Source organism: Heterodontus francisci, chromosome 17, assembly GCF_036365525.1.
Source record: "Heterodontus francisci isolate sHetFra1 chromosome 17, sHetFra1.hap1, whole genome shotgun sequence".
Taxonomy (NCBI): Eukaryota; Metazoa; Chordata; class Chondrichthyes; order Heterodontiformes; family Heterodontidae; genus Heterodontus; species Heterodontus francisci.
The window spans coordinates 69,314,986-69,382,949 of record NC_090387.1 but is presented as its reverse complement, the minus strand read 5'-3'; the positions used below and the strand labels follow the sequence as shown (position 1 = coordinate 69,382,949).

The 67,964-nt window shown below is 44.3% G+C and overlaps 2 protein-coding genes across 3 annotated transcripts in view; both read left to right on the top strand.

Moving 5' to 3' along the window:
- Window positions 1-7,455: 7,455 nt before the first annotated feature.
- Window positions 7,456-33,128, top strand: lcat (lecithin-cholesterol acyltransferase). 2 transcript variants are annotated; one of them, XM_068049609.1, is made up of 6 exons: window positions 7,457-7,689; window positions 18,982-19,138; window positions 20,565-20,680; window positions 23,078-23,173; window positions 24,920-25,144; window positions 31,773-33,128. In XM_068049609.1, the coding sequence occupies exons 1-6, from the start codon at window positions 7,518-7,520 to the stop codon at window positions 32,315-32,317; spliced, it is 1,311 nt and encodes a 436-aa protein (XP_067905710.1). In that variant the 5' UTR covers window positions 7,457-7,517; the 3' UTR covers window positions 32,318-33,128. The 2 variants fall into 2 exon arrangements, with proteins under 2 accessions (XP_067905711.1, XP_067905710.1); XM_068049610.1 differs by lacking the exon at window positions 24,920-25,144 and having other exon boundaries at window positions 7,456-7,689.
- Window positions 33,129-59,610: 26,482 nt separating this feature from the next.
- pla2g15 (phospholipase A2, group XV) overlaps window positions 59,611-67,964 on the top strand; it is a 53,027-nt gene continuing 44,673 nt past the window's right edge. The window contains exon 1 of the mRNA XM_068049608.1: window positions 59,611-59,961. Within this exon, the coding sequence (XP_067905709.1) occupies window positions 59,820-59,961 (142 nt within the window). The 5' untranslated portion in view covers window positions 59,611-59,819. The remainder of the gene's footprint in view (window positions 59,962-67,964) is intronic.

The following is a 67,964-nucleotide window of genomic DNA, read 5'->3' as shown; positions in this document are numbered from 1 at the left end:
GGCACCATACTTAAGGGGTTGCCAGCCCTGCATTCACTGCTGGATGAACAAAGGTGTCCTTCCTTTGACTGCTGCCTCAACCATCCTGCTGCTGCTGCTCCCTGACTCCTACCTCCAACCAACCAATAAGCTGACCAGAAGGCTACAGCAAGAATGGCAGTTGGACGACCCTGGGTGGCCCCACGGTTCAGCAATGCCTCCCTGCAGGTTCTCCTCCAGGCAGCAAGGGCAAGGCAGGAGGTCTTCTTCCCTTGAGATGGGAGAAGGAGAGGGCCCTGCCTGATCAAGCAAGTCTGGTTGGAGATCGCAGAGGTGGTCATCAGCCATGACCACCTGAATACAGTGCATCAATCACCTTATCTGGTCTGCCAAGGTGAGTTCTCCATACCTCTTTTCCCTTTGGGGCTTGCATGTGGCAATGTGAGAGGGTGTGATTGGTGAAGAGGGAGTGACCTCCCAGTTGCTGGCAAGGGGGTGAGGCAGCAGTATATCCTGTAGGAGGCATGGCTGCATCTCGGTGAAAGGCATCCGTCTGTGATTGCTGATCCCCACAAGGTCCCTCAAGACTGGCTGTATACAGGTGCCATCTTTATGCCCCTATCATAGACTGCTGGGCCCCATAGCATAAAGTGTTGTGCTTGTCTCCGTGAGGAATCTAACAGTCTACCTTTTTGTGCTTGCAGGAAAAGACAGCATACAACAACAGAGAGAGGGCCAAGATTGGTGGAGGGGTGCTGTACCTCCACATCCTCAACCCCATCGAGGAGTTGATAGGCCACCTGGACGACTGTGGATTTGCTGATGGTGAGACAGCAGTGCCAACCCAAGATGGTGATAAATCGCGCGCAGGTGCACAAGGATGCATTTGGCACACAGAAGCATAGTTCTCACACTGGACGCATGGAGATTCACAGCAAGCATGGTTGGAATAAGGAATTAGGAAGACCTTAACATTTACATGTTTATCTCCTCTCATGCAGGTCAGGGTTGAGCCGAGGCAAGAAAATGTCAAGAGACTGGGGGACAGCTGAGGAGGAGAAGGAGGGATCCTCAGGGATTACAGCGTCACATCATTCCCCCATATCCTCCACCCACCCGTGCATATACTCTCACATTGTTAGGTATGCGTTCGTGATTAGATTCAGAGTCACAAGCTGGTGAGTACAGCACAGATGCACCCAAGTAGCTGGCAGAGGCTGTGACAGCTGAGCCCACTGACAGTCGGAGGGCTGTGGGAGGCCAGGCCCATGCTGAGCCCCAGGCTGATGATGTGCCTTTGGAGTCAGCCACGACATGGCCACTGCTGCAGCTGCAGCGAGAGGTGCAGGAACATCTGGCAGAGGTTCCAGAGGATATGCGCACCCATGAGCAGAAGATGGAGGCATCCATTCAGGCCACGCATGCTGCCATGTCTCAGGCATGTGTGCACATGGCTTCCTCCATGGAGAGATTAGTGACCATCATGGAGAGCCTGCTCCAACAGACCAGTCAGTGGATGCCGGAGATGTGTGTAGAACTGCATGCCATCACTTTGTCCATCAGCTCAATGCAGCAGTGGCGTGGTGAGAGGGAGATGTGGCACCTGGATTCTGCACCAGGTCCTCATCCCTCTCAGGTCAGCAGGGAGGTGCAAGTGTGCCTTGCAGGGCAGGAGGAGCGGCTGCCTTCCACATCTGGAGGCTCCTCTCAGGGCACTCCTGGTGTGAACAGCAGCTCCACAGCACCTCTGCCAGTGATACCATTGCCTCAATTAGCCTCGATGACAGAGGTGAGTCCTGCACCTGTGCGGGATTCCCTTAGCATGCCGGAGTCCTCCAGGTCTCAAGCAGCCAGAGGATGGCCACCAAGATCATCCCAAGCCAGGGGCAGCACGATCAGCAGCCTGGGTGCTGAATGATGGAGGGCAAAATGAAGGGGGTGACAGCAAGACTGATTAAAGGTAAGGCCTTATCGGAATCTTTCTGAAGGGGCAAAAGGGTCACTAAAAGTGGCTCTGTATTAGTGAGACCTGAGCTTCCTTATGCGTACCTCATTACACCTTGCCTGTAGTCCAAAGGGCCCCTCATCTTGCATCAAGCCAGGAGACCAATCCTGGTTCAATGAAGAGTGCAGGAGGACATGCCAGGAGCAGGACCAGGCATACCTCAAAATGAGGTGTCAACCTGGTAAAGCTACAACCCAGGACTACTTGCATGCCAAACTGCGTAAGCAGCATGCGATAGACAGAGCTAAACGATCCCATAACCAACGGAACAGATCTAAGCTCTGCAGTTCTGCCACATCCAGCCGTGAATGGTGGTGGACAATTAAATAACTAACTGGAGGAGGTGAATCCACAAATATCCCCATCCTCAATGATGGGGGAGCCCAGCACATCAGTGCGAAAAATAAGGCTGGAGCATTTGCAACAATCTTTAGCCAGAAGTGCCAAGTTGATGATCCATCTCGGCCTCCTCCTGAAGTCCCCAGCCTCACAGATGCCAGACTTCAGCCAATTCGATTCACTCCACGTGATATCAAGAAACGACTGAAGGCACTGGATACTGCAAAAGCTATGGGCCCTGACAATATTCCGGCAATAGTACTGAAGACCTGTGCTCCAGAACTTGACGCGCCCCTAGCCAAGCTGTTCCTGTACAGCTACAACACTGGCATCTACCCTGCAATGTGGAAAATTGCCCAGGTATGTCCTGTACACAAAAAGCAGGACAAATCCAACCCGGCCAATTACCGCCCCATCAGCCTACTCTCAATCATCAGTAAAGTGATGGAAGGTGTCATCAACAGTGCCATCAAGCAGCACATGCTTAGCAATAACCTGCTCAGTGACGCTCAGTTTGGGTTCCGCCAGGGCCACTCAGCTCCTGACCTCATTACAGCCTTGGTTCAAACATGGACAAAAGAGCTGAACTCAAGAGGTGAGGTGAGAGTGACTGCCCTTGACATCAAGGCAGCATTTGACCGAGTATGGCATCAAGGAGTCCAAGCAAAACTGAGGTCAATGGGAATCAGGGGGAAAAGCCTCCGCTGGCTGGAGTCATACCTTGCGCAAAGGAAGATGGTTGTGGTTGTTGGAGGTCAATCATCTGAGCTCCAGGACATCACTGCAGGAGTTCCTCAGGGTAGTGTCCTAGGCCCAACCATCTTCAGCTGCTTCATCAATGACCTTCCTTCAATCATAAGGTCAGAAGTGGGGATGTTCGCTGATGATTGCATTATGTTCAGCACCATTCGCAACTCCTCAGATAATGAAGCAGTCTGTGTAGAAATGCAGCAAGACCTGGACAATTTCCAGGCTTGGGCTGATAAGTGGAAAGTAACATTCGCGCCACACAAGTGCCAGGCAATGACCATCTCCAACAAGAGAGAATCTAACCATCTCCCCTTGACATTCAATGGCATTACCATCGCTGAATCCCCCACTATCAACATCCTAGGGACTACCATTGACCGAAAACTGAACTGGAGTAGCCATATAAATACCGTGGCTACAAGAGCAGGTCAGAGGCTAGGAATCCTGAGGCGAGTAACTCACCTCCTGACTCCCCAAAGCCTGTCCACAATCTACAAGGCACAAGTCAGGAGTGTGATGGAATACTCTCCACTTGCCTGGATGGGTGCAGCTCCAACAACACTCAAGAAGCTCGACACCATCCAGGACAAAGCGGCCCGCTTGATTGGCACCCCATCTACAAACATTCACTCCCTCCACCACCGACGCACGGTGGCAGCTGTGTGTACCATCTACAAGATGCACTGCAGCAATGCACCAACGCTCCTTCGACAGCACCTTCCAAACCCGCGACCTCTGCCAACTAGAAGGACAAGGGAAGCAAATACATGGGAACACCACCACCTGCCGGTTCCCCTCCAAGTCACACACCACCCTGATTTGGAACTATATCGCCGTTCTTTCACTGTCGCTGGGTCAAAATCCTGGAACTCACTTCCTAACAGCACTGTGGGTGTACCTACCCCACATGGACTGCAGCGGTTCAAGAAGGCAGCTCACCACCACCTTCTCAAGGGCAATTAGGGATGGGCAATAAATGCTGGCCTGGCCAGCAACGCCCACATCCCATGAATGAATAAAAATCGCCTGGTCACCTGGCTCCACCACATCCTCATCTTCAGAGATGGCATCGCAATCTGTGATGGCCTCATTGATCAACGCCTCCCCACTCTGCAGTGCTAAGTTGTGCAGATCACAGCAGGCCACTAGGGCATTCCAAAGGGCTTCACCAGATCTGTCGAGGCACCTGAGTTGCATCCTTAGAAGCCCAAAGGCCTGCTCAAGTCATTCGGGGTTGCCTCATGGCAGGTGTGGTACCTCTCCTGTGCATCCGTGCAAGGGTTCCTCAAAGGTGTGAGCAGCCATGTCTTTAGTGGGTTGTCCTTGTCTCCAAGTATCAATCCCTGAAGGCACGCAGGGATCAGGAAAAGCTGAGGCTCCTGAGACTGCTGAAGTATGTAGGTGTCATGGCTGCTTCCCAGGAATCTGGCACACACCTGAAGGATCTGCTTTCAGGGTCACAGATTAGTTGTATATTGATGGAATGGAAGCCCTTCCTGTTGATGAAGGTCACTGCAGGTCCATGTGAGTCCTGATAGCCACTTGCATGCAGTTGATGATATCTTGCTCCTGGGGGAATCCAGCGATGGGCCCGAAGCCAATAGACCTGACTTTCAGGATTGATGCAGTAGCGCACATAGTCGCCGACCCTCTTAAACATGGCATTGGTTACCACCTTGATACACTGTTGAGCTGCAGACTGGGAGATTCCACACATGTCCCCAGTGGATCCCTGGAAAGAGCCGGAGGCATAGCAGTTATTAGCCACTGGCATTGGGTGTCCACCAAACCCCATGGGTCTCAGTTCATCCTGCAGCATGTGACGGCCTCTCTGGAGAGGCACAGTCTTCACTGACATTGACAGTCTGACATTTGGAGAAAGGTCAGCCTCAGGCAGCACACTCTCTTCTGGGGATAGGCTCTTCTGAGCACAGGTGTCTGTTGGCATACCCCTCTGTGCCCTTCTGCACTGTGCCCAAACCAAGGCTGGTCCTCTTGCTGGTCCTGAGGATGCTGATGTACCCCCACCCATGCCTGGACCTCCCTCCCCCTGAGCTGCCCCTCAATGGAGGCTCCGAGGCCTGATTGGATGAGGTTCATGGCAGGTGGCCTCTCTCTTATTCCTAGGCCTTTAATACAGATGGCTTCCACACACTCCCAAACTGTCCCTGAGTCCTTTCCTTGAAGCAAGTGCCACCGTCCCCATGTGAACCCGGCAACACGCCCCCCCACAGTCCTGGCACGCTCTTCCCCATTCTGCTGATGCATGGCAGTGCCCTTTGTGCACCCCCCTTCCTGGCACTGAACGCTGGCTCTCCCAGTGGTTTCCTGAGACAGCCAGCACTTAGCCCCCACTTCCTTGCTGGCTTGTTTAACCAGGTGGGGTTCTGAAGCCCTGTGATTCCTGTATGCTATCAGTAAAATGAGAAGTGCTCTGCAAGATTGTAGTTAATTTGCCTTACAACTACCCTAATTGGTGTCCCGCTGCCTCAATGACAGAAGTCCGCCCTCTATGGTTCCCACCACTGGTTAAATCCAGAAGCAACATCAAGGCGTTGGAATACTGGCCAAACGTAGTCTGCTTCCATTGTATGGCCACACCCCAACCCCACCCCCACCTCCAAACTCGCTTTAAACGGCCAGAGAAAATTTTGGCCATTGTTTAAATGGACAGAGACTACAGAATGCTGCGGTACAGAGGGATCTGGGTGTCATCGTAAATTAACCACAAAACATTAGTGTGCAGGTACAGGAAGTAATTAGGAATGCAAATGGAATGTTGGCCTTTATTGCAAGGAGGGTGTAGTATAAAAGTTGAGAAGACTTGCTACAACTGTACAGGGCATTGGTGAGACCACACCTAGAGTACTGTGTACAGTTTTGGTATCCTTACTTAAGGAGGAATATACTTGCATTGGAGGCAGTTCAGAGAAGGTTCACTAGGTTGATTTCTGGGATGAAGGAGCTGTCTTATGTGGACATATTGAGCAGGTTGGCCCTATACTCATTTGAGTTTAGAATAATGAGAGGTGATCTGGACAAGATAGTTACTGAGGTTGTTTCCCCTCATGGGGGAATCTAGAACTAGAGGGCATAGTTTCAGAATAAGAGGATGGAGATGAGGCGGCATTTCTTCTCTCACAGAGTCATTAATCTTTGGAATTCCCTACCCCAGAGAGCTGTGGTGGCTGGGTCATTGAATGTGTTCACAGCTGAGTTAGACAGATTTTTGATCTACAGGGGAGTCAAGGGTTATGGGGGGGCAGGCAGGAAAGTGGAGTTGAGGCCAAGATCAGATCAGTAATGATCATATTGAATGGCAGAGCAAGCTCGAGGGCCGTATAGTCTACCCTTACTCCTATTTCTTATGTTCTTATGTTCCTCCTGGCTCCACATTCAGGTAGATACTTTTAACAAACTTGTCTTTTTGGTGGTAGCCCATTAAGGACTCCTGATGGCTGCATATAGACTGATTTTCCTGAATGCAGCTGACGCTGTCTGCCTCAAGGTGAACCAATATTGCAGAGGGGGCTTCAAATAGGCATTAGGCCTCTGTTTGCATAGACAAATGGAGTTAATATCTGTTCAATGCCTTGACGCCTATTTTAGTATCAATGCAATATGGTGGGTGGCGCACTTCCAGCTCAAAATGAGAGAACATCAAGCAGTGACATCACAGGAACCAGTTTACAATACACAGAGTGATGCATATAATTGTTGGCACAGTGGCGCAGTGGTTAGCACCGCAGCCTCACAGCTCCAGCGACCCGGGTTCAATTCTGGGTACTGCCTGTGTGGAGTTTGCAAGTTCTCCCTGTGTCTGCGTGGGTTTCCTCCGGGTGCTCCGGTTTCCTCCCACATGCCAAAGACTTGCAGGTTGATAGGTAAATTGGCCATTAGCAATTGCCCCTAGTATAAGTAGGTGGTAGGGAAATATAGGGACAGGTGGGGATGTGGTAGGAATATGGAATATTAGTGTAGGATTAGTATAAATGGGTGGTAGATGGTTGGCACAGACTCGGTGGGCCGAAGGGCCTGTTTCAGTGCTGTATCTCTAAACTAAACTAAACTAAAAATTTATTGCATTACAACAGTCTCTACAGTTCAGAAGTACTTCACTAGATTTGAGACATCCTGAGTTTGTGAAAGTCTTTATACAAAATGCAAGTCTATCACGTAAAATATTGCAGTACACAAGCAGGAAAGCTTTTTTTTCTTCCAGAATTCCTTTGCTCATTAATTGGGAAGTTATTTTTTTGACCTTCTCCATTTGTAGAACTGCTCTGTCTGAGATTAGAGTTGAAATCCATTATTGGCAGAGGGAGGGGTATCAGCCCACTGAGTATTTACTCAGCCTGAACTATCTGACTTTCTAGAGTCAGGACCTTAAAAGTCCTGCTATTCCCCAGTCAGACCATCTCAGACTGAGAGGGAGCAGCGAAAAATGAGAAATCTCCCTCGACTGAGTTTTGTTCTCTCCCTAATCTTGGTGCTTCTCTCTATCCAGCTGTCAACGACTGACTCAACGACACTTTGGCTGGTCGATGTTTTGTTTCCACCAATAGGTCCTGAAGATACCAATTTAAAGCAGAGTGAACTCCCACCCCTGGTCATTGGTAAGCAGAGCTACTGAGGGTTGTGGTGGGGTTGTGAGGGAGGGTTGCAATGGTGGGGCTGGCAGTAGTCAATTGTGCTGGTTTTTGAGACTGTATAGACAGACACTTTCTGGTGTCCAGAAAGAGGAAACTACAAATCAAACAAATCTATCCAGGCCCCAGGAAGAGCAGGTCAGCTTCGCCACTGGCATTTCGAAAGTGACAGTGAGGCCCGTTCCAGCTGGGTTAGGGAAGCAAGAATGCGCCAAGAATTTCAAAAAAGGCTTATCTGTAATTTGCCTTTGGCATTTAAACCAAAAGGAAATATAATATCCGATGGGAGATGGGATGAGAAAAAGAAAGTCAGTAGAAGTTACCTTGGGTTAGATTGCCAACTTGCCAATGGACTAGTCGCCCGTTATAGAAGCCACACAGTTTTTATTTCAATTGAAATCACCCGGCAGTCTCTATAATGTGCAGCTGATCTGCAATACCAGTTTTATGGCTTGGTGACAAGTTGAAAATCCACAGCTGCTAATATTAGTTGAATTTGTGGCCTTTTTGAAGTTACAGTTTATTTGGATATTAAAATGAGAGTGAGAAATTTCCACAAAACCCCCATCAGAGTGGCTAAAGTGCAGCCGAGCAGGACTCCCACCCTCCATTGTGGCCTTCCCAGGTTCCCATCTCAAATTTGAATAATTGAGGTGGTAGCCTAGATCCTGTCGAAAAGCCGTGGTGATACCTACCTACTGTGCCACGGGACACCCAGAGCAACACCCAGCCACTCCGAGTGGAAGCCCCAAGCCTCTTTTTCCCCTGTGTAAGTCTGGTAGCATAAGGCTGGCATGTGCTGCACCAACCCTTGGTGACAGAGACCTTTTCCCATACTCCTGATTGATAAACTGTGCTGTTTAGACTGAATAATTATCCAGATTTAGTTTGCTGGATTATTGGATTGGGTTGCGTCAGTCCCATTGTAAAGCAATCTCAGGTTGTGAAATGTTCAACTGTGTAACATTTAACAATGTGGTTGAGGAAAAGTACAGTTTATTTTTAAATGAGAAATGATTTTCCTCATCCTGTAACATGTGTAGTTTCAGAGTAGGGAAGTGCGATGTATTTTAGACCTTGGACAGTTTGGACTTGGTTTGAGTAGTGATTTATTCTGTAAAGGGTTTATTTTCATTTGCCTGATACTAAGCCCATTTAGGCACCAAGCTGATCAGCATCAGTTGTTTGTCTTTGATTTGGGTATGTAATGAGTGAAAGATTTGATTATAATCTTGCACATGTATAGTCTGCCTTCCAGTATTCTGCTAGTGTTTCAAAAGTACCAGTCATGATGTGATAGAGCATCAAAGATCATGGTCATTTTTATTACCTTTGTACCAACATTTTCAGCGAACCTGAATGTTGTTTTTAAAAGAAATTGTAGATCAAAGTTCATGTCCTTTTAGATGTTCTAGTGGGCAGGACACAGACTCAGCTCATGGAGGGCTGCTACTATTTAAAGGGCAAGGTGGCCATCTAAAGGAAAGTGGCTACTGTGGAGGACAAAAAGTTAGACAAAATGATGCTGATAGCAAAAACTGGCTGGTACAACTCTTTGAGTGGCCAGAAATTGGTGGAAACAGGGAAAGGAATGTCTGACATATTAATGGAGCTGTGCAAGAACTGAACACAGATTGCAAAGTGGGTGTGCTGCTGTGTGAATTGAAGGTGATGATGGTTGCTCTGTTTGGCATCCCAGGACACCTTCCACAGGGGAAGGTCGTTTAACATGTTAGCTTGGAAACTTCGTTCAGGTCTGCCATCACCCATTACATCTATCCCCAGGTTTTGTGGGCGGTGTATGCAGCATTGACCCAGTGGTCTGGATTAGTGTCATAAACACCAACAGCATATACACCATCCAGTAGACAGATAGAAACTTAGAGCACAAAAGGAGGCCATTCAGCCCATCGTGGCTGTGCTAATTGTTTGAAAGAGCAGTTGTGCTTCGTCCTACATCACTGCTTTTTGTTTATAACCCTGTAATTTCCTTATCCTCAAGTACCTGTCCAACTCCCTTTGAAAATTATTAAAGGAATCCACTTCCACCACCTGTTGAGGTAGAACATTCCAGATCGCAACAACTCTCTGAGTGAAAACATTTCTCCTCATCTCCCTCTAGATCTTTTACCAATAATTTTGAACCTATGACCTCTGGTTATTGACCCACCACCGGAGAGAATAATTTTTCTCTATCAAAACCTCTCATCATCTTGGAAACCTCTATTAGGTGAACTTTTAATCTTCTCTGTTCCAACAAAAACATCTCTCACTTTTTCAACTTCTCCTCATAACTGAAGTCCCTTATCTCTGGTAACATCCTGATAAATCTTCTCTGTACCCTTTTTAAATGCCTTTACATCTTTCTAGAAGTGTGGTGTCCAAAATTGTCCAGAATTTGCAGGTGTAATTGAAGACCCAGTCTTCTCTGACTGCAACAAGTAAAGCACAGGCCCTTCTTGCCTCTACTTTTGGCCTGGGACAGCCTTGGCTGTATGGCTGATACTTTTCAGTCAATGGATTTCTGTATCAGCAATTTTCATTGTCATAGTTGAAGAATCAACACCTTCAAAAACTTGGTAACATTGGTTAACCTTGTGTTCTGTTCATGATTTGTTTTCCCAAACTGAGATTTTGGTAACTCACATACTAAATTATGACATGAGGTTATTCTCGTTGCAATCACTCTTCAAAAAACTTGCAGGTTGGTAGGTAAATTGGCCATTATAAATTGCCCCTAGTATAGGTAGGTGGTAGGGAAATATAGGGACAGGTGGGGATGTGGTAGGAATATGGGATTAGTGTAGGATTAGTATAAATGGGTGGTTGATGGTCGGCACAGACTCGGTGGGCCGAAGGGCCTGTTTCAGTGCTGTATCTCTAAATTAATACTCCAGTTGAGGCCTAACAAGTGATTTTATACAGTTCTAGCATGATCTCTTTGTTTTTATATTCTATTCCTCTATTTATATAAACCCAAGTAAACCACATGCTTTTTCAACCACCTTATCAACTTGCTCTGCCACCTTTAAGGATTGGTGAATATGGACATGAAGATCTACCTGCTCATCTACACTTTTCAAAATTGTGCCATTTATAGTATATTGTCTTTCCATATTAGTCCTCCCCAAGTGCACCACTTCGCACTTCTCCGCATTTAATTTTATCTGCCATGCTTCTGCCCATTTCACCATCCTGTCTATGTTATCCTGAAGCCTATAACTGTCCTCATCACTATCTACTACTTTGCCTAGTTTCATATCATCTGCAAACTTTAAGATGTTGTTCCCTACACCTGAGACTAGGCCATCTATAAAAATTTCAAAGAGTAACAAACTCAAAACTGACACGGCAGCAAATTACATCCCAGTCAGAAAAGCATCCATCCACAACCACATTTTCCTTCCTGTCACTGAGCCAATTTTGTATCTGTACTGCCACCTACCCTTTAATTCTATGGGCTTCCATCTTCTTAACAAGCCTCCTGTGTGGCACTTTGTCAAATGCCTTTTGAAAGTCCATATATACATCTACTATGTTACCTTGATCAACCTTCTCTGTTACTTCATCAAAGAATTCCATAATTTTAATCAGACACAATTTTCCTTTAACAAATACATGCAAGTTCTCCTTGTTTAAACCATTATTTTCCAAATGAAAGTTTATTTTATCCCTGATAATGGCTTCAATAACTTCCCCGTCACCAAAGTTAGGCTGACTGGCCTGTAGTTTCCAGATTTTTCCCTCTCCCCTTTCTTAAATAATGGTATATCATGAGCAACCCTCGAGTCCCCTGACATTACTCCTGTAGTGGCAAGTGAGGGGCAAGTTGGCTGTCGTAGATTAGGAAACTACATTAAAAGGTATGACAGTAGACAGGCAATGGCTAGCATTTAAAGAATTAATACATGGTTTACAACAAATGTACGTGCCTCTGAGGCACAAAAACCCAGCAAGAAAAGGAATCCAACAATGACTAACAAAAGAAGTTGACGATTGTATTAGATCAAAGGAAGAGGCTTATAAAGTAGTAAGCCTGAGGATTGGGAGCATTTTAGAATTCAGCAAAGGAAGACCAATAAACTGGTAAAGAAAGAGAAAAATAGAGTATGAAAGTAAACTAGCAAGAAACATAAAAACAGACAGTAAAATCTTTTATAGGTGTGTAAAATGGAAATGATTAGCAAAGAGAAATGTGGGCCCATTACAGGCAGAGACAGGGGAATTTATAACGGGGAATAAGGAAATGGCAGAGAAACTAAACAAATACTTTGGCCGGGATTTTGTGTGACCACCTGAGGCAAGGCACGGAGTATCGTGAAGGGTGGCAGGGGTTGTGGGGGGGGGGGGGGGTGTGGGGGTGGTGGGAGCCTGTCGCCTCCCCATTGCCAAGAGATATTCCCTGGGGCAGGATAGGCCAACGACAGGCTATTTCAGGCCCTTAAGTGGCCTATTAATGGTCAATTAAGGGCCTGTTCCCGCCGCTACTGGGAACTTGCCAGTGACGGGGGGGTGCCTCTGCCACGCGGGGAGGACACCATGTAACATGAGGCATCCTCCCAGTGGGCTTGGGGTGGGGGTTCCTCCTTCGTGGATAATTTGTGGCCTATGGAAGACCTTCACTGGGAACCAGTTTACCCCACTCCCCCGCAGCGGACCTCCCTCCCCCTAGACTGCACAACCACCCCTCCAACCCCCTCGCTGGGGCCTTCCTGACTTGCCCTGGCTACCGAGCCTCACCTACCTCTGGTCCAGGGTTCCATCGCTGGGCCTGGGTCCGAGGCCTCTGTAGTACTGGCAGTAGCCACCAGTCCCAGTGGGGCAGCTGATACTGCAGAGTCACTGGCCCTCTGATTGGCTGGCAACTTTTGGAGGCAGGATCCCTGTCTTTAAAGAGACAGAGATTGCTGGCTCATGAAACTTTGATTGAAAAAGACTGGAGGATCTCTCCAGGGGGGCTGGGTGGCGTGAAAAGGCAGGGGCAGTATTCCTCCCGCCTTTTTGGCTTGACGACCGGAGCCCCACCGCCAACTGAAAATCCAATCCTTTGTGTCTGTCTTCATGGGGAAAGATACAAAAAACTCTCCCAGAAATACTAAAGAACCAAGGAACTAACGAGAAAGTGAAACTGCAAGAAATTAGTATTAGTAAAAAAGTAGTACTGGAGGAATCAATGGGACTGAAAGCTGACAAATCCCCTGCACCTGATGATCAGAGTGTTGAAAGAGGCGGCTGTAGAGATAGTGGATGCATTGGTGATGATCTTCCAAAATTCTATAGATTCTGGAGCAGTTCCTGAAGATTGGAAGGTAGCAAATGTAACCCCACTGTTTAAGAAAGGAGAGAGAGAAAAAACAGGGAACTACAGACCTGTTAGCCTGACATCAGTAATAGGGGAAATGCTGGAATCTATCAGAAAGGATGTGATAACTGACACTTAGAAAACAATGGTAGGATTGGGCAAAGTCAACATGGATTTATGAAAGGGAAATCATGTTTGACAAACCTGTTAAGAGTTTTTTGAGGATGTAACTAGTGGAATAGATAGGGGGAACCTGTGAATGTGGTGTGTTTGGATTTTCAGAAGGCTTTCGATAAGGTGCTGCACAAAAGGTTAGTAAGCGAAATTAGAGCACGTGGGACTGCAGGTATTACACTGGCATAGATTGAGAATTGGTTATCGGACAGAAAACAGAGAGTAGGAATAAATGAGTCCTTCTCAGTTGGCAGGCTGTGACTAGTGGTGTACTGCAAGAATCAGTGCTTGGGCCCCATTTATTCACAATCTGTATCAATGATTTGGATGTGGGGACCAAATGTAATATTTCCAAGATTGCTGATGACATAAAACTAGGTGGGAATGTGAGTTGTGAGGAGGATGCAAAGAGGCTTCAAGGGGATTTAGACAGGCTGAGTGAGTGAGCAAGAACACGGCAGATGGAATATAATGTGAAAAAATGTGAAGTTATCCACTTTGGTAGGAAAAACAGAAATGCAGAGTATTTCTTAAATGATGAGAAATTGGGAAGTGTTGATGTCGAAAGGGACCTGGGTCCTTGTTCATAAGTCACTGAAAGCTAACATGCAGGTGCAGCAAGCAATTAGGAAGGCAAATGGTATATTGACCTTTATTTCAAGAGGATTTGAGTACAGGAATAAAGAAGTCTTTCTGCAATTGTATAGAGGCTTGGTTGACCGCACCTGGAATATTGAGTACAGTTTTGGTCTCCTTACCTAAGGAAGGATATACTTACCATAGAGGGAGTGCAACGAAGATTCACCAGACTGATTCCTGGAATGGCAGGATTGTCCTATGAGGAGAGATTGAGAAGACTGGGCCTGTATTCTCTAGACTTTAGAAGAATGAGAAGTGATTTCATTGAAGCATACAAAATTCTTACAGGGCTCAACAGGGTTGATGCAGGAAGGATGTTTCCCCTGGCTGGGGAGTCTAGAACCAGGGGATACAGTCTCAGAATAAGGGACAGGACATTTAGGACTGAGATGAGGAGGAATTTCTTCACTCGGAGGATGGTGAATCTTTGAAATTCTATGCCCGAGAGGGCTGTGGAAGCTCAGTCTTTGAGTATGTTCAAGTCAGAGATGGATATATTTCTACATATTAAAGATACCAAGGGATATGGAGATAGTGCGGATAAATGGCGCTGATGTAGAAGATCAGCCAATATCTTGTTGAATGGCATAGCAGCCTCGAGGGACCGGATGGCGTACTCCTCTCCTATTTCCTATATTCCTATGTATCCAATGAGGATTGAAAGATTCTCTGTCTCTGCTATTGCTATCTTTACTTTTTTCAGTAACTGAGGATGCATTCCATTCAGACTAGGTGACTTACCAACTTTCAGTAATGCTAATCTTTTTAGTATGTTAGCTGTATTACTATCCCTGTCCATAACTTCCTTCTCCTCTATTAGTGTAACCTTCACATCATCCATTCCCTTTATGAAGTCAGATACAAACTATTCATTTAATACTTTAACCATTTGTTCTGCCTCTATGAAGATTTCCCTTTGGGTTCTTAATAGACCCAGTATTAACTTTTTCAATTCTCCCTTGTACTTTCTATAATCTTCCTGGTTATTAACTGAATCTTACTCCTGATATTTGTATTAAACCTCCTTTTTCTGTTTTATTTTTACACTTAGTTCCTTTGTCATCCACAGCACATCAGCTTTCAATGTTCTATCTTTTCCTTTCAAAGTAATATGCTTAGTTTGTACCTGAACTATGTTCCCTGAATGTCTTCCATTGCTCTGTTACTGTTTTGACCTGCAATCGTCTTTTCCAATCTCCTTGACTCACTGCAATTAGCTCTTACACATTTGAGCAATTTACCTTAGATGTTTTCTGGCCTCTTTCCAAATTTACTCGAAACTGTATTATCCTGTGGTCACTGTTAACAAGATGATCTCCTACTGAACCACACTCTACTTGCCCTACTTCATTTCTACGAGCCAGAGCCAACTCTGCTTCCTTCCGTGTTGAACTTGAATCATATTGAGCTGGATTTCCAATCAAGGATAGGGAACCAGAAATGGGGGCTCGTTCCAGGTCCTGACCCTGCACGGCATCCCAGTAGGATTTTCAAGTCCTCAGCCAATTAAAGGACAGGGAGCGGGTTCGCTGTCCAATCAGGGATGGCAGGCGGGCTCCTGAAACTGCAGGGCCAATGGGAAGCCCTCCAGCACTCAGTCACTGGTAGCTTCACCAGCTGAGGTGGGAGTTACTGATCTGAAGAAGGAGACTGTGAGGGACAAGTGAAGGTAAGTTTATTGTTATATTTTAAAAAGCCGCAGCTGCCTGGCCATGATCCTGGAGGGGCAACACCTCCAGGGGACAGGCAGCGGTCACAACTGTGGCGCAGCGGCCCTTATGGGTCCAGGGGGGTTGGGTCCCTGAGAACGGAGCCTTGCTCCGCAATTAACATTTAGGCTGTGTTTACTGACAACGCAACCACTAGGTGGCACAGTACTGGCACATGCACAAATGCAGCCTCATCCACTGAAGCGTTGCTGTGTGCGACATCTCAGGCAGCTGCCAGTAATAAAAATGGCGCTGCTCAATTTGTCACAAAAGAAAGAATTAAAACCAAACCCCCTCAATGGCTGCGATCCCTCTATCTCACTCACAACAGTACCCCGCTCCCTCCTGCCATTGCTGCTCCCTCCCGCACCCGTCTGCCCGCTCCCCACCTCTTCCCCTCAGCTGCTTACTCCCCGCATCGCCCCATCACCCCTCGGCCGCTTGCTCCCTGCCTCCTCCCCTCGGCTGCTCGCTCCCCACCTCCTCCCCTCAGCTGCTTACTCCCCGTGTCGTTCCGTCACCCTTCGGCCACTCGCTGCCCGCCTCGCCGCTTCAGCCACTCACTCCCCATGTCGCCCAATCACCTCTTCGCTGCTTGCTGCCCACCCGGAGAAGCGGCGGAGGTGAGGCAGTGGCAGGAAGACAGCAGCCGAGGTGGGATGGAGCAGTGAGTAGTCAGGAGCAGGAAATTGAAAGTGACGATTGAAGCAGGGATGGCAGGAGGGAACGGGGTACTGTTAGGAGTAATGAAGGTGGTGATCGGGGCTATCGAGGGGTGAGCACGTCATTGCGTGGTGCCATCAGCACGCGCATGCATACATTCATAATGGCAAGCTGGCGAATGTTCACACGCACTGATGATGTCCACGATCGCTCTGCGCTTGCTCTGCATTGTCAGGAGTCATTCCGTAACATTTATTGGCCTCAGTTGGCTGCCCACTACTTGCCGGCGGGCAGCTGATCTGACCCCAAGCCGCCTGATTCAAAATGGCTTAGGGTTGGGATTGTGGCGGCAAACCTGCACAGAAACCTGCAGCGCCAAACAGCGTGCCTACCCGCCTCCGATCCTGATCCCGAACTGTTTTAAAAAACCAGCCCATTGATTGAGAAAGTTCTCCGGTACATATAACAGAAATTCCTCTCCTTCCTTACCCTTAGCACCTTGTTTTTCCTAGTCTATATTAGGGTAATTAAAATCGCTTAATATCACTACTCCATTTTTGTTACATGCCATTGAAATTTACCAACAAATTTCCTCACCTGTCTCCTCACTATTTGATGCTCTCTAAAAACTGCCAGCAATATTCAATGTTTCAATGTTCCTCAACTCAGGCCTAATAGATTCAGTCCTCGGACCATCTAATATATTCCTTTCTGTTTAGAACTGTAACATTATCCTTAATCACTATTGCCACACCTCCTCCTCCTTCTCTATCATTCCGAATACTTATGAACCAGGAATATTAAACCCCCTCTGTTAGTGCAACCATCTCATAATCCCATGTGACAAGTTATGCCTGTAGCTCCCCAACATTATTAGTTACACTATGAACATCGAAGTGTGCACAATTTAATATCTCCTTTGTCACTTTTGCTATTTTCCTCAAACTGGTCCCTGGACGTTTTGGGACAGTTCTAATTTTACTGTTTATAACTCTCTGTCCTCCAATCTTATTTCTGCTCCTCGCTGCTATTTACTGCTTCCTCTCCCCCATCAAATTAGTTTAAATACAGACATATAGTTAAAGAACAAGTTGCTAGAGCTTAAGGATACTGCCCAACAGTTCCAGGTAGATGGCACAGGTATGCCTGCCACAATGTGTTGTCTTCCAGTCCGATACATGTTTACCACTGGCCAATGCCAAGCTATCAGACAAGCTTATAGCTCTTTCATTGCTTCCCATGCATGCTCACATTCCTACAGGATACATATTCAAGCAGCAAATTACATCATAAAAGAATTTCACACACCAAATCATTGTAACACAGCCTCGTAATATGATGTATGGTCACTGCAGGTTGGATACATGCCTGATGTTCCTGTACAAGGCCATGCAGATTCGTCTCATTCCCAAAAGCACATTCTGACACCAGCAGCCTGTCAACCACAGTGGCGCAGTGGTTAGCACTGCAGCCTCACAGCTCCAGCGACCCGGGTTCGATTCTGGGTACTGCCTGTGTGGAGTTTGCAAGTTCTCCCTGTGTCTGCGTGGGTTTCCTCCGGGTGCTCCGGTTTCCTCCCACATGCCAAAGACTTGCAGGTTGATAGGTAAATTGGCCATTAGCAATTGCCCCTAGTATAATTAGGTGGTAGGGAAATATAGGGACAGGTGGGGATGTGGTAGGAATATGGTATTAGTGTAGTATGAATGGGTGGTTGATGGTCGGCACAGACTCGGTGGGCCGAAGGGCCTGTTTCAGTGCTGTATCTCTAAAAAAACTAAAAAAAAATTCACTTCCCCTTCCCAATGGGAAGCACTTAGAGGGAGCATTAGCCCATGTTGTACAATGTATATTGTCAAGGGGAAACCTGGCTAAGAAAGAGTAATGGCCAGTTCTGATAAAAAGTTATTTGACCTGAAGCATTGGCCAGGATTTTCTCAGAAGGGTGTAAGTCCCGATGTTGGGATCATATGTGGGTCCTGAGGCTGCATCGGCAGGCATCAGGACCACAGCGGCAATCTCCCCAGAGACGGCCTCTTGATTGGCTGCTGCCAGGCTTGCCATCCATTTAAGGATGACGAGTGAGCATTCCACGCTGTTGGCGCAATCAGAGGGCCAGCAGCTCAGAAGCGCCACCAAGAGAGTTGGACGCTGCTGAAGCAGCAAGGATAATGAGAGGGTGTCTCCATCTTTTGGCACCCACGCAGGGGAGAAAGGCACTTAATTTATCTGCCAGGGCCAAGTAGGCAAGCCCTAATGTTTGGAGGGGGAGCCACTCCAGTCGTGCTGTCAGGGCCACAAGGAGGGCCATTACCACCAGGGACCCCGTCCTGGGCCTTGGAGCCTCCAGCTCCAATGAAGTTTCCCAGCGGCAGGACTGTTTTGGAGAACACTCCCAATGCTGCTGCTGGGTATTTTACCGCCAACCATCCCCACCCCGTCCATCCTGCCTCTTAGCCCCTCACCTAGGGGACAGGTAAAATCTCACTTGTTAACTCTCTTTCTCTCTCTACAGGTGGTGCTTGTCTTGCTGTTTTCTGTTTTGTTTTCTGATTATCAACTTGCTTCCCAGGGGTAAAAGGGGTGTAAGACATTGGCTGTGCTTCACAGAAACCACTCAATGTTCAATTCCATTGATGTTAAAGGAGATGAAAAACAATTTCTCTAAAAGGGCCAGGCCAGTTTTACACCTGGGCGTCAAGCTGAAAACCTACCTCACAGTATTTTAGGTAAATGACTCGCAGTAATCCTGTGGTTTTTTGTTCTACCAAGTGCCCGGACATGTTGGAAATCGTCTGGAAGCGAAGTTGAACAAACCCGCTTTAGTCCACTGGCTGTGCATGAAGAGGAGCAGTCGTTACTTCACACTGTGGCTCAACCTGAACATGTTCCTGCCTATTGGAATTGACTGCTGGATAGATAATATCAGGTAGTGCAGTCTCACCATAACACTGCTAGTCTGGACTTTCGAACCCTGTCTTTTCATTGTGTAGTCTTTCAGGCCAGAATTTACTTGTAAACTGCAGCATTTAGAGATTTTCCTGTGCACAGAATTCCGAACAAGTTTCTGACATCTGGGAATGGTCACTGTGAATTTTTAAATTCTGTTTAAAAGCTGTGAGAGTAAATTGTTCTGTTAATGGGAGAGTACTCAGTCAGTACTGAATTTTAATACTGTGGATTCTTATGGATTGGCATTGACAGGTGGCAGTGGTTTCATCAATGGGCACTCTCAGTGCTGCCATGGATCAACCAACAGGAGACTCTTCTAGCTGGACTGGAAACTCCCATGCGTTCCTACTCCCTCTTTTTCTTTCTCTTATACCTGCTTTTTTGTCTTTTTTCTTAAGTGAGTGAGCTATACAGGGACGTAGGGGCATCAGAGATTCATTCCACTGGCAGTCCCTTCATTAGTGGCTGGAGTCCAATTGCTGCTGGAACCTCAGCAGGAAGCCGAGACAGACAAGTAAACAGGATTGCCGCTAATTGTAAGACAGCATTACTGTGGCCAATGGAAGAATCTCCAAGGAAATTCTCACCATTTATCTCACACTTCATTTCCCCCAGCCTTACCAGCTTTTCATTCGCTTTAGTGAGCATCTTTCAACCACTGAGACATCATTTCAAGACAGCTATAAAAAGCAGTTTTCTACTAAAAATCAAAATTATAATTCTTTTTACAAATTTTCTCTGCTGATATTAATGTAAGAGTTTTTCTTCTTATGAATGTCACAAAAAGGCTCCTTTATGTTTCTCATTAAGAACTGTATGGAAAGGTGCTTTTCACTTTCTTGATGGTGTTTCCCAGTTCCCCAAAGTCTCCCTCAGCTTCTCACCTCCCTTAGCTGATTAAATGGGCTTCTCAGTTGTGCCAAAGCCTTCCTGATGCCAGCTGCTGGTAGCATGGGCTTGGAACCTCTCCCTTCCTCCTATGGACAAGAACTTGAGTTCAACTTAGCTGCTGCACAGCGGCAAAGCTGAGACTGGACTTCACCCGAACAGGAATTAAACAGAACTCCCATCTCACACATGCAGTCCCTCGTGTTAAACAGAAATAGAGGAGATGAGAACAGAGCTGTGAAAACCTTGGACACAGAGAAATAGCTTTTCAACTTACTGCCCGGGATTAGAGCTGGTGTTATGGATCAGGTGCCCATATAGAAACCACCCAATTTTCAATCCCATCATTGCCTGTTTTATACCCAGGTGACAACTTGAAAACCTACCCCAGTGCAAACCCAGGGCACACAAAGAGGTAGATAGGTCACTTCTGTCGAGGATCGCCTGCAGTGTGTTTTGAAGTGTTAATGTTTCATTTTTTTTATTAGCATTTAACACAATTGAATCTTTCTTAGACTTGTTTACAACCGAACAACAAAGAGAACTTCCAATTCTCCTGGAGTGGAGACCCGTGTTCCTGGTTTTGGGAAGACCTACTCTGTGGAATATCTGGATCCATTGGAAGTAGCAGGTTTGGTTGGGAAAGCTGGAAAATGCTGTATTCTTTTAAAACTTTCCTCCTGTGATTAATGTGCCTTGAATTCTGCAGTACTGGAGTTATGCAGTGTGCTGTGGAATAACAGATCCACTGTAAAAAAAAGACTTGCATTTATATGGCACCTTTCATAAGCTCAGGACGTACCAAAGCACTTTACAACCAATAAAGCGCTCTTTAAAATGTAGGCACTGTTGTAATGTAGGAAACGCAGTAGCCATTTTGTGCACAGCAAGCTCCCACAAACAGTAATGTGACGATGAGGTGAGGTGAGAGTGACTGGCCTTGACATCAGGGCAGCATTTGACCGAGTATGGCATCAAAACTAAATAGCAAAACTGGAGTCAATGGGAATTAGGGGGAAATCTCTCCACTGGTTGGAGTCGTACCTCGCACAAAGGAAGATGGTTGTGGTTGTTGGAGGTCAATCATCTCAGTCCCAGGACATCACTGCAGGAGATCCTCAGGGTAGTGTCCTAGGCACAACCATCTTCAGCTGCTTCATCAATGACCTTCCTTCAATCATAAGGTCAGAAGTGGGGATGTTCGCTGATGATTGCACAATGCTCAGCACCATTCGTGACTCCTCAGATACTGAAACAGTCCATGTAGAAATGCAACAAGACCTGGACAATATCCAGGCTTGGGCTGATAAGTGGCAAGTAACATTTGCACCACACAAGTGCCAGGCAATGACCATCTTCAACAAGAGAGAATCTAACCATCTCCCCTTGACATTCAATGGCATTACCATCACTGAATCCCCCACTATCAACATCCTGGGGGTTACCATTGACGAGAAACTGAACTGGAGTAGCCATATAAATACCATGGCTACATGAACAGGTCAGAGGCTAGGAATTTTGCGGCAAGTAACTCACCTTCTGACTCCCCAAAACCTGTCCACCATCTACAAGGTACAAGTTAGGAATGGAATGGAATACTCTCCACTTGCCTGGATGAGTGCAGCTCCAACAACACTCAAGACATTCAACACCATCCAGGACAAAGCAGCCCACTTGATTGGCACCCCATCCAACACTTCAAACATTCACTCTCTCCACCACCGACGCACAGTGGCGGCACTGTGTACCATCTCTAAGATGCACTGCAGCAACACACCAACGCTTCTTCGACAGAATCTTCCAAACCCGCGACCTCTACCACCTAGAAGGACAAGGGCAGTAGTTACATGGGAACACCACCACCTACAAGTTCCCCTCCAAGCCACACACCATCCTGACTTGGAACTATATCGCTGTTCCTTCACTGTCGCTGGGTCAAAATCAGGGAAATCCCTTCCTAACAGCACTGTGGGTGTACCTACACCCCAAGAATTGCAGTGGTTGTTGAAGGCAACTCACCACCACCTTCTCCAGGCCAATTAAGGATGGGCAATAAATGCTGGCCTAGCCAATGGCACACACATCCCATGAATGAATTTTAAAAATGACCAGATAATCTGTTAAAACTTGTTAGTTCTGCTTTATTTGTTTAAACCAGACTTTTCTACTTCTTATCTCACTCCAAAGTCAGATTTCTGCTTTCACAGGGTCAGCACTTACTGTTGTGACCATCATTCCATCCCCTTCCTTATATGTAAGTTTTTCTCCACCCCTCTAACATTCAATATGCTGCACTCATCCTAATCCTGTATTAGATAAAAGTGCACCTACAGAACGGTCTCTTTACCATCCTGTACCTGATGCAAGCATAGTATTTGTACATACAAAAACAAGAAATGCTGGAATCACTCAGCAGGTCTGGCAGCATCTGTGGAAAGAGAAGCAGAGTTAACGTTTCGGGTTAGTGACCCTTCTTCGGAAGGGTCACTAACCCGAAACGTTAACTCTGCTTTTCTTTCCACAGATGCTGCCAGACCTGCTGAGTGATTCCAGCATTTCTTGTTTTTGTTTCAGATTTCCAGCATCCGCAGTATTTTGCTTTTATTTTAGTATTTGTACATGTCCCTTGGCAAATTCCCCTCTAATCGTGACTTTATTGTATCATATAACTTATCTCTTCAGAACATAGTAACAGGAGTCGGCCATTCAGACTTGTTCCATCATTCAATTAGACCATTGCTGATTTGTCTTTAGAGTCCATTCATCTGTTTTGGTTCCCTATCCCGTAATACCCTTACATAACAAATATTTATCAATCTCAGGTTTGAAATTTTCAATTGACCCAGCCTCAATAGCTTACATTGTAATATACAATGCCAGTTTTATGCCCGCGGTGGGTGGGGTAGGAGGGAGGGGTGTTGAGGGGTAGGGTCAGGTTCAATATCTATCTCACCATTTAATAAGCAGGTATTTGTCAGCCATGTTGGATGATTCACTGTGTACAGAAACTGCTCTTTTGTTTTGATAGGATATTTGCACACATTTGTGCAGTTCATGGTAAACACGGGCTATATTCGTGATGAGACTGTGCGAGCAGCCCCTTATGACTGGAGAGTGGCAGCATGTGAGTATAGATAATGGACATCTCATCAAGCCTTTATAATTCCGACAATAATGCTAACCAGGTGAAAAATATTAATACTGAATTCTGAATGTAGAATTTAGTGGCAGCTCAGGAGGGGCCATTCAGCCCATTGTGCCTGTATTGGCTCGTTGAAACAGCTATCCAATTAGTTCCACTCCCCTACTCTTTGCCCATAGCCATGGAATTTTTCCTGTTCAAATATTTATCCAATTTCCTTTGGAAAGCAACTATTGAATCTGCTTTCACCACCCTTTCAAGTAGTGCATTCCAGATTACAGAATCACAGAAATATTACAGCACAGAAGGAGGCCATTTGGCCCATTGTGTTCAAACTGGCTTTCCAAATGAGCAATTCACCTAATGCCATTCCCCCGCCTTCTCCCCGTAACCCTGCACATTCTTCCTTTTCAGATAACGGTCTAATTCCCTTTTGAAAGCCTTGATTAAACCTGCCTCCACCACACTCCTAGACAGTGCAATCCAGACCTTAACCACTCACTGTGTTAAAAAAAAGTTCTTCTCGTCCCACCTCTGGGTCTTTTGTCAATTATTTTAAACCTGTGTCCTCTGGCTACCAACTCTAATGGCGATGGAAACAGTTTCTTCTGCTATTAGGGCGGCACAGTGGCGCAGTGGTTAGCACCGCAGCCTCACAGTTCCAGGGACCCGGGTTCGATTCCGGGTACTGCCTGTGTGGAGTTTGCAAGTTCTCCCTGTGTCTGCGTGGGTTTTTCTCCGGGTGCTCCGGTTTCCTCCCACAAGCCAAAAGACTTGCAGGTTGATAGGTAAATTGGCCATTATAAATTGTCACTCGTATAGGTAGGTGGTAGGGAAATATAGGGACAGGTGGGGATGTTTGGTAGGGATATGGGATTAGTGTAGGATTAGTATAAATGGGTATTTGATGTTCGGCACAGACTCGGTGGGCCGAAGGGCCTGTTTCAGTGCTGTATCTCTAATCTAAATTATCAAAATAAAGCAACAAACAGCTTCCTTCCTCCTACTAGGTTCCAACTTTAAAAAAAATTGAAGTAAACCTTCTGTAATTGCTTTTATTTTCTTATCCTGTTCCTCTTTTTGTGATCTCTCCACAACAAACACCCCCATCACTCTATAATAAAAACAAGAAATGCTGGAAATACTCAGCAGGTCTGGTAACATCTGTGGTGAGAGAAGCAGAATTACCGTTTCAGTTCCATGACCTTTCATCAGAACTGAGTTCTGAAGGCAGGTCACTGACCTGAAACGTTAGTTCTGCTTCGCTCAGCACAGATGCTGCCAGACCTGCTGAGTATTTCCAGCATTTCTTGTTTTTATTTCCGATTTCCAGCATCTGCAGTTTTTTGCTTTTACTCCCATCACTATGCCAGTCTCCTGTTTTCAAGCCTCCTCTGATACCATTGCTATGAGAATTGTGTCAGAATGGAGTAGGATGACCCTTTCTCTGAGGAAGCACGCATCTGCTCCTGTCAACTATCTTTACAAAATAAGAAGTCAACCCAAATACAAAAAAGGAAAAACTGGTTTCTGCTCGTAAATTTTCTTTTGCTCAAATTACTGACGGGCCTCATGTAACCCCCTGGTCTGTATGTAGCAGTGGGAACTCACTGGGTGAAAAGCCATAGACATAAACTCCATCCCTGCCAAGCCCTCACACAGTACACTGTAGCGCTGGTGTGCAATGCTGTTTCTGATTGTAACACTTGGCACTTTCCTGTTTGACAGATGAGCAAGAAGAATATTTTGACAAATTGAAAAAAATGATTGAGGAAATGCACAGGGCTTATGGCAAACCTGTTTACCTGCTGGGCCACAGCATGGGAAATCTGTATATCTTGCACTTCCTAAAAGAGCAGCCCCAGGAATGGAAAGACAAATTCATTCATGGATTCATATCACTCGGAGCTCCGTGGGGGGGAACAGTTAAATCTCTCGCTGTGCTTACTTCAGGTACCAGCCCTCTATGTACATTTATTCTCTTATTATTATCTCATGTACCTTCAGGAGCTGTAAATGAAGCTTTAAAACCTGACAACTTGTTTTCTATCATCATGTAGCTGGAAAGCATGTGGTAAAATTATGAAAATCATATGACATTTTTGAAGCAAAGACTTACATTTAGATTGCACCTTTCACAGTCTCAGGATGTCCCAAAGTGCTTCACAGCAAATTACCTACCTTTGAAGTGTAGTCACTGTTGCACTTTGGGAGACACAGCAGCCAATTTGTGCACCGCAAGTTCCCACAAACTTTGTATTTTTTATTTGTATTTCATTTTATTTTAATTTGTTTCATTATTACACTTTTTTTTAACCATGTGCCTGCCCACTGTGATTTTTTTTTCTTTTTTTTCATGTTTTTGCTTTTGGCTAGGGCTTTCATTATTCTGTCATTTAACACCCTCTCTGAACTAATGCTTTGTATTTCACCATACCATTAACACACTCTTTGCCCCATGACCTTGTTGTCAGTTATTCTCTGTGACCCTTTGTCCTATCCCATTTGTTCTCTTTTGCCTCACCCCTGCTTTATTTGCTTAAAACCTGTTACATTTCTAACCTTTGCCAGTTCTGATGAAAGGTCACTGACCTGAAATGTTAACTTTGCTTCTCTCTCCACAGATGCTGCCAGACCTGCTGAGTATTTCCAGCACTTTTTTGGTTTTATCCCACAAACAGCTCTGTAATAATGACCAGATAATCCATTTTAGTGATGTTGGTTGAGGGATAAATATTGGCCAGGATATTTGCATTATTTTTGTACTCTTCCGAATGCTAGCAAGCAAAATACAGGGTAGATTTTCAACTTGCCACCCAGGTGTTAAACTGGTTTTGCAGATTGGCCCCACGTTATGGAAATTGTCTGAGTCTCATTTTCTTTGACAATAACAAATATCGGACAGTTTCTATAATGGGCACCAGCCGTATACCAGTTTTACCCCTCACCCAGGCCTGGGCAACAAATTGAAAATCTACCCTGGTGTCTTTCATGGCTTGAAATGAAAATGTTCCAAGTATGTTAAAAATGTGAGTCTGAATTTATGATTAGGCAGTTGTTTGAAGCTTGGCTTTCCCTTCCATCCCGATATCCCCTGTGATGGTTCTTGCCTTAGCAGAGTGCGTGCATGTGGGGATTAGCAGTTATCCCAGTTTCTTTTGTGTTGCTGATCATGGCATAGCATCCTCCTGCATTGCTTCAGATAGGCAGAAACTATTACGCATGCACAAATTACCACAAATTTGACAGGCTAATCTCACAAACCAAATTTATTCACAAAATCAGAATACAGAGAATACCAAAGTAGAAAGGACTAGGATTTATAAACAGTCAATCTCTCATCAATCTTTCTCTAGCAGTTAGAACAGACTCGTACAATGAGAGAAAGCGCGGAGGACTGGCCAAGAATGCTAACAGTCCAGTCTTCCCCTATCCCTGGATAACTTGTGTGAATAATCTCCCATGGGTAGGGAAATTCTTGTGCAATCTGTGAGTCGTGTGGAGCTCTTTTGATTGAACATCTTTCAGAATGCGGCAAGTATTAAACAATATGCAGGTAGACACTGCTCAGTTTTATTGATGGGGGAGAGGAAAACGAAAGGATGGAGGGGAGTCAGATTTTCAATTTGGTGCCCAGGAGTAAAACTGATATTGTAGATTGGCCATCAAAACATAGAATTCGCTCAATTTTCATTCCATTCAAAACAGAGAACAAAACAGTTTTCAAAGCGACTGTTTTTTGATATCTAGAACATTGTGTTTAACTAACTTTGAACTTGATCTTTCCCTTACTTACAGAGGACTCACCTCACGGTCCTTGAACTGGGCTGGGAACAGCACAAAAAAAAAAGGCTGTTTCATCCAACTCAATTAGAAACTTTCAACTTTCATGACTCAGTGAGATGGGTTTAAATCCTTTTATCTTTCAAGGGGTAATGACCATTTAAATAAATAGTGTTGGTTTCAAACAAATTAAGGTTTACTGTTGCTCTCACTGAAGGAACACTTCATCTGTTTCTGGATAAGAAAATTATAAAACTTTTTAAAAAGGATCCATTCATGATTATGCTGCACAGGGGAAATCCTCACCCCAGTTTTACTATCAGACATTGAAATAGCAGCTTCTAAGATCTGTGCTAAGGTGTTGAGATCGTAGAACAAAAGAAAGACTTGCATTTATCCAGCATCTTTCACTACCTCAAGACATCCCAAAACACTTTACAACCAATGAAGTACTTTTGAAATGTAATCATTATTACAATATCAGAAATGTGACAACTAAATTGCTCACAGCAAGCTCCCACAAACAGCAATGAAATAAATCTCCCAATCATCTGCTTTCAGTGATGCTGGTTGAGGGATAAATATTGGCTAGGAAACCAGGGAGAGCTCCCCTGTTTTTCTTTGAAATAGTGCTCTGGGGTCTTTTACACCCACCTGAGAAGACAGATGGGGACCTCTTATCCTCTTATTGAGACTGCACCACCAATAGTGTAGCATTGCACACCTTTAGTACTATACTGAAGTGTCAGCCTAGCATTATGTACTCAAGTATGTGGAGTGGAATTTGAACCCACAACCTCTGACTCAGAGGCAGGAGTGCCACCAGATTGTGCATGGAAGCACACAGAATTGTGTAATTGATGCACTGAGGGACAGGAAAGCATTGGCGGATGGCAACAACAGGTGACTGGTATTTTGTGCAGAACAGGTTGTGGCCAATAGAGCACTGAGTGAGTTGGAGTTAATATGGTTGGAGCTCAGGAAGCCAATGAGGAGGTGTTGGATAGGATGGCCCGGATTTTATCCAGGCAATGGAGGTCTCGACCTCTGACAAAACGGTGAGAACCCCACGTTGTTCCTTCTGTGGGAGGCCCGCTGAATCAAGCACGAATCAGGCACTTAACTGGACAGTGGCGGGCCTTCCACAGGATCAAGGATCCCAGCAACAGAAGGCTCGCTATCTGAGAGCTGCCGACCAATCAGAGGCTGGCAACTGTTTAACTGAGCAGCGCCACTGCAGAGGCGATGGCTGCTGCCAGTGGAGCCCCCTCCCAAAGTCTAGGAGAGGCGCTGGACCCAGGCCACAGGTAGGTTAGGGCGGGAGGGGTCTCACGGGGTGGGGGTCATGGGGAGGTGGGCATACGGGTTCGGCAGCAAGGGCATGGTGGTGGTTCTCAGCGGGCCCCCCTTCCCTCATTCAGGCACTGTGCCTTTTAATGAGGGACAACCCCGCCCCCCAACGCTGGAGCCAGCAAACAACCAGCAAGGTTTTTCTTGCCATGCTCCCCATGTGGTGACAGGCCCACCCGCTGCTGGGCTAACTGCGGCAGCGGCAGGAAGAGGTCCTTAATTGGCCATCTAGGCCTTCCCGCCCAGACAATTTCATAGGAGTCCAATTACATGCTCTCCTCACCTCCAAACCCGTCACAGGGGAGAGCATAAAATTCCCCCCGTTGAGTCTGGAGGTGACAAAGGCATGGGTGAAGGGCTACAACAAAGCAGTGGGAGAGAGATTGAGGCAGAGACAGGCAATGTTTCAGAAGTGGAAATAGTTGATCTAGGAGATGGACTAGACATAGCGATTGAAACTCAGCCCAGCTTACACCAGAATTGGATGCCATTGGGTTGAGCTTGAGTGGGCTTCGAGGAACGGGATGGAACCGGGATTAGGACTTGGAGTTCTGGAGGAAGATGAACAGCTCTTGGCATAATTAACGTTGCAAGAAGTTCTGGCTTATCCACAACTTGATGCTGGACATGGAATCAAGGATGAAAGTGAGTGAGTAAAAGCTGAGTATCACCAGCACATATGTGACTGCCGACCCAATGCTTTTCCAAGGGGCAATGTATAGACAAGGAATAGGAAAGGTGCAGAATGGAACCTTGGGCCCTGGGGTTGACCATGTAGCCTCTGGAGAAGAGATTGCAAGGAATATACTGGGTGTTGCTGGAATGGGTAGGGGGCAGGAAGCATGACAGAACAGTGCATGAAAGTGGAGCATTAAGGACAGGAAAAGGGAGGATGTTCTGGTTGATCCCATCCAAAGTAGCAGTGAGGCCTAGGACACCTAGTACACTGTGACCTGGGTCATGTGGAATTTCTTTGACTTTTAATCCGGGCATTTACGTAAATGACAATGAATATACAGCACAAAAACAGACCATTTGGCCCAAACAGTCTTTGCTGGTGTTTATACTGCACAAAAGTCTATTTTCTCTCATGTGCTCATCTAGTTTCCTTTTGAAATATCTAAACTACTTGCCTCAACCACTTCCTGTGGTAGCAAGTTCCACATTCTAACCATGCTTAAGTAAAGACATTTCTCCTTATTTCTATTGGACTTATTAGTAACAATCTTGTATTTATGGCCCCTAATTTTGGATTCTCCCACAAGTAGAAACATTCTCTCCATATATACCTTGTCCAACCCATTCATAATTTTAAAGACCTCTATCAGGTCCTCTAAATCTTCTCTTTCCTAAAGAAAAAGTCCCAATCTGTTCAATCTTTCCCAATAGCTGTAATCTCTCAGTTCTGGAACGATCCTTGTAAATCTTTTTTTTTTACCAGTGCTTCTAGGTCCTTTTTTGATCACACAACAGACTTGTGAGCAAAGTTATAGCTTGTGGTATAAATGGGACAAGAGCGATATGGATGCAGAATTAGCTAAGTGACAGGAAACAAAGAGTAGTGGTCAATGGATGGGTTTCGGGCTGGAGGAAGGTTTGCAGTGGAATTTCCCATGAGTCAGTTTTGGGAGACCCTTGCTTTTCATGATATATATTAATGAGCTAGACCTTGGTGTACAGGGCATAATTTCAAAGTTTGCGGGTGATATAAAACTTGGAAGCATTGTGAACTGTGAGGAGCTTAGTGTAGAACTTCAAAAGGATATAGTCAAGTTGGTGGGATAGGCAGACAGGTGGCAGATGAAGTTCAATGCATAGAAATGTGAAGTGATTCATTTTGGTAGGAAGAACGTGGAGAGACAATATAAAATAAAGGGCACAATTCTAAAGGGGGTGCAGGAGCAGAGGGACCTGGGTGTATATGTGCATAACTCATTGAAGGTGGCAGGACAGGTTGAGAGAGCAGTTAATAAAGCGTACAGTATCCTGGGCTTTATTAATAGGGGCATAGAATACAAGAGCAAGGAAGTTATATTGCGTCCAATTCTGGGCGCGCACTTTAGGAAGGATGCGAAGGCATTTGAGAGATGAGGAATTTCAGTTACAAAGATAGATTGGAGAAGTTAGGACAGTTTTCCTTGGAGAAGAGAAGGCTGAGAGGTGATTTGATAGAGGTATTCAAAATCATGAGATGTCTGGACAGAGTAGATAGAGAGAAACTGTTCCCACTCGTGAAAGGATCAAGAACGAGAGGGCACAGATTTAAAGTAATTGGTAAAAGAAGCAAAAGTAACATGAAGAAAAACTTTTTCACGCACCGAGTGGTTAAGGTCTGGAATGTGCTGCCTGAGAACGTGGTGGATGCAGGTTTAATTGAAGCATTCAAAAGGGAATCTGAAAAGTGCAGGGTTATGGAGAGAAGGTGGGGGAATGGCACTAAGTGAATCACTCATTCAGAGAGCTGGTGCAGACAAGATGGGCTGAATAGCCTCCTGCGCTGTAACAACTCTTTGATTCTGTTATTCTATGATTGTGTGGACATCAGGACTCTGCACTGTGCTCTAAGTGCAGCCTGACCATGATCCTATACAAGTTTAACATAACCTCACTACTTTTGAATACTAGACCCTAGAAATAAATTCCAGTGCTTTATTAGCATTTTAATTGCTTATCTCACCTGTATCCCTATATTCCTTTGCTCTTCTATCCCATTCGGCTTCTTATTTCTAAAATAGCATGGGCCAGATGGAAGCCAGATTGAAAGAATTAGAACAGGGAGAGGGCGACTAGAAACCACAGGAAATGAAGACAAACACAATAACCATTTAACCATTGTCAGCTGGATATTGCTAGTATATATTTTAATAAATCAGTATAGATTTCTTGATTTGGGAAAAGCCAAAATGGTATAAACATAAATATTTATATATAAATGGAATATAGCTGTAGGAAGATTGTGGAGGTGAATAACTAAATAATAGCCTAATAGTTGCCAACTTGGCTCCAACTCTGAATTGTACCATTTAAAATGTTTAGAAGTGTTGCTACATGGTGCCTGCACTATGGAGTCATGTGTCGAGTTCAGACTGGTAATTCTCCATCTGAGGAGTGTGTGATGTCAGTTCAGCTACTTGAAGGCTAGTCCCAAAACAAGAGATGAATAACCTCACTCATCTGGACATAGCTTTCTGATCTTCTGACCTGAACATTCATTCACCAAGAATGTGCAATAAGATGTGAATTCCCTAAGCAGTCCAACATCATAAACATAAAAACTTAACGGGGAAGGGAAACAAATAGAGTGAAATACTTTCTACTGAAAAGGACTCTTCTCTCTCCCTACACCCCCCACCCCCCCTCCCCCCCCCCATTATAAAGTATTATTTATCATTAAAGAGAAGGGAGATTTCAAGTTTGTGCTTTTCTTTCTTCAATATTCAATTTCCAGGGGACAATTATGGCCTTGCTGTTGACCTGCTGAAGATACGGGAGCAACAACGAACAACGACAACCAACCCTTGGCTACTTCCTACCACACGGGCCTGGCCAACAGACCATGTCTTCGTCTCCACACCAACCTACAACTACACATACAATGACTACAGAAAGTTCTTCGCTGATATAGGATATGAAGATGGCTGGTTAAAGTGGCAAAACAGCAAAGGTCTTCTGTCTGACTTGCCTCCACCGGGGGTGAACATGTATTGCTTGTATGGAACAGGAATCCCAACACCAGTGACTTATATATATGATGAAGACTTTCCTTCCAGCCAGCCAATACAGATTGTCTACGGTGATGGTGACAACACTGTTGGTATAAAAAGCTTGTCTCTGTGCAGGAAATGGAAGGAGCAGCAAAAGCAGAAAGTTCATGTTATAGAATTTCCTGGCAAATGTCATTTTGACATCATTTATGACTTTCAAGCTTTAGAGGTCATTCAAGACATATTGTTGGGAAATTATTCGGAACAACAACTCAATTCCAGAAATTAGATGGGATCTTCTCCGTGATTGGGTGCCCCTGATTCAAACACCATAACATTAGACTTCCAACCCATGCCTTTAAATTGGAATGGGCTTCTCTGAGGGCGTTCAAACGCATCCATAGGCCTTTTTCATTGTAATACTGCATCCTTTGCAAGATTCACTGTCATCTTTGATTGTTTATATACAGGAATTTTCAATTTGAAAACCATAAATTACTGCTGACTATGCCTGGTTAAATGGGAGTTACACGAGGTCTGCTTTTATTTAAGAAAGCTAAGCCTAGAAATCTGCATCGAGGATATTAGCAAATGCTTAACAAGTTCATATGTATGTCCTCTGTAGGTTATCTTATATAGAGGCGTTGTCCCATTTAAAATAATACCTCAAGTTAACACCTCCTGAAAATTCCAGAGGAAGGCCACACAAGCAAGTTAAATAATGTTCATCTGATGATATCACCAATGGTAATTTAGAGAAAGCTTTAGAAAGTTACAGCATCAGTGAATGGGCGTCATTCACAGTAAGGCCATTTATTTAATTGTAATTTTCCTTTTAAATAGAAAAAGATTCCCAATCCTGATGAACATGGATGAGTTCACAGGCAGGCTTTGACTTGGCCATCAGAACTCAGCCGTTTTCTGGGTAAACATTGTCAGTTCTTAGACAAACCACTAGAGGACGCACTTTGAAAAAAACATCCTGTAGAGGGAGTGAGCTAGTGTCAGTCGTATATGGAAGAATTTGACATGTTTAAATGTGCAACATTGAAATGTTTTTAAATGTTTAATGCTGTAAATTAAACCTTTTAAAGAAAATATTTTAATTGTTATATGAAAGATTTAATCTGTAAAAATGAAGTTGCAGAAGCAGCAAGGAAGCTAATCTGGGCTATACCAGCTCATCCTGTCCCCATTCTAAATGCTGAAATGGGAGCAAACATTTGTCATTCAAAAGCGATGGAATTCCTTTATCATGGGTCCACATTGGAATTGAAAGTGAAATGTATTTTCTGTAGATGTTACATCATCTAAAATGAAAAGTATTGCACATGCTCATCATACCACAACTTCCACAGGTGTCACATCTCACTAACAATTCGGTTAGGTTTACCTTAGCGATGGGCAGGGACAGGTATATACCGCAGGGCAAGAATTATAGCTGGGGGAAAGGAAATTATGACGCGATTAGGCAAGATTTAGGATGTGTAGGATGGGGAAGGAAACTGCAGGGGATGGGCACAAACGAAATGTGGAGCTTATTCAAGGAGCAGCTAATGCGTGTCCTTGATAAGTATGTACCTGTCAGGCAGGGAGGAAGTTGTCGAGCGAGGGAGCCGTGGTTTACTCAAGAAGTTGAAGCGCTTGTCAAGAGGAAGAGGGCGGCTTATGTTAGGATGAGACGTGAAGGCTCAGTTAGGGCGCTTGAGAGTTACAAGCTAGCCAGGAAGGATCTAAAGGGAGGGCTAAGAAGAGCAAGGAGAGGACACGAGAAGTCATTGGCGGATAGGATCAAAGAAAACCCTAAGGCTTTCTATAGGTATATCAGGAATAAACGAATGATAAGAGTTAGAACAGGGCCAATCAAGGATAGTAGTGGAAAGTTGTGTGCGGAATCAGAGGAGATAGGGGAAGCGTTAAATGAATATTTTTCGTCAGTATTTACAGTAGAGAAAGAAAATGTTGTCGAGGAGAATACTGAGATACAGACTACTAGGCTAGATGGGATTGAGGTTCACAAGGAGGAGGTGTTAGCAATTTTGGAAAGAGTGAAAATAGATAAGTCCCCTGGGCCAGATGGGATTTATCCTAGGATTCTCTGGGAAGCCAGGGAGGAGATTGCAGAGCCGTTGTTGTTGATCTTTAAGTCGTCATTGTCGACAGGAGTAGTGCCGGAGGACTGGAGGATAGCAAATGTTGTCCCCTTGTTCAAGAAGGGGAGTAGAGACAGCCCTGGTAATTATAGACCTGTGAGCCTTACTTCGGTTGTGGGTAAAATGTTGGAAAAGGTTATAAGAGACAGGATTTATAATCATCTTGAAAAGAATAAGTTCATTTGCGATAGTCAGCACGGTTTTGTGAAAGGTAGGTCGTGCCTCACAAACCTTATTGAGTTTTTCGAGAAGGTGACCAAACAGGTGGATGAGGGTAAAGCCGTGGATGTGGTGTATATGGATTTCAGTAAGGCGTTTGATAAGGTTCCCCACGGTAGGCTATTGCAGAAAATACGGAAGTATGGGGTTGAAGGTGATTTAGAGCTTTGGATCAGAAATTGGCTAGCTGAAAGAAGACAGAGGGTGGTGGTTGATGGCAAATGTTCATCCTGGAGTTTAGTTACTAGTGGTGTACCGCAAGGTTCTGTTTTGGGGCCACTGCTGTTTGTCATTTTTATAAACGACCTGGATGAGGGTGTAGAAGGGTGGGTTAGTAAATTTGCGGATGACACGAAGGTCGGTGGAGTTGTGGATAGTGTCGAAGGGTGTTGTAGGGTACAGAGGGACATAGATAGGCTGCAGAGCTGGGCTGAGAGATGGCAAATGGAGTTTAATGCGGAGAAGTGTGAGGTGATTCACTTTGGAAGGAGTAACAGCAATGCAGAGTACTGGGCTAATGGGAAGATTCTTGGTAGTGTAGATGAGCAGAGAGATCTTGGTATCCAGGTCCATAAATCCCTGAAAGTTGCTACCCAGGTTAATAGGGCTGTTAAGAAGGCATATGGTGTGTTAGCCTTTATTAGTAGGGGGATCGAGTTTCAGAGCCACGGGGTCATGATGCAGCTGTACAAAACTCTGGTGAGGCCGCACCTGGAGTATTGCGTGCAGTTCTGGTCACCGCATTATAGGAAGGATGTGGAAGCTTTGGAAAGGGTGCAGAGGAGATTTACTAGGATGTTGCCTGGTATGGAAGGAAGGTCTTACGAGGAAAGGCTGAGAGACTTGGGGTTGTTTTCGTTAGAGAGAAGGAGGAGGAGAGGTGACTTAATAGAGACATACAAGATAATCAGAGGGTTAGATAGGATGGATAGTGAGAGTCTTTTTCCTCGGACGAGGATGGCAAACACGAGGGGACATAGCTTTAAGTTGAGGGGTGAAAGATATAGGACAGATGTCAGAGGTAGTTTCTTTACGCAGAGAGTAGTAGGGGCGTGGAACGCCCTGCCTGCAACAGTAGTAGACTCGCCAACTTTAAGGGCATTTAAGTGGTCATTGGATAGACATATGGATGAAAATGGAATAGTGTAGGTCAGATGATCGGCGCAACATCGAGGGCCGAAGGGCCTGTACTGCGCTGTAATATTCTAATTCTAAAAAATTCTAATTCTAATTCTAATTCTAAAGTTAAAAGAAAAACATGCAATGGGTTAAAAACTGACCTCTGGCCTCTGACACTTGGGGCTGGATTTTATGGCATTGGCATGGGTCACAGCGGTCGTGCTGTTTCCGTTAATCATGTTAGGCAGCTCGGCGGCCGACCAATTAAGGATCACGAAGTGAGGGAGCCATCCAATCTGGGGACGAGGCGGGAACGGAGGCCGCGAGGTCAGTGTCTGCTGATGCTGCAGCAGATGCTGGCGCCATTTGTAAAGGGCAGTCAGCCCCGCATTTGCTCCTGCATGAACAAAGCAGTCCTTCCTGTTCCTGTCACCTTGATTAGAACTGCCACTGCTGCCTGGAGACAGTTGACTGCCATTGCCTTGGTGTAACTTGCACTGCTGCCCGGAGGCGCTCTGCTGCAGCTGCCTCAATCAGCCTGCTGCTACTGCTCCCCTCATTCAGGACTCAAAGGTACAAAGGAGCTCTCTGGGAAGCAACACACACAATGGCAGAAGGAAAACCCTGGGTGGCCGAACAGTTCAGCGATGTTTCCCTGCAGGTTCTCCTCTAGGCTGCAAGGGCAAGGCAGGAGGTCCTCTTTCCAAGGGATGGGAGGAGAAGGTTCCACCTGACTAAGCAAGTCTGGATGGAGATTACAGGGAGGTCGGCAGCTGTAAGGCTATATGAAGAACCTTGATCCAGTGTTTGAAGCACATCAATGACTTAATTTGATCCACCAAGGTGAGTATTCCATGTCTCATTTCCCTTTGGGGCTTGCATGTAGTATTGCAAGAGGGTTGGCTTGGTGCTGAGGGAGTGATATATTCCATTGAGGAAGAAAGACTCTACCAGAAGGATACACCATCTGTGACTAACTAAGGAAGTTAAGAGCGGTGTCAAATTGAAAGAAAAGGTGTACAATGCTGTGAAGATTAATGGTAGGCCAGAGATTGGGAAAATTTTAGAAACCAGCAAAGAATGACTAAAAGAAAAAGAGGAAGAAACTGGAATATGAGAGAAAACTAACAAGAAATATAAAAACGGACAGTGAAAGCTTCTACAAATATATAAAAAAGAAAAAGAGTAACTAAAGTAAGCATTGGTCCTTGAGAGGGTGAGACTGGGGAATTAATAATGGGAAGTGAGGAAATGGCAGAGACTTTGAACAAGTATTTTGTATCTGTATTCACAGTAGAAAACACAAAAAGTATCCCAAGAATAGTAGAAAATAAGGAGACAAATGGGAGGGAGGAACTTAAAACAATTATTATCACTAGAGAAAAAGTAATGGGAATACTAATGGAGCTACAGGCTGACAAGTTCCCTGGACCTCATGGCCTGCATCTGAGGGCCTTAAAGGAAGTGGTTGCAGAGATACTGGATGCATTGGTTGTAATCCAAAATTTCCTATTTTCCGGAAAGGTCCTAGCGGATTAATATACTGCAAATGTAACACCTCTATTCAAGAAATGAGGGCGACAGAAAGCAGGAAACTATAGGCCAGTTAGCCTAACATCTGCCATTAGGAAAATGCTGGAATCCATTATTAAGGAGGTATTAGCAGGACATCTGGAAAAATCACAATACAATCAAGCAAAGTCAACATGGTCTTGTGAAAGGGCAATCGTGTTTGACAACTTTGTTAGAGTTCTTTGAGGATGTAATAAGCAGGGTGGATAAAGAGGAACCAATAGATGTAGAGTATTTGGATTTCCAAAAAGCATTTGATAAGGTGCCAAATAAAAGGTTACTACACAGGATGTGTACTCATGGTATTGGGGGTAATACATTAGTATGGATAGAGTATTGGCTAACTAACAGGAAACAGAGCCAGGATACAGGGGTCATTTTCAGAATGGCAAACTGTAACTAGTGGAGTGCCACAGGGATCAGTGCTGGGGCCTCAACAATTTACGATCTTCATTAATGACTTGGATGAAGGGACCTACTGTATTCTAGCCAAATTTGCTGTTGGTATGAAATTAGGTAGGAAAGCAAGTTGTGAGGAGGATACAAAGAGTTTGTAAAGGGATATAGATAGGCTGAGTGAGTGGGCAGAAATTTGGCAGATGGAGTACAATGTGGGAAAATGTGAGGTTATCCACTTTGGCAGGAAGAATAGAAAAGCAAAATATTATTTATGTGGAGAGAGACTTCAGAATGCTGCGGTACAGAGGGACCTAGGTGTCCTTGTACATGAATCACAAAATGTCAGCATGCAGGTACAGCAAATGATTGGGAAGGGAAATAGAATGTTGACCTTTATTGCAAGGGGAATGGAGTATAAAAGTAGGGAAGTCTTGCTTCAACTGTACAGGTCATTGGTGAGACCGCAACTAGAGTACTGTGTACAGCTTTGGTCACCTTATTTAAGGAGGGACATATTTGCATTGGAAGCAGTTCAGTTCAGAGAGGGGCTTGTCTTATGAGAAAAGGTTGAGCAGGGTAGGCCTATACTCATTGGAGTTAAGGAGAATGAGAGGTGATCTTATTGAAATGTATAAGATTCTGAGGGGGCTTGACAGGGTAGATGCTGAGAGGATGTTTTCCCTCATGGGAGAATCTAGAACTGGGGGCACAGTTTCAAGTTAAGGGTCTCCCATTTAAGACGGAGATAAGGAGGAATTTCTTCTCTCAGAGGGTCATTAGTGTTTGGAATTTTCCCTAGACATGCAGTGGAGGATGGGTCATTGAATATATTCAGGGCTGCGTTTGACAGACTTTTGCTCGACAAGGGAGTCAAGGGCTATTGTTGGGGGGTGGGGGGGGGGAGGCGGAGGCAGGAAAGTGGAGATAAGGCCACAATCAGATCAGCCATGATCTTATTGAAAGGCGGAACAGGCTCAAGGGGCCGAGTGGCCTACACCTACTCCTATTTCTTATGTTACTATGTTCTCATGTTAAGGCATTCAGGCAGTAGCATATCCTGTCTGAGACATGGCTGTCTTTCAGTGAGAGGCACTCTTCTGTGTTCCCTGATCCCCACAATGTCCCTCGAGAGTAGCCGTATGCAGGTGGCGTCCATGTGCCCCCATCATGGGCTGCTGGGCCCGCACCAGAATAAGCATTGTGCTTGTCTCCATGAGGAAACTAACAGTCTTACTTTTAGTACCTCCAGGAAAAGATGGCACACAACATTAAAGATAGGGCCAAGACTGGCGGAGGAGTGCCTCAACATCCTCACCCCTTTGGAGGAGGAGGCCTGGGAGTTGGCAGGCCGCCATGGCAGCAATTCTATTGCTGATTGTGATACAGAAGTGCTGACCCATCTGGTTGCATCTGGCACACAGAAGGCATAGTCCCCATGTGACCAACGCTGGACACATGGAGCTCCACAGCAAGTGTGGTTGGGATGAGGAAATGTGAAGTCCATAACCCTCACATGGTTATGTTCTCTCAAGCAGGTCAGGAGCAAGCCAAAACCAGAAGATGTTGAGAGATTGGCAGACTGCTGGCCACTTCTGAGGAGGAGGAGGGATGCTCCGAGAATGCAGAATTACATCATTCCCCCCACACCTCCCACCAGTGCAGATACCCTCACATCAGTGGCTATGTGTTCATGATTAGATTCAGGGGCACAAGTTGGTGAGCACATCACAGACACACCCGAGCAGCTGACGATGGCCACTGACAGTCGGAGGACTATGGGAGGCTGGACCCATGCTGAACCCCAGGCTGATAGCATGGCTCTGGAGTCTGCCGCGACACAACAGCAGCTGCAGTGAGGTGAGGGAACATCTGGCGGATCTTCTAGAGGCTGTGTGTAGCCATGCACAGACGATGGAGGACTCCATCCAGGCCCTGAGTGGTGCCGTATCTCCGATGGGTGTGTGCATGGCTTCCTTCATCCAGAGATTGGCGACCCTCATGGAGAGCGAGATTCAGCAGACCAGTGAATGCCGGAGATGTGGGCAGACCTGTATGCCATCACCTTGGCCATGAGCTCAATGCAGCAGTGGCAAGGTGTGAGGAGGACGAGGAGTCTGGATTCACCACCAGGTCTGCGTCCTTCTCAGTTCATCGGGGAGGTACAAGTATGCCTTGCAAGGGAGGAGGAGCGGCTGTCTTCCGTTTCTGGGGGCTCCTCTCTGGACGCTCCTGGAGTGGACAGTGGCTCCACAGCCCCTCTGCCAGTAACACTAGCTGTGACAATGGAGGAGGCTCCTGCACCCTCAGCATGTTGCGGCCCTCCAGGCCTCAGGCAGCCAGAGGACAGCCGCAAAGATCATTCTAAGCCACAAGGCACCACAATCAGCAGCCTGACTCCACCCCAGCTGCAGGCACAGGGTTGTACTTCATAGGAGCACTCATAAGAGAGTTAAGAACACGTTAAGTTTCCTTTCTGGTGTGTGCCTCAATAAATCTTCCTGCTTCTCATTTGAATTCCTGGTACTCTGTAAGATCACATCTACACCTTTTCCCCCTCAAGGGGCTCCTCAGCCTTTCTACTTTGCAATGTGCACCTGGGCGATGGACAACCAAATGAAGGAGAGATTAGCAGGTTCTGAAGAAGGGTCACTGACCTGCAACGTTAACTCTGCTTCTCTCTCCACAGATGCTGCCAGACCTGCTGATTGTTTCCAGCATTTCTTGTTTTTATTTCAGATTTTAGCATTCACAGTATTTTGCTTTTAATTTGGGATTCTTAGACTTTGGATCTCATTAAAGTGAATAAAAGAATACACTGAAAGAATCATGTGACAGCCTCCCCAGTCTGTGTGAAAACTTGGAGTTTCTGTTACAGCAGAGAAGCTTTGAGAGCTAATCAGTGCAGGACCCCAGTGGTGCGCTCTCTATTTCTCGCTCTCTTTTTCTCCTGTTTGTTCATGTCATTTCCTTCATTTCATTTTCTTTCATTTCATTCATTTCTTTCATCACTCTGTAACCTCTCTGTGTGTGTACGTGATCCTCATGTATGTGTGTGAGAAAGTTGGAGCATTGTTTATTATTTTGCTTAGATCAGGTTTTGATTTTAAGTACAATAAACTAACCTCTTGTTTAAACTCAAGAAAACCTGTCCGATTGGTTCTTTTATGATGACATAGGTAAAAAGGGGGATGAGGTCCTGAAAGCAGATTTTAGGGAGCTAGGAAGGAGATTAAAAAGAAGGACCTCAAAAGCAGTAATCTCAGGATTACTCCCAGTCCCACATGCAAGTGAGCATAGGAATAGGAGAATTGAGTGATTGAACACGTAGCTGGAGAACCGGTGTAGGAGGGAGGGCATCAGATTTCTGAGACATTGGGACAGGTTCTGGGGCAGATAGACGGGTTACATCTTAGCAGGACTGGGACGAATATCCTCACAGGGAGATTTGCTAGTTCTGTAGGGGAGGATTTAAACAAAATTGTCAGGGGAATGGGAGCCTGAGAGGGAGCTCAGATTGGAGGGAAGCAAAACTGGTAACTTGACAGGGATGTGGGAACAAGGAGCAAGTATCAGAGAGGAATACCAGGTGCACAGAATATTGGGGGAGATAGACAGCATGGGAGTAGGGAATAGTAAGTTATTAGGTGGGGTCAGAGTAATGGAGAAGGTAATAAAGTCTGAATCAGGGTTAATGTGCACGTATGTGAATGCATGGAGTGTGGTTAGTAAGACTGGTGAAATACAGGCACAGATTGCCATGTGAAAATATAATGTGGCTATAACAGAGACCTGGCTCAAAGAAGGGCGGAAATATTCCTGGATACAAGGTGTTCAGGAAAGATAGGAAAGGGAAAAAAGGGGGAGCGGTGGTGGTATTGATTAAGGAGAGCATTGCAATGCTGCAGGAAAAGGATTTCTCAGAAGGGGTCGAGGACAGAATCAATTTGGCTAGAGCTAAGGAACAAAAAAGGTGCAGCTACATTGCTCAGCGTTGTCTATAGGCCTCCAGCTATTGGGAAGAATGTGGAGGAACAAATTTTCTAGGAAATTACAGAGAGGTGCAAAAATTATAGGGTCGTTATAATGGGGGAATTTAATTATCCAAACATAGACTGGGATAATAGTAGTGTAAAGGGCAAGAGTTCCTAGAGTGTGTTCAGGAAAATTTTCTACAACAGTATGTTGCTAGTCCAATGAGAAAGGAGGCAGTGCTAGACATGGTTCTTGGAAAAGAGATGGGCGAAGTGGATCAAATATCAGTAGGAGAGCATTTAGGGGATCGTGATCAGTGTATCATAATGTTTAGGCTGACTGTGGAAAAGGACAAGGAGCAATCCAGAGCAAGAATAATTAACTGAAGGAACCAACTTCAATGGGATACGAATGAAGCTGGGGCAAATAAATTGGAGTCAGAAGCTGGCAGGAAAACTGGTAGAAATTAAGAACATAAGAAATAGGAGCAGAAGTAGGCTATTCGACCCCTCAAGCCTTCTCCGCCATTCAATAAAATCATGGCTGATCTGTCCCAGACCTCAACTCTTCTTTCATGCCAGCTCCTCATAGCCCTCAACTCCCTGATATTTCAAAAATCTATCTACCTCCTCTTTAAATACTTTCAGTGATCTAGCCTCCACAACTCTCTGGGGTAAAGAATTCCAGACATTCACTACCCTCTGAGAGAAGAAATTCCTTTGCATCTCAGTTTTAAATGAGTGCCCCCTTATCCTGTAACTATGTCCCCTAGTTCGAGATTCCCCATGAGTGGAAACATCTTCTCAACATCTACCCTGTCAAGCTCCCTCAGAATCTTGTACGTTTCAATAAGATCACCCCTTATTCTTCTAAACTCTAATGAATAAAAGCCTGACCTGTTTAACCGTTCTTGATAAGTCAACCCCTTCATCCCAGGAATCAGCCAAGTGAATCTCTTTTGAACTGCCTCAAATGCCAGTATATCCTTTCTGAAACATGGGGACCAAAACTGTACACAGTACTCCAGGTGCAGCCTCACCAACACCCTGTACAGTTGTAACAAGACTTCCCTATTTTTAAACTCCAACTCCCTAGCAATAAAGGCCAAAATTCCATTTGCCTTCTTAATTACTTGCTACACCTTCATGCTAACTTCTTGTGTTTCATGCACAAGAACGCCCAGATCCCTCTGTGCTGCACTTTTTTTGATCTCCATTTAAATAATAGTCTGCCTTTTGATTCTTTCTACCAAAGTGCATGACCTCACACTTTCCTACATTAAACTCCATGCCCACTCACTCAACCTATCTATATCCCCTCGCAGATTCCTTAGGTCCTCATCACAACGTGCCCTCCCACCTATTTTTGTATCATCAGCAAATTTGGATATAGTACACGCTGCCCCCTCCTCCAAGTCATTAATATAGATAGTAAATAATTGAGGCCCTAGGACTGATCCTTGTGGCACTCCATTAGTTACATCTTTCCAGCCTGAAAAAGACCCATTAATCCCGACTCTCTGTCTTCTGTGAGTTAACCAATCCTCAATCCATAATAATACATTACCCCCAATACCGTGAGCTCCTACCTTGTGCAATAATCTTTTATGTGGCACCTTATCGAATGCCTTCTGGAAATCCAAATACACTACATCTACCAATTCCCCTTTATCAACTCTGCTTGTTGTATCCTCAAAGAATTCTATCAAATTTGTCAAATATGATTTTCCTCTCACAAAACCATGTTGACTCTGTTTGATTGTGTTAAGCTTTTCTAAATGTCCTGCTCTTTCTTCCTTAATAATGGACTCTAGCATTTTCCCAACGACCGATGTTCGGCTGACCGGTCTATAACTTCCTGCTTTTAGTCTCTCTCCTTTTTGAACAGGGGTGTCACATTAGCGGTTTTCCAATCTGCTGGGACCCTCCCAGAATCCAGTGAGTTCTGGAATATTTCTACCAATGCCTCCACTATCACTGCAGCCACTTCCTTTAAAACCCTTGGATGTAAGCCATCAGGCCCTGGTGATTTGTCTGCCTTTAGTCTCAATGGTTTGTCAAATACTTTGTCTCTCGTGATAGAGACTGTTACAAGATCTTTCTTCCCATTAGCTCCTTGCTTATCTGATATCAATGGGATGTTTATAGTGTCCTCCACCGAGAAGCAAAATATTGGTTTAAATTATCTGCCATTTCCCTGTTCCCCATTATCAATTCTCCAGTCGCATCCTCCAAGGGTCCCACACTCACTTTAGCTACTCTCTTTCTTTTTATATACCTGTAGAAGCTCTTACTGTTTGTTTTTATCTTTCTTGCCAATTTGTTTTCATAATCAATTTTCTCCCTCTTTATTAGCTTTTCAGTCATCTGTTGCTGGTTCCTAAAAAATTTCCAATCCTCTGGCCTGCCACTAGCTTCCACTGCTTTGTATGCCTTAGTTTTTGATTGGATACTCTCCTTGACTGTCTTTGTTGACCACGGGTGGTTCATGCTTCTCATCAAGTCCTTCTTTTTGACCTGGATAAATTTTTGCTGAGCGTTATGAAATCTCTGCTTAAATGTCTGCCACTGCTCATCCACTGACCTTCTCCTTAGTCTACTTTCCCAGCCCACTTTAGACAACTCTGTAATTGCCCTTGTTTAAGTTGAAGACACTGGTTTGAGACCCGAGTTGCTCGCCCTCAAACTGAATTTGAAATTCTACCATGTTGTGATCGCGACTCCCAGGAGGATCCTTAACTATGATATCTGTTATTAATCCTACCATATTATACATTAGGTTCTGCAACATATTGCTCTAAGTAGCAATCCCTGATGCACTCTACAAATTGGTCTTCCACGTTACCTCTGCCAATCTGATTTGTCCAGTCAATACGCAGATTAAAATCATCCATGACAATTGTAGCGCCCTTCTTACATGCCTACATTATTTCCCGATTTATACTTTGTCCTACAGTGTGGCAACTCTTCGGGGGCCTATAGACGACTCCCACCCGTGACTTCTTCCCCTTGCTATTCCTTATTTCCACCCAAACTGCTTCCACATCACGATCTATTGCACCTATATCACTATTCACCACCGCACTGATACCTTCCTTTACTAACAAAGCTACCCCACCTCCTTTTCCTTTTTGCCTATTTTTCCAGAACGTCAAATACCCTTGAATATGGAGTTCCCAGTCTTGGTCAACCTGCAACCACGTCTCTGTGACAGCTATCAAGTCATATTCATTTATTTCTATTTGTGCCGTCAACTCATCTATCTTGCTAAAATGCTGCATGCATTCAGATAAAGAGCCTTGAGCTTTGACTTTTTACCATTCTCACTCATTCTGGTTCTAATTTCTGCTGCACTCTTCTTGCTTATATTTTCTGCCCCTTCCTGTTACACTTTGATTACCGTTTGCCTCTTCATTACCCTGCACCTCTGCTTTCTCGTTTCTTATTGATTTTTTAAAACTTCCCTTCAATTGAACCCTCCCCCCCAAGCAATTAGTTTAAAGTTCTATCTAAAACTCTAGTTATAGGATTTGCCAGGACATCGGTCCCAGCATGGTTCAAATGAAGACCATCCCAATGGGAAAGCTCTCTTCTTCCCCTGTACTGGTGCCAGTGCCCCATGAATCGGAACCCATTTCTCCTGCACCAATCTTTGAGCCACGCGTTTACCTCTCCAATCTTATTTACCCTATGCCTATTTGCACGTGGCTCAGGTAGTAATCTGGAGATTATTACCTTTGAGGTTCTGCTTTTTAATTTAGCCCCGAGCTGCTCATAGTCCCTCAGCAGAACCTGTTTCCTAGTCCTACCTGTGTCATTGGTACCTACGTGGACCACGACAACTGGATCCTTCCCCTCCCACTCCAAGTTCCTCTCCAGCCCAGAGGAGATGTACTTAACCTTGGCTCCAGGTAGGCAACACAGCCTTCGGGACTCCCTGTCTTTGCTGCAGGGAACAGTATCTATTCCTCTATTCCCCTAACTATGCTATCCTCTACTACAACTGCATTTCTCTTTTCTCACTCCATTTGAATGGCACTCTGACCCACGGTGCTGTGGTTAGTTCACTCATCCTCCCTGCAATCTGTGACCTCATCCACACCGGGAGCAAGAACCTCGTACCTATTGGATAAGGGCACTGGCTGAGGCTCCTCCAAAGCTAAATTCTGGATCCCCATACCTGCCTCACTCACAGTCACACCCTCCTGTCCCTGACCACGGTCCAGATTGGATGTAATTAATCTAAGGGGTGTGACTGTTGTCCTGAAATACAGTGTCTAGGTAACTCTCCTCCTCCCTGATGTGTCACAGTGTCCGCAGCTCGGACTCCAGCTCATCAACTCTGAGCAGAAGGTCCCTGAGCAGCCAACACTTGCTGCAGGTGCGGCCACTGTGGATCGCACCAGCGTCCACCAGCTCCCACATACTACAGCTGCAACACATCGCCTCTCCAGCATCCCTGTTCTATTTAATTAATTAATTTGGATGTTCAAGTGAATTTCTTAACTGTATTCTTCAGCTGTAATAACGTCTCTTGATTTAAGCCACTTGGCCAATCAAAAGAGACACGGAAGAGACATGCACCAATCACCTGCTTGTTTTCCTGTGACGTCACACTTCAGCTCTGTCAGGTAGAAACAGATAGAAGGGGCTCCCTGCTGTTGGATTTTGTCTCCCACCGCCGCTGCCCTTCTCACTCAGGTCCACTCTCCGTCTTCTGGGCCTCCCTCTCTGCCGCCAGTATATATCTCCCGCCGTCGCTGCCCTTATTACGCAGGTCCGCTGTCCGATGAACAATGGGCTACCCTCAAAGAAGAGATAGTTCAGTCACATTCAAGATATGTTACCTCGTAGGGGAAAAGTAGGGCAAACAAATCCAGAGCTCCCTGGATGACAAAAGAGGTAGAGATTAATATAGAGAAAAAAAGTGTGCTTATGACAGATGTCTGGTAGAAAATACTATTGAAAACCAGGCTGAATATAGAAGGTTCAGAGGGGAAGTGAAAAAGCAAATAAGAGAAGCAAAGAGAGAGCATGAGAAAAGATTGGCAGCTGGCATTAAGGGAAATCCCAAAGTTTTCTATAGGCATATAAATAGTAAAAGGGTAGTAAAGGGAGGAATAAAAACAAGAAATGCTGGAAATACTCAGCAGGTCTGACAGCATCTGTGGAAAGAGAAGCAAAGTTAATGTTTCAGGTCCTGAAAACATTAACTCTGCTTCTCTTTCCACAGATGCTGCCAGACCTGCTGAGTATTTCCAGCATTTCTTGTTTTTATTTCAGATTTCCAGCATCCGCAGTATTTTGCTTTTATTATAGTAAAGGGAGGAGTGGGGCTGATTACAAACCAGAAAGGGGATTTACATACGGAGGCAGAGGGCATAGCTGAAGTATTAAATGAATACTTTGCATCTGTTTTTACAAGTGTCATGCAGGCCCCCACCTGCCAAGAATGAGGCATATTAATTTCACCACATGAACATTAAATTTCAAATTGTTGCTGGGAAGAAGAGAAGGCATGTTACAAGGGGTTGCCAGGTGCCTGGCTGGAAAGACATTTTTGCATATTAACAGACAATGCTAGTAGACAAAGGAGCTATTCCCTGCTCCAATTCAATCCATAAACAGACATAGTCAGACCAGTTAGTCACATGACTAACTGGCTGTTGCAGAGTTTGAACTGAGAGTTTTAAATTGGAGAGACAGTGTTTGAACTGGCAGAAAGCTCTTTGTTCCTGTATTGAAAAGACCTTTCCTGGCTGGCTCGCCACAGCCTTTCTTGTCTGCTCCCATCTCTTTCTCAGGGAACTCCAAAAACCGACTGAAGACACATGAACCCCAAGAGAGAAAAGTCTTCTACAGTGAACAAGGTTTAAGAAGAATACTGGGCCCCAACGAAAAGCAAGATCCACCTACAATCAAGGCCTCTACAGTGAGCTCGAAGAACTGTAACAACAACACTTCACATATTGCTTCAGACCTTTCCACTTTCATTTTTCTTCTCTTTGTCTCAATTTGCATGTGTGTATCGTGTATACATGCTAGTGTGGGTGCATTGTGTATCCATAGGCGTCAACCGCACTAGAGTTTAAGTTTAATAAAATTTCACCTTTCTTCTTTAAACCTAAGAAAGCCTGGTTTGTGCTAATTTCTTTGCCTTATAATTGTAAAGCAGTGAACAAGGATTCATTAAGGGGGAGCTAAAAACACAGTGTGTTTAATATTAAACACTGTTACAGTAAGACCAGGTGAAGGCTGAAATGGAACCCTAGAACACTTTCTCACCTGGTTGTAACACAAGGAAAAAAGATGTAACACAGGCAACGTTGAAAGTGGAGGTAAGTCAGACACTAGAGGGGTTTAAAATTGATAAAGAGTAAGTATTAGATAGGCTATCAGTACTTAAAGTGGATAAAGCACCAGGGCCAGATGAGATACATCCAAGGATACCGAGGGAAGTGTGAGTTGAAATCGCAGAGGCACTGGCCATAATTTTTCAGTCTTCCTCACTCTGGGATGGTGCCAGAGGAATGGAGGATTGTAAATGCTACGCCCTTGTTCAAAAAAGGGTGTAAAAATAAGCCCAGCAACTACAGGCTAGTCAGTTTAATTTCGGAGGTGGGAAAGCCTCTAGAAAAAATAATTCGGGACAAAATCAATAGTCACATGAACAAATGCGAGTTAATTAAGGAAAGCCAACATAGATTTCTTCAGAGAAAACTTGCTGTAGTTTTTTGAAGAGGTTACAGAGAGGGTTGATGAGGGCAATGCTGTTGATGTGGTGTACATAGACTTTCAAACGGCACTTGATACATTGTCACACAACAGACTTGTGGGCAAACTTGTAGCTCATGGAATAAAAGGGACAGTAGCAACATGCATAAAGAATTGTATGAGTGACAGGAAACAAAGAGTAGTGGTCAATGGATGGTTTTCGGGCTGGAGGAAGGTTTGTAGTTGTGTTCCCCAGGGATCAGTGATGGGACCGTTGCTTTTCCTGATATATGTTAATGACCTAGACCTTGGTGTACAGGGCACAATTTCAAAGTTTGCAGATGATATGAAACTTGGAAGCATTGTGAACTATGAGGAGGATAGTGTAGTACTTCAAAAGAACATAAACAAGTTGGTGGAATGGGCAGACAAGTGGCCATGAAGTTCAATGCAGAGAAATGTGAAGTGATTCATTTTGGGAGGAAGAACATGGAGAGACAATATAGAATAAAGGGTACAATTCTAAAGGGGGTGCAGGACCTGGGGGACCTGGGTGTATATGTGCATATGTCATTGAAGGTGGCAGGACAGGTTGAGAGTGCAGTTAATAAAGCGTACAGTATCCTGGGCTTTATTAATAGGTGCATAGAATACAAGAGCAAGGAAGTTATGTTGAACTTGTATAAGACACTAGTTCGACGTCAGCTGGAGTATTGTGTCCAGTTCTGGGCACTGCACTTTAGGAAAGACATGAGGGCATTGGAGAGAGTACAGAAAAGATTCACGAGAATTATTCCAGAGATGAGGAATTTCAGTTATGAAGATAAATTGGAGAAGTTAGGACTGTTTTCCTTGGAGAAGAGAAGTCTAAGAGGTGATTTGATCGAGGTATTCAAAATCATGAGGGGTCTGGAGAGAGTAGATAGGGAGAAACTGTTCCCACTCGTGAAAGAATCGAGAATGAAAGGGCACAGATTTGAAGTATTTGATAAGAGAAGCAAAAGTGACATGAGGAAAAACTTTTTCACGCAGCGAGTGGTTAGAGTCTGGAATGCGCTGCCTGAGAACATGGTGGAGGCAGGTTCAACTGAAGCATTCAAAAGGGAATTAGACAGTTATATGAAAAGGAAGAATGTACAGGGTTATTGGGGGAAAGGAACTGAGGGAATTGCTCTTTCGGAGAGCTAGTGTGGACACGATGGGCCGAATGGCCTCTTTTTGCGCTGTAATGATTCTGTGATTCTATGATCATAGCACATAAAGGGTTAAAGATTCACTTAATTGGTAATTATATCCACTGTTTAAAAAAGGAATAAACCCTGTTGTGGTCAAACAAGAAGAAGGACAAGAGGGGAGCCTTACAACCCCTCCTCACCTGATCATAACACCTTGCTCCTGGGGGAATACAGCGGTGGCCCCGAACCCAATGGTCCTCTCTGCCTGACTTTCCGCATCGGTGCGGTATCACACATATTCGCTGGCCCTCTTGAATATGGCATTGGTCACTTCTTTGATGCACCGATGGACTGCAAACTGGGAGATCCCACACATGTCCCCAGTGGATCCCTGGAAGGAGCCGGAGGTGTAGAGATTGATCTTCAGGGACACTGGCATTGGATGTCCACCAAACCCTATGGGTCTCAGCTTGTCCTGCAGCATAGCGATGAGATCAGTGACGGCCTCCCTGGAGAGCCAAAGTCTTTGAAGACACTACTGCTTGGACATTGCAGCAAGTTCAGCCTTGGGCAGTATACTCTTTCCTTGGGATAGGTTGTTCTGCATGCTAGTGGCTGCTGGCATGCCCCTCGGCACACTTCTGTGCCAGGCCCACCCTGAGGCTGGGCCTCTTGATGGTTGTGAGCTTGTTATGAGCCCCTGCAGGAGCCTACACCTGCCTCCCTTTGAGCTGCCCCTCCTCCTCAGCAGGGTCATGAGGTGAATGAGACCCATGGAAGGTGGCCTCCCTCTCAATCCTAGGCATACAAACAAGCTAACTCCCTCACCCCCCAAACCTTCCCCTGAGTCCTCTCTTCAGGGGCAAGTGATCCTATGTGACCCTGGCCATACCGACCCCACACCTGGCACCTTCTCCCCTTTCTGTCAACATCTGCCACTGTCCGTTGCACACTACCCTTCCTGCCACCATACACTAGCTCTCCCAATGGCTTCACTGGAGAACCAGCACTTAACCCCGGTTCCTTCCCATTCCCGGCTTACTGCCTCCAGGCGGGGCTTCCCTGTGTGCATTGATAAAATTGAAATCACCCTGTAAAATTACGGTTAATTGGCCTTTTGAATACCTCAATTGGTGTCCTGCCACCTTGTTGTCAGAGGGGTGGCACAGTGGCGCAGTGGTTAGCACCGCAGCCTCACAGCTCCAGTGACCCGGGTTCGATTCTGGGTACTGCCTGTGTGGAGTTTGCAAGTTCTCCCTGTGTCTGCGTGGGTTTTCGCCCGGTGCTCCGGATTCCTCCCACAGCCAAAGACTTACAGGTTGATAGGTAAATTGGCCATTATAAATTGCTCCTAGTATAGGTAGGTGTCAGGGGAATTGAGGCAAGGTGGGGATGTTAGAGGGTAATGGGATTAATGTAGGATTAGTATAAATGGGTGGTTAATGATCAGCACAGACTCGGTGGGCTGAAAGGGCTTGTTTCAGTGCTGTATCTCTAAATAAATAAATAAGTCTGCACTCCGTGATGGAGGAGAAATCATCATTGGATCGACCACCCAGGGTGAGCTCCAGCACTAAGCAACCGGTTTTCTGCAACTTTGAAAATAAGGCTTCATAAAGGCACCACCACATGTAAGTGGAAACAATACTTTCCGCGTCTGTCATTATTGTAAAATCAGGGGTCCAAGCCAAAGTGATTGTCCTACACACATAGTGCATGAGTAAAATTCCAGCCTTGGATTCTGATCTCTCCAAACCTTATTAGTTCATTGGCTCTACAGGTCTCTCTGTGAAATGAGTTTGGACCATCTCAATGCCATTGCCTAACGGGCACAGAACTATCCTTTATTCAGCAAAAATTGGTAGTCTCACTCGGAGAGGCCACAGGATGCCTGTGTGGCAAATGTCACATTGGTGTAGTAGAGGTCACTTTCTGATGTGGGATTTTGGCAAACTGTTAGGGCATCATTTGTTAACTGACTGTGCTATGCCTGACCTGGAAGTAAAATCTCACTCCTCAATGCTTCAGTAGGTAAATAAAAAAAGTTGGAAGTTTTACGAAGTCCAGTTTTATTTAATTTTGAAACTTCTACTAGCAAAAGTAGTAAATAAAGCTGGGCAGCAAAGCAGTCTAACAAGCAGACTAAAATGGGTGCTTGTATGGATCCCATGGAACATTCTTGATGTAATGGTTATTCTTGGAACTGGGTGTGTGATTGCACTCAATAAACTACAGTTTTTTGCACTGTTCAAGTGACAAGTTGGGGGAAGGGCGTTGCTAGATTGTGGACATGGGTGAGGATGTACATCTCTGCTGAAAATATTTATCCTGTCCGAAAAGCTCCTTCTTTAACTTGGTCCTAATATTTGTCTTATGACTAAAAGTTTGGTCAAAGAGGTAAGTTTTAAGGAGGACCTTAATGGAGGGGAGCAAGAGGGAGAGGTGAAGTGGTTTAGGGATGGAATTCCAGAACTTAGTACATAGACAGCTGAAGGCACACCATCAATGCTGAAGCAAAGAGAGCAGGTGATGCACAAGGGAAGAGATTATATAAATACAAAGCTGCATTACTAAATATCTGCATGTAATATGGCAAACAATTCATTACATTTACTATCACCATGTTAAGCTTTTGGTAGTGAGAACCAAGAAATATAGAAAAGTTGTTATTTTTTGCATATTTAAATTTTTCCTTCTTTAGCAAATATATCTGCAGCAAGACTTAGAATGTTTAAGAAGAATTTTGGGGTAAAACATGTTAAAATTCAGGACTTCCATTCAAGAACTCCATTTAAACCTGGATTATTATACAGTGCGTTTATAGTTTTCTGTCTGTTTGTATGATTAATTTTCTTTGAGTATAAGCATAAAAGAAATTGTGCCAGCATTTAAAATACATCACAAAATATAAAGATCATGCATTGAAACTTGGTACTGTTCAAAGTTTTATTTGTCACAAAGATAACCTACTGTAAACAACCCTTTCAGTATAATCAAAATTTTATTTCAAGAAAATTACTTCAGAAAAAGTTGGAGTGTTACTACTTTACATAAAATGCATATACAGACAAGTCCTTGTTATAGAATTACACTTTATTAGCTTTAAGAAAGCGAAAAATGTAATGGTTTATGTTATTGGCACATTTTTATACATAAGAACATAAGAACTAGGACCAGGAGTAGGTAATTCAGCCCCTTGGACCTGCTCCGCCATTCAATACGATCGTGGCTGATCTCATCTCGGCCTCAAGTCCACTTTCCCGTCCATTCTCCATAACCCTTCAACACATTTCTAATTAAAAATCTGTCTATCTCCTCAAATTTACCCAATGTCCCGGCATCTACCGCACTCTGGGGTAGTGAATTCCACAGACTCACGACCCTTTGAGAGAAGTAATTTATCCTCATCTCTGTTTTAAATCTGCTACTGTCGTGGAAACTGTAGTAGAATAATCAGACTCGGCATGGTGAGTACTCGCAACCTACTTTATTAACTTGTGCACAAAGAGAACAAACACAGTAGAACTCACATTGAGACTCAGTGCGATGTTCTGAAGAATTTCAGTAAAACAATGGCAATTATACTATTCTGCAACCAATAATCTTACAACAATAGTTCAATCCTTAATTTGCATTCTAAAGCACCAATAATATTACAATTCAGTTTTTGCTCTAAACGAATAAGATACAGTAATTTTCAATCCTTCGTTTACATATCTATCTCACTATTGGCCTTGCAGCTGGTACAGCGCAATAACAGAAAGAGACATTATGCTTCAACAACACTCTTCTTATCTCATCACCCAGACATGGCACATTCCTAAGGAACAGTTAGTGTGAGAAATATGCTGACCAAGCAAACCCACACCCCTAGTCCGAGGGTGGCTCACCTCAGGTTCCACACTACCCCTTATCTTAAAACTATGACCTCTCATTCTAGATTGCCCCACAAGAGGAAACATCCTCTCTATGTCTACTTTGTCAATCCCCTTAATCATCTTATATACCTCAATTAGATCTCCTCCCATTCTTCTAAACTCTAGAGAGTAAAGGCCTAAACTGCTCAATCTCTCTTCATAAGACAAGCCCCCCCACCATCTCTGGAATCAATCTAGTGAACCTCCTCTGAACTACCTCCAATGCAACTACATCCTTTCTCAAGTAAGGGGACCAAAACTGTACGCAAAACTCCAGGTGCAGTCTCACTAATGCCTTGTAAGTTGCAGCAACACTTCCCTACTTTTATACTCTATTCCTTTAGCAATAAATTCCAAAATTCCATTTGCCTTCCTTATCACCTCCTGTAGCTGCAAACTAGTTTTCTGCGATTCATGCACGAGGACACCAGATCCCTCTGCGCTGAAGCACTCTGAAGTTTCTCTCCATTTAAATATTAATTTGCCTTTCTATTCTTCCGACCAAAATGGCTAACCTCACACTTATCTACGTTAAAATCCATCTGCCAATTTTGGCCCATTTATCTAATCTATCCATATCCATATCCATTTGTAGATTTCTTAATTCTTTACTGCAACTTACTTTCCCACCTATTTTAGTGTCAGCTGCAAATTTGGCCATAGTACCTTCTATCCCTGTATCCAAGTCATTAATATAGATTGTAAATAGTTGGGGCCCGAGGACCGAACCCTGTGGCACCCCACTAGTTACATCCTGCCAACCAGAAAAAGACCCATTTATCCTGACTCTCTGTTTTCTGTTGGTTCGCCAATCCTCTATCCAAGCTAATAAATTGCCCCGAACCCCATGTGATCTTACCTTGTGTATTAACCTTTTGTGCGGCACCTTATCAAATGCCTTCTGGAAGTCCAGATAAACTACATCTACTGGATCCCCATTATGCAATTTGCTTGTTATATCTTCGAAGAACTCCAGCAAATTAGTCAAACATGATTTACCCTTCATAAAACCATGCCGACTCTGATGGATTGCGTTTTGACTTCCTAAATGTCCTGTTATTACTTCCTTAATAATGGATTCTAACAATTTCCCGACAGATGTTAAACTAACTGGTCTATAGTTTCCTACTTTTTGCCTCCCTCCCTTTTTGAATAAGGGTGTTACATTAGCTTTTTTCCAATCCACTGGAATCTTTCCTGTATCCAGAGAATTTTGAAATATTATAACCAACGGATCCATTATCTCTGCTGCCACTTCCTTTAAGACCCTAGGATGTAGGCCATCAGGCCCTGGGGACTTGTCTACCTTCAATCCCAATAGTTTGCTCAGTATTTTTTCCCTAGTTATGATGATTGTTCTAAGTTTCACCCTTTCTATAACCTCTGCATTACCTGGTACTATTGGGATGGTACTAGTGAGCTCCACCGTGAAAACTGAAGCAAAATACTGACTTAGTGTCTCTGCCATTTCTGTGTTCCCTTCTATTAACTTCCCAGTCTCATCCTCCAACAGACCAACATTCACTTTACTTACTCTCTTCCCTTTTATATACACTTATAGAAGCTTTTGTCTTTGCTCTTTTTATTACATTTTTAAGAAACTCTTTGTTGATCTTTAAAAGTTTCCCAATCTTCCAGCCTGCCACTGGCCTTTGCAATATGGTATGCCTTAGTTTTTGTCTTTATGTTATCCTTAACTCCTTGCTTAGCCATGGATGTTTTTTCCCCCTCCTAGAGTCTTTCTTCCTCTCTGGAATATATTTTAGTTGGGATAAATTAAATATCTCCTTAAACATCTGCCACTGCTCATCAACTGTCCTACCTTTTATTCTTCCTGCCCAGTCCACTAGGGCCAAATCTGTCCTCATGCCTATATAATTACCTTTGTTTAACTCCAGAACACTTGTGTGGACTCCAGCTTCTCGCCCTCAAACTGAGTTTGAAATTCTAGCATGCTATGATCACTTTTCCCTAGAGGATCCCTAAGAATGAGATCATTTATTAATCCCACCTCATTACACAACACCAAATCTAGAATAGCCTGCTCCCCGGTCGGTTCCACAAAATATTGCTCCAAAAAACAATCTCTAATACATTCAATGAACTCTCCCTCGAGGCTACCCTTGCCAATTTGACTAATCCAGTCTATATGCATATTAAAATCACCCATGATTATTGCCGTACCTTTCTTACAAGCCCCCAGTATTTCCTGGTTTATATTGTGCTCCACTGTGGAACTACTGTTTGGGGACCTATAGATTACTCCCACCAGGGACTTCTTTCCCTTGCTATTTCTTATTTCTACCCAGACTGATTCTACATCTTGATCTCCAGTGCCTATATCATTTCTCACTACAGCACTGATCTCTTCCTTTATTACCAAAGCTACACCTCCTCCTTTTCCTTCCTGTCTATCCTTCCGAAAAACAAGATTACCTCACAGGTTTCAGAGCTTTTCTATTGGATTGGAAGGTATGGGTTTTACAGATAAGAAGTCTCGGCCTGTTCTGTGGATGCTCATTGGACTCGCTTGGGAAGAATACTTAGTGGCACTCTGGAGCCAAAATTAAGAAGGATGGGGTTTTCCTTGAATGACATTGAAAACAGCCATGTATGGCAAAGCAAAGAATCTACAGGGGAAAAAAATGATCAGCCAGGCCCAACTCAATAACACATGTTCCAGTCATACACTCCAACTTAAGGCTCAGGCACCTGACAAAGCATTAAGCCTCTCTCTAAGACAACAATTCCCATGGATTTAAAACAATGTACACTTAATCCCAATGATAAACATTTAGTGCAGGTTTGAGTTGTTTTATTGCTTTCTTACATTTAGAATGTTACTTCTACCTCAAAGTGTTCAACTGGGAAAAATTCAAGATGACAATGACAGCTCCACCTAACACCAAAACGATTTTGTAATAATGTTACTGATTCAATTTCAATTCGTGGTAGCTGTTTCTGATTGCCATTCGTGATTTGTAGGTTTCTTTCCCAGCTTATCTTTAACATGATGGTTTTCCATGGTTGATTAGAATGGTGCCTACCTGCTCAGCTGAGATTCGTTGCTGCTTTATGAGTCAGTCAGCAAGAAATTTACTTATATGATGTTAGATTGAAGCATGAAGATTAGAATTGTGACAAAAATACATGCCAATTTTTAAAAAATACTTTTGGATCTCCTATAGTATTGCTCAGTGTTCAGCTGTTTTATTAGACGTGGAAACTATAAAATATAACATAAAATATATTATTTTTGTGGTGCAGTGGTGAAAACACCCTGCCCATTGCCTACTTGAAACCCACCTCACATCCTCCCTGTCCAATTGTAATCAGGATCTGAAATTAAATGATCTGCAAAGAATAGGTGAGTAGTTCTACATTACAACCCCTCAGACAAGCTTATTATGTCTCAGTATTTGAATTCTTCTTTCTGAAAAATACATCACCTTCATTCTCAGTTTTATGACTACATATTAAAGACTTCTTTACTTTTCCAAAATTGCATACATTCTACAATGTTGTTGATTGGGGGGTGGGGGAGGAGTGGGGAGGCCAGTGCAGGTTGGCTGAGTGTAGCAAATAAAGAGGAATCAACTGAAAGGCCTGAAACTCACACCACACAACAGGACGTGCATATGATTATTGATCCATGTAAACTAAATTCAATTAAGCAAGATTAGCAATTATTTTTGCTGAAACTGACTTGAAATTGCCATGTACCTGGAAACATACACTGGGTTGTAGAATTGAAACGGTGCTTTGCTGAACTTCAGGAAGGTTTTCTTGCTGATGTATAACTTGTTATTTTTATAGAGATGATCTTGTAATATTAGCAAAGTAGGTAGAGGCAAGTCACGAGCTGCTAGTGAATGCCTGGGCAATGAAAAGAGCTGTGACAGCAATTTTAGACGCAGTTATATGGTGTGTGAACAGCAGGGAAAGACAGGATCGGGTATGGCTGTGATGCCTCCATGATTAAATGGGGGTGGGGGGAATATTTTTAGTTTTGATACTTCATTTGGTGTATTTTAAAAGGTCATATTGAAATGTTAGCTCTTTCTCTCGCCACAGATGCTGCCAGACCTGCTGAGTATTTCCAGCATTTTCTATTTTTATTTCAGATTTATAGCATCCACAGTATTTTGCTCTTCTAAAAGAATATACTGACAGAGTTAAATGGAGTAGGGTAGAACAGGCTCATCTGGGTCATCAAGACCTATTGGGCCAAATGGCCTGTTTCAGCACTGTAACTTTTATGTAATGCTTTCTCTGTAGTCCTCATTGCTTTCCAGGTAGTATACCAACTGCAGCCAAAAAAGACAGCAAGTGACCTACTAAGAGGTTGGTCCCCATCAATGCCCCTGAAATGCCCTTGAGAGTTGCTTGACAACCTGAGGAGAAGGTTTTGAACTTCCTCTCTCCCACGATGAGGGTTGTCTCCCCTAGTACATTCTCATCTTCTTTATTGAAACTTACAGAAGGAACCAACACATGGGCTCATGGGAGACGAGCCATAGATTCGATGGGCTGAATGGTTTCCTTCGGTGCCATAAATGACTCTCTGATGTGTGCCAGCTATCCTCTATTATCATGTCCAAGTGACAATTCTACACAGTGAGGAGCAGCAGGCTATTTGACCATATAGGGCATCACAGACATACCTGATCCTGTCTTTCCACACACAAGAATTTTGCAACAGGAATGGCTGATCATAATCAGAAGTCCTGGCTGATCTGGTCGCTGCATTATAAGATGTGATCACACTGGAGAGGATACAGAGATTATTTATGAGAATGTTGTCAGAAATGGAGAATTTCAGCTCTGGAGAAAGATTAGATAGACTTTTTTTTCCTTCGGAACAGAGGAATTGAGGGGAGATTTAATTGAGGTGTATAAAATTGTGAGGGGTCTAGAGTGGATAGGAAGGACCTATTTCCATTAGCAGAATGGTCAATAACCAGGAGTATAGTTTTAACTAATTGGTAGAAGGATTAGAGGGGAGTTGAGGACTAATTCATTTCACCCAGAGGGTGGTGGGGTCTAGAACACTGCCTGAAAGGGTGGTAGGGGCAGAAAAACATCATCACATTTAGAAAAAAAACACTTGGATATACACTTGAGGTGTTGTAACCTACAAATCTATGGCCAAGAGCTGGAAACTGGGATTAAACAGGATAGCTCTTTTACAGTTGGCAAGAACATGATGGGCCAAATGGCCTCTTTCTGTGTTGTAAATCCTTCTATGTTGCTATATTTATTTACCCTTCCCCTCATTCCTCCCTTCCCTCTCTCCAGTTCAATTATAGGGCTTTTTCTACTGGGTTGCATGTTTTCACAAATTTTCACACCAGCATGGGCCAATCTACAACTTCAGAGCTGAAGCTATTCCATTGCATCTGTGCTGGTGTAACTTCCAGAGATTGATGTATTCCACAGTGAGCATCCCTGGCTAAAGTCAAACTCTTGTTGGGAGCATCACCTCTTAGACAGTTAATGAACCAATTAAAATGTTCCTCCCAATGACTGAAACATTAGAACCTTGGGTATCAGAACCCGAGTGGGAATTCACCCCTGATGTCGGTTGATATTCTTTGCTTTCCTGTTGTGTGTTAACACCTGAATCCAACCGGAATAATAGTATAAATGGCCCTGTGATTGGCAGAAACCTTCATTGCTTGATTACACAATTTTTTCGATTATGTAAAGGTGAAATCTCCTTATATAAAGTAATGCCTTGCATTTATATAGATTCTTTCACAACCCTAGGACATCCCAAACTGCTTTACAGCCAATAAGTACTTTTGAAGTGTTGTCACTGTGTAATGTAGGAAACATAAGCAGCCAATTTATGCATAGCAAGCTCCCACAAACAGCAATGGACCAAATAGTCTGCTTTTTAGTGATCGGCCCAGCACAATGGGAGGGAGAACTCCCATGCTTTTCTTCGAAATAGTGCCAGGGGATTTTAAGAGAGAGCTAAAAGAGGTATTGTTTCAAAAATACAATTTAGAATGAAGGAAAACTGGAGAATAAACAAGGGCAAATAACTTACACTGGAATCAGTGACAACTAAGCCTGTCATATGTCCCATACTAGCAGGGACTGGAGCCCTAGTGGACACCGATAATAAAAATGATTTTATAACTTTCCTTTGGTTAGTTCTTTTATTAGTTGTGCCCCTCTGAAAAGGAGGGGACACTTCCCCTTGTTTGTTTTGTTTGAAGACACCGGGCCAAAGCTGCCTCTCCCGATTGACCTGTTCAGTAAAGGCATACCAACAAAATCCTGAGGGTGGCGTCTTGCATCCCTCTAGTTTCGATTGATAGAGCCTGGTATGTTATTGTGCCTTGCTGTGCGGGATTGCTGCCCGCAATGGATGGGCCGAGTTGCAGAGTGGCTGGCGAGTGGCGCTGGGTTGTGTCATGTCCATTTCCTCTTGGAACTCAGCGCTAGTTACATTGTATTCACATCGTTACATTGTATCCGCCGCGTTCCAACGCCTGGCCGGCCTCTGCTGCAGCTTCCTCCCTGAGTTATGAGAACTGGGCAATGATTTCCAGAGTTGGCCTCTCTCTCTCCCTCCTTCTTTCTCTCCTCGCCGCTGCTTGCCCTGGCGCTCTCTCCTTCGGCTGCAAGGATAAGCTATCTTCGTCGGGTTGCTTGAATGCGACCAGACCCCCTGTCGTGCTGGGTGAGTGAACGTGAGGAGGAGGCTCGCTTTTGTAATTTATTTAACGTTTGCAGACATAGATTTGTTTTTTTTAAAAAGTCCTTTGTTAGTTACTGTGATCAGTTTATTTTAATGCTGGGCCTGGTGTTGGATATATCCCTCTCCCTTTGTGTGTTTTCCATTTAACAATGTGTAAATAGATTTTTTTTTTGAAATGATTACTTTTAACGTTATGTTGACTTTTAACAGATCTTCCGCCTGACATTTTAACATTTCATAGTGAAATGTTCTATGCCTGAACGCTTCAGCCTTCGGTTTGACTGATGTTTATTAACCTTCATAGAGGTTGACTTAATACTGTGCAGGGGATATTTTTTGTTGTCGTATCCCTGTCTCTAATCATGTCCAAACACTTTTGCTTCAGTTAATTGCACCTAACTCTCTAAGTAACGCGCTGACAAGCTGGAGCGCTTTTTTTGGTGCTCGTCACTGGTTTGCGTTCGAGAGTTTTCCTTTCGATGCGATAGAGCATGTGATGACTGAAGTGAGGGGAGCCTCTTACCGAGGTGAAATACAGGAGCAGAATAGGCCAGGGTATTTGAGCTTATACTTCCACAGAAATGTATTTGTGTCCCTCCTTCCCTAAACATTTGTAGTTGGGCTGAGGTGCTCCTGGAACTAAAGTGTACATGTTTACATTTTGTATTTACTTGTATGACCTTGTATTTATTTAGCCCCTTTCACAACCTTAGCATGTCCCAAAGCACTTTACAACCAATGAATTACTTATTGAAGTGTAGTCAATGTTGTCATGTTGGAAAATAAGGCAGTCAATTTGCACACAAGGTGACAGAAACAGCAATGTGCCAGATAATCTGTTTGTTTGTGATGTTGGTTGAGGGGCAGATATTGGCCAAGACGCCAGGAGAACGTCCTTGCTCTTCAAATGTCTTTGTGGGATCTTTTACATCCCTCTGAGATGGTAGACAGGGCCTCTGTTTAATGTTTTATCTGAAAGATGGCACCTCTGAGGGTGCAGTGCTCCCTCAGTACTGCACTGGAGTGTCAGCATAGATTTTATGCTCAAGTCCCTGAGTTATACTACCGGTTATACTTAAGCACCTATACACAGCTGAAAACATCATCTAAATTATGGGCAGCAATAAAGATAGCTGCCCATTTGCATTTTAAAAGTAATTAGAAAGTTTTTAAAGGGATCTAGCTGAGTCAGAGGGAGCTTGGTTTCAGAGTTTAGAAAGGTGACTTCATGCGAGGTAAAGCCAACACGTTGAGGCGTCCTAAGGCTGCTGGCCAAAATTAGTTTACACACGCACTGGCTGAAATTCTACGCCTCCCCAAGGTGCGGGTTGGTGGCGGGGGTGGGGTGCGTAATGTGGAGTGGGAGGCTCGCGGGCCCCTTCCGACCTGCTCCCACATCCGCTGCCATTTTAGGGGGGGGGCAGCGGCAGGAAATGGCTCGCCCGTCCCTGGCCAATCAAGGACCTTAAGCGGCCAATTTACGGCCACTTAAGGGCCTTTGCCCACCGCCACGGGGATTTTACCCTTGGCCGGTCAGGGGGCTCGGGCCCGAGAAAAGCCGCCTGACAAAAGTAGGCAGCTCTTTGACAGCCTTGGGGGGGTGCCCACCTGGTCAGGCACCCTGTTCCTGATGGAGGGCTGCCACCGATGACCCAACCAGCCCCAACATCCATCATGCCCCACCCCCTCTCCCCAATTGACCACCCTTGCCTCGCCGGGGCCCGGCTGAGGTCCCCTGATTGGTCAGTAGCTTCATTAGGCAGGATTTCCTGCCTCAATGAGGTGGAAGTCCCGCCTCAGACCTATTAAAGGCCAGGGAACATAAAATCTGGACTGAATCCCCAGGCCAGGCAGAGGCAGGATTGGCACCGACTTTTCAGTTGGTGGATGGCTCCCGTTCAAGGGTAAAATTCAGCCCATTGTTTCAATTCACAGCTTTAATGCACTTTGCTGCAATGTTCAAACTGCAGTATAATTGACAAATGTAGAGCGTTTGCTGTAAGTGTCAGCATGGCTGGATCAGTAGTATTCTCGCCTTTTGATTCAGAAGGTTATAATGAATTTGCACTCCAGGAAGATAGTGTAAAATATGCAATAGTGATTCAACTGCCTGTTAAACACCTCTCTATATTTTCATTCCCAGACTTCAATGGAAGTGCAAATCTTTGCAGATGTATAATGGGCAGCTGATCTGATATCATCCATTTTATACTTTCTCGAGTCAAAATGACCCCTCAGGACTAGAGCACATCATTTAGATTGGCACTTCAGTACCAGACTGAGGGAGTGCTGCATTACCAGATGTGCTGTCTTTCAGACAAGATGTTAAATTGTCTCTGTCCTGGTGCTTCAGGTAGATATTGGCATTTTTCAGGGAACAGCCAAGAGTTCTCTTGGTGTTGTGGACAAAGTTCCTCTTTCAATTCACGCCATGAAGAATGGAGATCTGACCAATCATCAAAGCTGCTGTTTGTGGGACCTTGTGCACAATTGACTGCCTCGCTTGCCAAAGTTGCAGGAGTAACAGCACTTCATTAATTCATTAGTTGTAAAACACTATGTGATGTCCTGAGCATGTGATAAATAAATAAAACCAAGTTCTTGACACACACATTTAGTATGGGTGGCTGAGGAAGAGCAGTTGAAGTGGGGTGGTTCATCAGTTAACTCATTCTTTACGCCTCATATATTTAGTTAAAAGGTGGAATATGCTTTGGAACTGAACTGTTTCCAGGTGATGATTAATTTGGTTGGAGTTGGGAAACCCCTTGCCCGTTGCTGCTGTTGGGGCTTAACACTACAGTGCATGTCACATGCTGTTTACTTGGTATTGTCGTATGCTATACTTAAGTGCCAGGAAGCAGTGGGAAAGGCTGTTCACCTTTGCTGTTAATTTTATCATTAGCTTCACTTGCTTTTCTGCTAATTCCTAGTTTCTGCTATTTGCAAATTTTAAGCTCCTCTGAATTCTGCAGTCAGCAGGCTGAGGATTGTCAGTACTTGTAATTAAAATATTGTTTCTACTGTTAATTCGTTAATTGTGTATCAATTGTTTGATATGCAGGTGGATGGTTAATTGGGGTCTTATTTGAGCACTTATAAACAGACACTGAGACTGGGGGAGGGTTTTGAGTGAGGAGCTACATGTTTGTAATCCTTTTACTCTACAATAAATGTGAAACTAAGTAAAGATAGGCTCCAAGAACACAAGAAATAGGAGCAGAAGTAGATCTTATGGCCCATCAGCCTGCTCCATCATTCAATATAATGGTGGCTGATCTAGGGCTTCAATTCCACTTTCCTGCCCCCTCCCCATATCCCTTGATTCCCTGAGAGACCAAAAGTCTATCTATCCCAGCCTTAAATGTATTCAATGATGGAGCATCCACAATCCTCTGGGGTAGAGAATTCCAAAGATTCACAACCCTTTGAGTGAAGTAATTTCTCCTCATCTCAGTCCTGAATGATTGACCCATTATCCTGAGACTGTGTCCACATGTTCTAGGTTCCCTGACCAGTGGGAACAATCTCTCAGCTTCTACCCTACTAAGCCCTTTCAGAATCTTGTATGTCTCAATTAGATTGCCTCTCATTCTTCTAAGCTCCAGAGAATATAGGCCCAATTTACTCAGCCTCTCATCATAGGATGACCCCCTCATCTAAGATAAAGACCTGCTACCCGAACCCCATGGGACCAGATGACATGTCGGGTTCGGGTCAGGTCTGGGTCGGATACACGCAGTACTACCTTTTGCTCTGCTGGGAAGAAAAGGGAAGTTGAGTAAGTAAGCATCAAAACTTAAAAAGCCTGCCTGTACTGGGAGTCCGGGATGTCAAGGAGGGAAATGTGCATCCGGACTCCACAGACTCTGAGTCTGCGCAGTGAGCGTCTCTATGACGCCATCGCACTCATGCTGCAGCTTCCTTCCATTCCATCCATTCAAAAGTGGTAAGTACAGTGAGTGCACTATGCTCGGGTCGGGTCAGCCGCGGGAAAAAATGGAAGGGCTCAAGCCGGGTCAGGTTCGGGTCGGCCTTTTTTAACCAGACCCGAGCAGGCCTTTAATCCGAGGGACCAATCTAGTAAATCTTCGCTGTACCGCCTCCAGTGAAAGTATATCCTTTCTTAAATGTGGAGACCAAAACTGCACACAGTATTCCAGGTGCAGTCTCACCAAAGCCCTGTAAAATTTTAGGGCGGCACAGTGGCGCAGTGGTTAGCACTGCAGCCTCACAGCTGCAGGGACCCGGGTTCAATTCTGGGTACTGCCTGTGTGGAGTTTGCAAGTTCTCCCTGTGTCTGCGTGGGTTTTCTCCGGGTGCTCCGGTTTCCTCCCACAAGCCAAAAAGACTTGCAGGTTGGTAGGTAAATTGGCCATTATAAATTGTCACTAGTATAGGTAGGTGGTAGGGAAATATAGGGACAGGTGGGGATGTTTGGTAGGAATATGGGATTAGTGTAGGATTAGTATAAATGGGTGGTTGATGGTCGGCACAGACTCGGTGGGCCGAAGGGCCTGTTTCAGTGCTGTATCTCTAATCTAATCTAATCTAATTCCTGTACTCCAATCCTCTTGTAATAAAGGCCAACATGCCATTTGCTTTCCTAATAGCCTGCTGCACCTGCATGTTAACTTTGTGCGTTCCTTGTATGAGTACTCACAAGTCTCTCTCAACATCAACACTTACCAGTTTCACACCTTTTTTTTAAAAAAAAAATTATTTTCTATTTTTACTACCGAAGTGGCTCCCACTAGGAACTGAATTAGGGCTTCTCTAAAGGGACTGGAATATCAGGGGCCTCAAGTCTCGATCAGGAAGTTAGAAGCTACAATGGAAATTGGACAAGAATGGAAATTGGGTAAAAAGGTTTTGCCCAATGGGTGATAGAATTGAGAAATAAATTGTGAATACAAGCCACTGAATGTATTGGGACGATTGGATGGCTACATAGTGAAGGATTGAATTGAGATAGGTGGGGTTGTTCCAACAAAAGCAGAGACACACTTGTTGGAAAATACCATTAGGTCCAATTTTTGTAAAGTTCAAAATCTATGTATATAATTTTGTTATAATCAGGCAACTGATGTCACATTCTCAGCCACTTCTAGCATCAAGAATTTTTTTCTTAAACTGTTTTTTACGACCCCCTAATGGCTCAGCTCAGCCATCCGGATCAGAAAGATCCCACGTCTGACGGTTGGGCAATATAGAATTAGCTGCTATCAGTTGGATGGCGGTCAAAGTCCTACAACTGGCCTCACTGTACTGGGCTTGGGAGGGAGCAGTGATAATAGGTCCTCTATCTTTAGAGGTACAGAGGTTAGAAACTGAATTGTTAACTATCTTGAAATGAAAATAGTCACCTGCAAAATCAGAAGCTGGTTACTCTTTAACCCTGTCCCTATTTAAACAGTAAATCCAAGGAGCTGGGTTCTTGAGACTAGCCAGATGCATTCATTTTTTTAAATCTAAGATTTGAACTGTCATAGACAAATAAAAAGTTTTATATTTTCCTGTAATGATATCTCTGCTTATTTCTCACTCTTCAGATCCTTCTGCATTCTCTCTCTGCCTTCCCTTTCATGTCTCATGCTCGCTCATACACTTGTCTCCTCTTTATACTTCTGCCTGTCTTTTCTCGCTTTTTTTCTATATTTTTTCTCCTCCATCTGCCTTCCCTCTCCGTTGTATATACCCACTCTCAGTCTGCTTCATACACACAGTCTGCCACTGATAATCAACTGATGGATATCTGTCTATAGTTGATGGATCATTAATTATTTAGAGTAATATCTGAATGGAAGTAAGAAATGAGGTGAACATGTTTGTTTAGTTCACAAACACCCTCACTTGTTTTCTTAAATTAGCCTTTTTAGGTTCGTATCTCCCTATCCTTCAAACTAATGCCACAGGCGATATGCATTTCCTGTCACACAGCATAATGTAATAATTTAAAATGAAATGTCTGCACAGCTTCATGTGTTTGGCATCGGGTGCGAGCCAGCTTGGAATACTGTGTGTGGGTGAGGTTGCAGGCTGGGGAGCCAGCAAAGCATGGGTGGGGGGGATGGGGGGGGTGCTGTTGGCAGTGGTGGCTGGGGATAGGTTGGGGGTGGTAAGATCATCTTCCTGTTAAATTGACGCTTTTAGCTCCAAGCACCATAGGAATGTGCAGTAGGTGGGCTGAATCTTGCTCCTTGCTATTTCATAAAGGTCCCAACTCTCCAACTAAAACAGCTACATAGCAGGCAGAGTCCTGGGAAAGGAAGCAATGTCTGGAATATTCTTACATTACAACAGTGACTACCCTTCAAAAGTACTTCATTGGTTATGTTCTAACCAGGTGAGAAAGGTGTCGAGGGTTCCCCCTCAGCCTTCACCTGGTCTTACCATAACCGGGTTTAATTTTAAACACACTGTTTTTAGCTCCCCCTTAGTGAATCCTTGTTCACTAACTTCCAATTATAAGGCAAAGAAACTAACCAAACAGGTTTTCTTAAGTTTAAAGAAAAAAGATTGAACTTTATTAAACTTAAACTCTAATTCGGTTAACGGCTACGGATGCGCGATGCATCCACACTAGCATGCATATGCGATACACACATGCAGATAGAGACAAAAAAGAGCACAAGAAATAAAGTGGAAAAGTTTGAGGCATTATCTGAAGATGGTTTTGGTTACTGTTCTTTGAGCTCACTGTAAAGTCCTTAATTGTAGGTAGGTCTTGCTTTTCGTTGCGGTCCAGTATTCTTCTTAAACCTTGTTCGATGTAGGAGACTTTTCTCTCTTGAAGTTCATGTGTTCTCAATAGGTCCAGAGGCTTGTGAGAAAGAGATGGGAGCAGACAGGAGAGGTCTTCTCACTCCAGGAGCAAACGGTCTTACTGCGTTCAAAAACTGTGGCTAGTTCAAAAAAACCTTGGACCAGCCAGTTATTCATGTGACCAGCTGGTGTAATCAGTCCTGGCTTTTGTGGATTGTATCACTTTAGTCTCTGGAATGCTCTTCCTTACACCTTCAATGTCTGGTGATCAAAATCCATTGTGGGTTGAATGTGTTAGGGAGTGGTCCTTTGTCTCCACAAGCACTGTTTGTTAGTATGTAAATGTTTTTTCCAGCCATGGCTGATCAGTTCAAGTCATTTCCTCACTCCAGCAACAGTTTAAAATCAATGTACATATGAAAAAATTAATATGCCTCATTCTTGGCAGGTGGGGGTCTGCATGACAGTTATTAAGCACTTTGGGATGTCATGAGATCGTGAAAGGTGCTATATAAATGCAATGTGGAGCAGTAAGAGGAGAGTGTGAGACTAGCATGGAGCAGGATTGGTGAAATCCTAGAGCTGATGAGGTCACTTTGTGATCAGGAGAGAAGACTGATGTTTGCAATAGGAGGATGTGGATTGGTCGCTGATAACCATGAATGATAGCACTTTAACATCATGGGGTTACATTGGACTAGTCAAGTACCAAGCAGGACAGGCAACTTTCTTATATATCGGGATTTCCTGTGATGTTGCTAGTGTGTGGATTAAAACATGTTTGAGATTTTAGCTGCCCAAGCTGAAGCTGTATTTAATGTGGCCTGTCCCTTTAAGGCCACTGTAGGTAAAATGGTCTCAATAGGCAAATCTGGGTAATTGTCACTGCTTGCAAGCTCCTGATGGCTTTATAAACTTGTGATTCCAGTTCAAAGGAACCCAGCATGTAATGATCTTCGTCCTTTATTTCTCTTTTTAAAAATTGTAACATTTTTCACTTTGACTGACATGCACTAAACACAAAACTTTTCTTAGTAACTGGCAAAAAGAAGCCACATTTACAACCTTTAGCTCTGAAGCAAACCTCCAGGCCAACCCCCACCCACACTTCTGGTTAACATAGTTCTGTTCTTTCCATCTGCAGTTACATGAAGCGTTGTTTTACCAGCAGGTCAGAGATTCAATCCTTCCAATTCATGATGTAGTTGACTGAATAAAGT

What these genes read in the sequence shown, in the direction of transcription:
- lcat (XM_068049609.1), top strand. Translation starts at nt 7,518, where the DNA reads ATGAGAAATCTCCCTCGACTGAGTTTTGTTCTCTCCCTAATCTTGGTG. An exon ending in TGCTGGATAGATAATATCAG is followed by an intron (nt 19,139 to 20,564) that starts GTAGTGCAGTCT and finishes AATCTTTCTTAG; the next exon opens with ACTTGTTTACAACCGAACAA. An exon ending in TGACTGGAGAGTGGCAGCAT is followed by an intron (nt 23,174 to 24,919) that starts GTGAGTATAGAT and finishes CCTGTTTGACAG; the next exon opens with ATGAGCAAGAAGAATATTTT.